The sequence below is a fragment of the Lactuca virosa genome, chromosome 9 (genome assembly GCF_052849685.1).
Source record: "Lactuca virosa cultivar CGN04683 chromosome 9, Lactuca_virosa_CGN04683_v6, whole genome shotgun sequence".
Lineage (NCBI taxonomy): Eukaryota > Viridiplantae > Streptophyta > Magnoliopsida > Asterales > Asteraceae > Lactuca > Lactuca virosa.
In genome coordinates this window covers 18,772,690-18,844,778 of record NC_136434.1, presented here as the reverse complement: position 1 = coordinate 18,844,778, position 72,089 = coordinate 18,772,690, and the positions used below count along the sequence as shown (strand labels likewise).

The window sequence follows — 72,089 nt, the reverse complement described above, 5'->3', positions numbered from 1 at the left end:
CTTGGTGTGTGCAATGCAGTCATCCCGAGCTCTTCTCTCTGCAACTGGAAATACCTGAAACCAAAACTGAAAACCGTAAGCACGAAGTTTAGTGAGTTCCCCATACTACCACATACCATACACATAACCACATATATTGGGCACCCGCCCCTACTGTTGGATTAGTGTCTAAGCCCATAACTATATTTGGTATGTACTTGAGCCGATTGTAGCATGGTCCTTTTGGGTTGCCTTCACCGGAGCAACTTGAATGGATGATTAGTAGAGAAAGAGGATATTATGGTTTATTAATATATTATATGAATAATATATTAAAAGAGAAATCATACTGATTAATTAATATTGGTCAAGAATTAATTGAGAAATTAATTTTGTGATCAAAAGATATTAATTAAACTTAGGGGACTGGAATTGCAATTATAAGATAATTGGATTTTGGGCTGTGGATCATATGGATAGAGGGGTGGACGAAATTAGGGTGGAAGCTCACCTTGAAATCGTCCAAGGCCTTATTCCAGAAGGTTCCATTGGACTGCTTAAGGCCTAAGCTATCCAATTACGGTTTTGACTGAAACCCAAGCAACACAACTATATAAAGAACCCCTAGGGCTTCAGAAATCGGCCACTGGAAACCCTAAGAAGTCTTAGAGCCGATTTTGAGCCTCTTATCCTCTCTCTCCAAGATCATCCAACTTGCTTTGGTGTTTGTGATCCATCAGAGGCATCACATTTGAGGTGCTAGGTTCTCATAAGCTATAGATCTTCAAGCAACAATCAAGGTAATCATCTAAACTTGTTTTATTTGCTATTTTCGGATTTTGTATGCTAGATCTAGGGTTTGTAAGACTTGGATAATTTTCATGTACAATAGAGAAACCTAGATCCAAGGCATTAGGGTTTTGCATGTGCACCATAGGATTGATGATTTGCTCAAAACCCATCAGTGGTACCAGAGCTTTGATTGGTTTCTATTGTATTTGATGCTTTGTATAATTATTCATTGCTTAAAAATCGAAATTTCTGCTTTCTGCCTGACAAACTTGTCGAGTCACCTGATGAACTCGACGAGTCAGATGAACTCAACGAGTCCAAATGGTGACTCGGCGAGTCGGAGAGTCAGACAGAGGGAATTTCAGGATTTTGGCCTATTTTGATTTGGGATAATTACCGAAAATGTTTTTGATTGATAAAATACGAATTTTATTAATATGATGTGATTATCCTTATCAAAATAGAAGATAATTGTCAATTATTAGATAATTATTGCCTTATGTGATAAACTTTAATTATTTGAATTATTTGAAAGAATTATCTTGCCATGAAATTGGATTAGGTCAAAATTAGATAATCACCAATTAATTGTTTAATTAAATTATTTGAATTTTGATCTAGAAAGTTTTGAAAAGTTTCAAAACATGCCCTCAAGTTTTGGAATTTAAATTTTGATTAAAAAGTTTAATTTTGAAATATTTAAATTCTAAACCCTAGAATTTTAGAAGTTTAAAATTCAACCCTTATTCTATTATAATATTATAAGAATAATGATTATATATATGTATAATATTAATGCTAGTCTTACCGTTAGTAGGCCTCATTCACGAATTCAATCTATAAGGGGGTATAAGGTTGCTGCCTATAAAATGACATTTTAATGGGTGTCCACTCTCACCCACCGCTTCCTTGATTGGTGGAGGGTCGTTAGCCGAACGGGTAGGATAGGGCAACTAATTCCTCATTCAAAGTATAATGGTTAATAAAGTAACTAAATGTTTTTTTATAAAATTCCCAATCGTAGTTACTTTAGGAAAAATGTGAAAATGATGCTATTCCATGAAATTACACTTTGCACCCTTGCCAAGACGTTAGTGTAGCGTGTGTGGTTAACCAGCACACTAATTTGGGTCTAGCAAAGGTAGCAAAGGTTGACTTGATGTTTCTCATAGATCAATGTAGCGTGTGTGGCTAACCGGCACATTGATTAGGTGACTGTAACATTGAGGGCACCAAGTATATTTGCATGGTTATTCACACCTTGTTTGTGATCCTCGGTATCCCAGTCACAAACTTGAAGGGCATATCGAGATTTAAACATGTCATTGAAAAGTTCAATGAATCTCAAAAGATCTAGGAGTTTCAATACATTTAAAACTTAATTTTTTGTTTTTCATGGTGGAAATTAGTGAATCGTCATTCACTTACCTTCAAATTATTTGCGATTTAGATTATGACATCCCTCTTCTAAATTGTGAATAATGTTGTTGGGTCCTAGCCCTAATTTCTCATTTGGGTGTTTAATTGGGGATTCTTATCTAATCAAACTTTGTTTCTCTTCTTTTTCAGACGTCTACCTCAAACAACAACAACGCTTCTGGCTCGAACTCTTCAGGCTCATTCTCACTCATGAATTTGTGTGGGATGGTGATTTTTGATGGGACAAATTTCAATGATTGGATCCGCAACATTCGAATGGTTACCCGCTACGAGGACAAGTAGTATGTCCTCGACAAGGAGCTGAAAGAGGTGAATATCAACACTGGTACTCCCGAGGAGATCGCTGCCTTTGAGGCCCACGAGCGCGATGCTACGAAAGTCCATTGCATCATGCTCGCGACTATGACTGTCGAACTCCAAAAGTCCTACAAGGACTTCTACCCCTATGAGATGCATCAGGATTTACTGGACAGGTACCACCAAAGTGCCAGGCAGGAGAGGTACGAGATCATCACTTCGATGATCACTACCAAGATGAGGGACGGAGAGTCTGTGACTGATCACCTCCAGAAAATGCAGAGATATGTCGACCGCCTGCTGAAGTTAAATGTTAACTTCGATGAGGAGCTGGCGATTGATATCATTCTTCACTCCTTACCTCCTTGTTACAAACAGTTCCGAATGACCTACCACATGAACAAGGAGGAGGTTACTTTGAGCAAGCTTCAAGGCCTGCTGAGGACTGCTGAGAGCAACCTCAAGGACAAATCTGTTGCATCAACTCCTACTGTCGCTGCCCCCGTCTTGGCTATTGGGCTAGGAAAGGGTAAGAAGAGGAAGGCTCCTTCCAAGAGCCACCACAAGGGAAAGTCCCAAGATGGCACCTCTTCTAGTGGAACCAAGGCTGGTTCCACTGCGCCCTCCTCCAACCCGAAGGATGCAGAATGCTACTACTGCCATGACAAAGGGAATTGGAAACGAAGCTGCCCGAAGTATCTGTAGGACATCAAGGAAGGAAAGATAAAACCATATTATGCAGGTACTTATACTATTCAATCTAATAACTCATTGCATGCTATTTCTTGGGTTCTCGATACACGATGTGGTTTTCACATTTGTTCTGATTTGCAGGGCCTAAGAAGAAATAGGGATGTGGAGCATGGGAAGATAAACTTGATCATGGGGAACAGAAGAGCGTCGCCTGTCACCAAGATTGGAGTTTACTCTTTAGTGCTTAGTAGTGGGTTAGGACTAGAGTTGAATAATTGTTGCTATTCGCTAGAAATGGCAAGAAACATCATTTCTTTTCATGGTTAATATAAACAAGGTTTTAGATTTTCGTTTGATAATGAAAAGGGTTCTATTAATGCTTTCTTTAATGGTGTTTTCTATTTTAAAGCATTGCCTTGTAATGGAATATATGAAACTATGATGGTTGTAGACAACTTAGGAAATGATGTGTTGTATATCGATTCTTCCAATGATTTGGATAAAGCATGCTTGTGTCATTGTCGTCTTGGACATGTAAACAAGAAACGCATAGCCCAACTCCAAAAGGATGGAGTATTGGAGTCATTCGACCATAGGGACGATGACGTGTGCGAGTCTTGTTTACTTGGAAAGATGACCAAGTCACCTTCACTGGTACTTGTGAAAGGGGTGAGGGTTTATTGGATCTCATACAAACAGATGTGTGTGGGCCCTTTAGATCCACCACAAGGGATGCAAGCCGCTTCTATGTGACTTTCACTGATGATTATAGCAGATATGGTTATATCTACTTAATCAAACACAAGTCAGAAACCTTTGAAAAGTTCAAAGAGTTTAAACAGGAAGTGGAGAATCAGCTAGGCAGGAAGATTAAGATGCTCCGATACGATCGAGGTGGTGAGTACCTTAGTCTTGAATTCCACGACTACCTCAAGGAATTCAGAATCGTTTCGCAATTGACGCCACCTAGGACACCGCAGTTGAATGGTGTGGCCGAGAGGCGTAATCGAACTTTGTTGGACAAGGTTCGTTCCATGATGAGTCGTGCTTCGTTACCTATCTCATTATGGGGGTATGCCTTAGAGACCGCTGCCCATATCCTTAACCTAGTCCCTACAAAGAAGGTTGCCAAAACACCTCACGAGATGTGGACATGGAAAGCTCCCTCGTTGGCACATATCAAGGTTTGGGGTTGCGAGGCTTTCGTAAGACGAGAGACTCACGACAAGCTCAAACCTCGTAGTGAGCGGTGTATTTTCATCGGCTATCCACAAAAGTCCTTTGGATATCTCTTCTATACACCGAGTGACAATGTTGTCTTCGTTGCGAGGATAGGGGTTTTCCGAGAGCGAGAACTCATAAGCCAAGGAGATAGTGGGAGGCAAATCGATCTTGAAGAGCTTCAAGAATCGAACGATGAAGGAACCTCTAACACTGGCGTTCAACCTGAGGAAGAAACTTCTGTTGAACCTGTTGACGAGTCCCTACCTCTTAGACGTTCCGGTAGAGTTAGTGTTCCACCGGAGTTTTATGGTTTTTATATTACTATTGAAGGTGATACGTTTATTAGTGATAGTACACTGGTAAATTTGGATGAACCTAACAGCTACAAGGAAGCCATGTCAGGCCCGGAGTCTGCAAAATGGAAAGAGGCTATGGACAGCGAGATTCAGTCCATGTATGACAACCAAGTTTGGAATTTGGTTGACAATGTGCCAGGTCGTAAGACGGTCGGGTGCAAATGGATCTTCAAGAAGAAGACCGGCATGGATGGGAAGATACACACTTATAAGGCGCGATTGGTTGCGAAGGGCTTTACTCAAACTCCTGGAGTTAACTATGATGAGACCTTCTCACCAGTTGCGAAGATAAAGTCTATTAGGGTAATGCTAGCCATTGCTGCATTTCATGACTATGAAATATGGAAAATGGATGTCAAAACCGCTTTCCTTAATGGGAAGTTGGCTGAGGATGTTTACATGAGTCAGCCAGAGGGTTTTGTCAATGCAGAGCATCCTAATAGAGTGTGTTGATGGGTTTTTAAGCATTCTAACACTTCCTAAGTGTACATGCAACCCTAATAACCTTGAATCTATGTTTTCTCTATATACATGCAAATTTATTTTTCAAGGTTATTTCCTAACTAGCATGGCATGGGGATTACATAAAACATAAAAACTAGTAGAAATACATACCTTGTTGTTGCTTGGATTCCTTCAAGACTTTGTGAGCCTAGCACCCCAAATGTTGTGCCTCAAATGCTTCACACAACACCACAAGACTTGGAATAACTTGAGAGAATGTCACTTAGCCTCAAAATCGGTTATGCCCTCTCTAGTAACACTAGGTCCACTAGCTCCCCATTTTGCTAGCCATAGGGTTCCTTGTATAGTGTTGTCACAATTAGGGTTTACACATGAATGCCCTTAATTGTCATGACTCTTGATTTCCCATGACCCATGGGTTTGTAACTCCCATGGACTATCCATGGAGCTCCATATGGTTATAACCAAACCCATAAACCATGGATCATTAATCCACCATAAAAGAATTGATGATTGTCATAATCAACCCTATATATTTAATTAGTCTCACTTTGATCACCAAATTAATACTAGATTAATACTTGATCAATACTAATTAAATAATACTATTATTAATATATTAGAACTTATAATATATTAATAATCATAAGTGCCTTATTCTCTCATTTAGTCTATCCAAGTATTGCAATGCCATGCAACCCAAATGGACCATGCCGGGTCGGGTCAAGTACATACCAAATAAAGTTATGGACTTAGACACTATATCCAACATGTGTAAGCTTGAGAAATCCATTTATGGATTGAAACAAGCATCTCGCAGATGGAATCTTTGTTTCGATGAGAAAGTCAAAGAGTTTGGCTTCCTGCGAAGCGAAGATGAGTCATGTGTATATGTCAAAGCCAATGGGAGTATAGTTAGCTTCCTCGTATTGTATGTCGATGACATACTGCTCATAAGAAACGACATCCCAACCCTGCAGGAGGTTAAGTCCTGGCTTGGGAAGTGCTTCACTATGAAGGACCTCGGAGAGGCTGCCTATATTCTGGGAATAAGGATAGTGAGAAACAGGAGTAAAAGGCTAATAGGGCTTAGTCAAAATACTTACTTGGATAAAGTACTAAAACGTTTTAGTATGGAGAATTCCAAGAAGGGGGAGTTGTCGATCCAAAGCAATACCAAGTTGAGTAAGACTCAAAGCCCGAGTACTGAAGTCGAGATAGCAGAGATGAGTCGAGTACCTTACGCTTCCGCAGTTGGCTTGATCATGTATGCTATGACTTGTACTCGACCTGATGTGACCTTCGCTTTGAGCATGGTCAGAAGATATCAGGGGAACCCTGGTAGAGCGCATTGGACCGCAGTCAAGAATATTCTTAAGTACCTTCGGAGGACCAAGGAATGGTTTCTTGTCCTCGGTGGGAGTGGTGACTTAAGGGTACGAGGGTATAGTGACGCCAGTTTTCAGACCGACCAAGACAACTTCCGCTCTCAGTCAGGCTGGGTCTTTACCCTGAATGGAGGATCAGTAACTTGGAAAAGTTCCAAGCAAGAGACCGTGGCTGATTCAACGTGCGAATCAGAGTACATAGCAGCGAGTGAAGCGTCGAAGGAGGCAATATGGTTGAAGAACTTCATCAGAGACCTTGGAGTTGTACCAGCCATAAAGGAACCTATGGAAATTTTATATGATAACGAAGGTGTGGCTGCCTTAACCAATGAACCGAGGGATCATGGCAGATCCAGGCATATCGACAGGAAATATCATTTTATTAGACATCGGGTAGAAGAGGGACTCTTCGTAGTAAAGAGGGTATCGTCAGAAGAGAACCCAGCAGATCCCCTTACGAAGGGATTGAGTAGGGTTAAGCACTTGCAGCACGCTAGGAGCATTGGGCTGAAGGACGATATAAGTTTTAGTGATTAGATAGTTTTGAAACGTGTAATAGATAAATTGTGATTAACATTTGATGATTAAATAAAGGAGTATTATTTATAAGTAAAGTTACTATCTTCTATTAATTATTTACCTATTGTTTCACTTTGCATGTTTTGACTTCCTGAATAATAAGATTATTCGAACAGTCCACAGTCGTTCATATGTTGGAAGTAGATATGGAAGAAGACTGTCGTGAATTGGTTGTAGAATGTCTAAAGTGTATTAGACATAACAAAAGTTTGCTGCAACGTTCATGAGTGCTTATGAAATAAGATTTGAGCATTGGATTAAACCCACACTTACTTGTATCACTTCATGGAATTTATCACGAGTGATCGTAAGACGGCAATATCATATAGTCTTTAAACCTAGATATATGGTTTATTGCTTACAGGTTGGTTGTGCATTGATAATGCGTAAATGCATCAGTAACTTGATGTTATAAAACGCATTGCTGTGCATGATTTGATGAATGAATAGTAAATGCATATAAGTCGAAGTTTATCTGTTCCTTTTATCCTAAGAGGGTAAAGCGATATCTGGGGCCCTCGATGATTTGGTTTGACTTATGTGTCGGGCCCGGTCACGACTGAGTTGATGTGTTCAAATAAGTTCTATGTTAGACAAATCAGAGATCGAGAAACAAACTGTTGGACAATAAGTATGACTATGTTCCATGTATCTGTTCGCACGATATCTTGAGAACGGAGGAATATACGATCCCTTATCTAAAGGACGAGTCAGAGTTCGACAACGACTTTTGAGAGCTATGATTGCTAATCGGATTTTGAAGTCGTACATGCATCTATAATTATTAGACTTATCCAAGTGGGAGACTGTTGGATTAGTGTCTAAGCCCATAACTATATTTGGTATGTACTTGACCCGGTTGTAGCATGGTCCTTTTGGGTTGCCTTCACCGGAGCAACTTAAATGGATGATTAGTAGAGAAAGAGGATATTATGGTTTATTAATATATTATATGAATAATATATTAAAAGAGAAATAATATTGATTAATTAATATTGGTCAAGAATTAATCGAGAAATTAATTTTGTGATCAAAAGATATTAATTTAACTTTGGGGACTGGAATTGCAATTATAAGATAATTGGATTTTGGGCTGTGGATTACATGGATAGAGGGGTGGACGAAATTAGGGTGAAAGCCCACCTTGAAATCATCCAAGGCCTTATTCCAGAAGGTTCCATTGGACTGCTTAAGGCCTAAGCTATCCAATTAGGGTTTTGACCGAAACCCTAGCAGCACCACTATATAAGGAACCCCTAGGGCTTCAGAAATCGGCCACTGGAAACCCTAAGAAGTCTTAGAGCCGATTTTGAGCTGCTCGTCCTCTTTCTCCAAGATCATCCAACTTGCTTTGGTGTTTGTGATCCATCAGAGGCATCACATTTGAAGTGCTAGGTTCTCATAAGCTAAAGATCTTCAAGCAACAATAAAGGTAATCATCTAAACTTGTTTATTTGTTATTTTTGGATTTTGTATGCTAGATCTAGGGTTTGTAAGCCGTGGATAATTTGCATGTACAATAGAGAAACCTGGATCCAAGGTTTTAGGGTTTTGCATGTGCACCATAGGATTGATGATTTGTTCAAAACCCATCACCTACATCGGGCCCCGCCCGGCATCGGACAGTGTCCGACATCAGGCCCCGCTCGGTATACAAATATGTTTCTCTTAGGCCCCGCCTGTCTCTGGGCCCCGCCTGATATACGTATACAACAATATCACATAATCATACTAGCACATAAAGAAACATACTCTAGATGTATTCCTGTCCTAAGGCCTCACCTGTCTTGGGCCCCGACCCTGTCATGCTACTGATGAGACATGGAACCCCGTCCACACTCCTGCTGATAGTGAGATATGCCCCCCGCCCACACTCATTTCTCTCCTATCACGGGCCCCGCCTCTACTCTGCTATGAATGAGATATGGAACCCCGTCCATACTCAGCTAGTGATGAGATACGGGACCTCGCCCACACTCACCTCCCTACCAGGCACATACAAATATCACACAGAAAACAAGTATAATATATCATGCAAACATTCCTAGGGGCCCCGCCCAGCATCTGACCTTGGTCCGGAATAACATACTATCATACAATGCCTAGGGCTAACCCCCAAGTCTTCCTACCATACATAAACTAAATGGGTCGGCATTGTAGCCGTAGACCCATGCAAACAGTGAGGAGACTCACCTCACAAGCCGACTGCCGAATCACGCGAATAAACCTCTCGCTGTTAGCTGGCGGATCCCCAAACTGCTGATCTCTCGACTCCCCGAGCTACCGATCATCATACAACTTAGATAAGTCTGGGATTCTTATAACCCAACCATAAGTCCTCACTGGGGTAGAAGACCATTCTATCCCTCACACACTCTTGTCCAAATGCCTTCGAAAGTCAAACTAGGTCAACCTTGGTCAAATTTAAAGTCAAAGGTCAAAGTCAACGCTCCGAGTTGACTCAACTCGTCGAGTCACCCCCTGACTCGTCGAGTTCCCTTGCTACTCATAGTCGCGAAAACACGAACCAACTCGTCGAGTCCCTTCACAGACTCGTCGAGTTCCTCCTGTACAGAATCGGGACAACACCAACTCAACTCGTCGAGTCCCTCCATGGACTCGCCGAGTTCCTTAGTCTGTTTGGGCCTTCTTAATGGATTAAGCCCCTACTCTTCAAATCTAAGATCCATACTTCACTTGTACTCTGAAAACGTCCTTTTAAGGGTAAAGTTTCCAACTTCACCCGTTAATACCCCCACATAATGGTTGTGGCTCAAACCCTAACTCCTTAGGACCTAGATCTTGGTCCACAAGCTACCAATACCTCAAACTAAGGCACATTCACTGAGTTCTATACTCTAAACACTGCCATAACACGTAAAGCTTCTGCCTTTTTCCTCCATGCATGGCCTTTTGGGATTAAAAGACCAAGATGACATCTTAGAGCTTGCATGGGGGCTCCTATGGCATAAAGTTTGCACCTTTGTGCCATAATAGCCCTTCAAAGTCCCAGATCTGGAAGAATACCCACTTGGGTCGTCCATTCTTCACATGCTAACATACTTGGACCAAAAACCCTCATAAAAATGAAAAGGAGAGATCTAAGAAACCATTGAGCAAGGTTGGGACTTGCTTACCCAAAAATGTAGCAAATGATGTGTAGTTTCTAGATCCACTCTCTCCCTCTTGAGCCCTCTAGCTTCCTCTTCTTCCACAAGCTTCAAAAGTACACAAGGATCACTCAAAATGGCTCACAACCTCACACAAAGCACTAGGGTTTCGTGGATTAGGGATTGGGGACTTGGAGGCTGTAAATGAGGCTGAGGGGTGGGGATTAAGATGCTTAAATAGGGTGCAAAACCCCGAATCTAGGGTTTCCTAAACCCAGACCAACTCGTCGAGTTGGTCCTCCCCAACTCGTCGAGTAGGTCTCTCTACCCGCGTCCAAAACTAATTTCCTACTCATCGAGTTATACCCTATGGACTCGACGAGTAGACCTTCAATTTGCTTATCAATTTTCCTTAATTAGCCTTCTAGTTTTTCGGGTGTTACATTTATATATCAAATTATATAAACATGCCCTTTTGGCTTTCAAAGTTCCTTTACACCAAGGTTACGTTTGCGAATTCACTTGTACATGGTTAAAGTTTAGACCTCGTTTGTTCCAAAATTTTCCAGTTGTCACAAGCCACGCCGTGGCACCGGCCACACCGTGACGAGTCATTTAATCCCACGGTCTAAAACATCCTACCACGCCGTGGTGATGCTCCACCATGTCGTGGCTACCCAAATAAAAAGGTTAATATGAAATTTTGATTCATACCTGAAACTAGCACTGTGGAAAATACCCGATACCCGGATTACCCGCCTGATTTTTTCTGGTATCGGGTTAATTTTTTCGGGTAATCAGGTAACCCGGTTTTTTCTCAGGTCGGGTATAGGGTACGTTTGTTGGATTTCGGGTATACCCGAATTACCCGAATTATTTTAAAAATTCATTTTTTTTCGTAGAGCCTGTACTAATTTGTATTGCAACTAACAAACTAATTATCTTGACGAAACTTTAGAACATGGCAAAACTTATGGTAACAATTATCTTAAACATTTTAAACTTTTAAACTAAGATCTTTAAGTATTTATTTTTTAACATCTTATTATATTAGATTAAGTTGTTAAAAGATTACTTGATATCTCAAGTATTATTGACTAAAAAATTTCAATGTTCAAAGTTTGAGTAACTTCATTTATGTCTCGTTTGTTTATATAAACAAGACTAATAAAGCACGACATATTTATTTCATTAAATTTATTTTCAGGTGCCATTCAAAAAAATATATATTTCGGATAATACCCGAATTACCCAAACCCGATCCACTACCCGAATTACCCAAACCCGAATTACCTGAATTTAATTTGGGTCGGGTAACGGGTATTTTTTTTAACATGAAAAACCCGAATTACCCGAAACCCGAAAAAATTACCCGATCAACACCCCTACCTGGAACGGGTGCTACAATGATGAAAAAACATATTGTATTATTGATTATTAATATTTCATCTTTTAAAAAAAACATCTCATAGTTGTCTTTCATTTTCCTTGCATTTCATCAAAGTCATGTTAGTCTCTAGAAAAACCTTATTTGCACGCTTTTATGGGCTTTTCAGGTAAACCGGAGGTTGAAACGCGTTTTGGGAGGTATCGGGAAGCACGGGTGAAGATTCTGGGATGATTGGATGCAAAGCGGAAAAGTTGGAAAAATCAAGATTGGACTTGGAAGCAGGAGCGTACACGGGGCGTGTTCGATTTGCACTGAAAAACGGACACGGGGCGTGTTTGATCAAAAAGGAGCTGTTGACCATGCTGAACACGACCCGTTTCAGTTTAGCCTATTTCGACACGGGCCGTGTTTGACCCAAAAACTGTCTTTTGACAGTTTTTCCTATCTTTCATATTACAGGATTAGGGTCATTTTTAGAGACACACATGATATCAGAGCACTATTGGTGAGAGGATTTCGAAGGCTTCTGCAAGGATTTGATCATTTATCATTTGGAAACATTATTTCTCTTATTTGTAAGTTGTAATTGCATACTATTTCCATCTTTTCGACTTGTGATATTGTTCTAGCCATGTGTGGCTAGAACTCTAGTTTCTCCAACTTCATGTTTTGACTTCTTAGTTGTGATTTCAATTATATGACTTGATGTTTGATTTTAATTTCTATCTAGTGAATTTGATTTTGCTTTAATCAAATGTTTGATTCTAATTGTGATTCTTATTGGTCATTTGAATTAGGGTTAGGTCATTCAAGTAATCTAATCACAAAATCCGTAATTATTTTGTGAATTAGACTAAGTAACAAGCACTAAACTGGTTTCCATTGAATGAATTTAGTGTATATCTTATTCACACACTCTTACACTCCCGAGCTTGTGAGGAGTATTGGGTGTTGTTGGGAACATTCACATAAAGTTTAATGCAATCTTTTGATCTAATTCTAAGAGCTTGTTTATATTATGTTAGTAAGGTTAAGGTTAATCAAAGAGCTTGTTTTGATTAATTAATGTAGTGAACGGGAAGTGTTAAAGCTTGTTAACACTTTCAAGTACTAACTTAGATAAAATTGAGCAAGTATCTAGTCATCTTTGAACCACATTGCTAAGCTGTCATACATAGAGTTGGAGTCCTTAGAATTTCTGAAATTAATCCACTCATTTAGTTGATTACTTGTGGCTTTAATTATTTGTTCTAATCATTGCATTCAAAACCCCCCATCTCTTTACTGTTGGTGACCAAAGTACCTTGCGCAAAGAGGTATAGACTGATTGTCACGTGTCTCTATGGATCGACCCTACTTGTCTTGTACTAATATATATATATATATATATATATATATATATATATATATATATATATATATATATATATATATATATATATATATTACACGCACATATATTTTTTGATAAAATATATATCACGATCAATATGACTTACAAATGACGGTTTTACTAATTCTTTTATATTAAAAAACACCGATATTTTCAAGAATTTTAATCGCAACCATTAGTTATTTTCTTATTCTTCTTATTTCAATTTTTAGAGCATATTTTTATTAAAAAATCAATATATCAAAATCTATAATCTCTTGTAATTTATATAAATACATCTATATCGATATATGTCGATACCAAACTGTAAAATTCATTTTTTTGTGTTGAAAAACCATTCTATTTTTGATATCTATGATTTAGTTTTAGTTTTTTTTGGGTTGAAAAATAATTCTATGTTGGGATTTTTTGGGGTTGAAAACCATTCGATTTTGATTTTTTGGAGTTGAAAAACCAGACTGCAAATTTTGGTTACTAAAATTTAGTCCGGAGTGCAACTTTACACAAACACGTGGATAATTTTTATAATTTACCCTACAAAATATTAAATTATTATAGGGATTAGTTCCGTTTGTTCGGACAATTTTTTTCCATAAAAACGATCCCACCGTAAAAATCAATTTTCATATACCTTCTTTTAAATTGTAGGAAATAATCAAATGACATTTTTGGTCCAAATAGTTTTTATTTTATACATTTACATTTTGGTCATTATAGTTTTTATTATAGTTTTTAGGGGCAGGGGGAATTTACGGTGGAACAGTGAAATGTGTAGAGATTAGAAAGAACACCAACTTCGAAAGAACTATGCTGGGTCGAAACTGACACTGAGAGACGAAAGGTAGGGGAGCGAATGAGATTAGATAACCTAGTAGTCCATACTTATAGAAATAAAATACGAGTGTTCTTACTTCAAGTGAAATAAACTGACACTGAGAGACGAAAGCTAGGGGAACGACTAAGTTTTTTTTTTTTTTTTTTTTTTTTTTGGCTTAACCTGAAGTACCTGATTATAAAGAATGAATGTGTAAAAAAAACAAAGTTAATCGGTCAAATGCAGATAAACAAAAAAAATTCAATGACTGCATACATCAAACCAAAAAAATATGTTACCGGTTATTTTTCTTTAAAAAAAAACTAAAACAGAAAAACGGTTCAATAAGCCTGGAATAGAAGCAAGTTTTTCGAAATGAAAGCCCACAACCCGAAAAATAATCGGTAGGATGAAAACCGACCCGAATTTTACACAATCGTCATTCGTGAGTGGATGTACATATACCATTAGACGGTGATTTCCCATTCTCTCTGCTTTCTTGCAAAGAAAGACGTTGAAGAACTTCAGAAACCCAATTTCCGATCCGTATTTCCCTATCGGTGACGAGCAAACCACCATGGGTCAAGGAACTCCAGGCGGTTTAAACCGACAAGGCTTGCCAGGTGATCGCAAGAACGACGGCGACAAAAAGGAGAAGAAATTCGAACCGGCAGCGCCGCCTGCTCGAGTTGGCCGGAAACAACGTAAGCAGAAGGGACCTGAGGCAGCGGCTCGGTTACCGACGGTTACGCCACATTCAAAGTGTAGGCTACGGCTCTTAAAGCTCGAGCGAATCAAAGATTACCTGTTAATGGAAGAGGAGTTCGTGGCCAATCAGGAAAGGTTGAAGCCTCAGGAAGAGAAGACTGAAGAAGACAGGTCTAAGGTTGATGATCTTCGTGGAACACCGATGAGCGTTGGTAATCTAGAAGAGCTTATTGATGAGAATCACGCCATCGTGTCATCGTCGGTCGGACCGGAGTATTACGTTGGTATTTTATCGTTTGTTGACAAGGATCAATTGGAGCCTGGATGTGCGATTTTGATGCACAATAAGGTAACATTCTTCCTTTCAATTGCATTGAGATTATTTTAGCCTTCACATTAGCTTTTTAATTGATTCCAGTTATATACAGCCTTCATTTTAATTGAATTAGGTTTGAGTTGATTGGAATTGAAAGCGATTAATGTGATCGCAACAGGAATAGTGTTCTGATCAGAAGTAATAGATCACATATTGGTAATTGAAGAGTGTATAAAGTAGTTTTTACTATAGCATTTGATAATGAAACGATTACATTCCATGATTGATTGTGGTCCCATATATGGAAATTACTTCTGAAGTTCTGATTACCCCAAAGCAAATTATGGTAATGGGGTCTTTTTATACAATGTCAGGTTCTTTCTGTTGTTGGGCTCCTACAAGATGATGTTGACCCAATGGTGTCAGTGATGAAGGTTGAGAAGGCTCCTTTGGAATCATATGCTGATATTGGTGGATTAGATGCCCAGATACAAGAAATAAAGGAGGCAGTAGAGCTCCCATTGACTCACCCAGAACTATATGAAGACATTGGAATCAAACCTCCTAAAGGGGTTATATTGTATGGTGAGCCTGGAACAGGCAAGACTTTGCTTGCAAAGGTTTGCTCTTCAACTTATCTTATTGTGTCAATCTAAGATACTGTTTCTTTTTTACTTACATCTTAATCCAGTAAGCACTAATGGGCTTTTTTTTTTTTCAGGCAGTGGCAAACTCCACGTCAGCAACTTTCTTGCGTGTTGTTGGGAGCGAGTTGATTCAAAAGTACCTTGGAGAAGGTCCTAAATTGGTGAGAGAACTCTTCCGAGTTGCGGATGATCTCTCCCCATCTATTGTATTCATCGATGAAATTGATGCCGTTGGTACAAAAAGGTATTTAACAAACTTTCTAGGGTTGTTTTCAATGACCAGGAGGGCATTCACGTCTTTTACACAGACAAGAGATTAGGAGTCTCCTTTTTAGGTTGAACAAAAGGCCGCAACTTTTGTCCTATTGACATCAGTCTCACAGTGCAACAATTGTAACCATGGTTGGTTTGTTATGCAGGTATGATGCACACTCTGGAGGGGAACGTGAAATCCAAAGGACAATGTTGGAATTATTGAACCAATTGGATGGTTTTGATTCAAGAGGTGATGTTAAGGTGATTTTGGCGACTAATAAAATCGAAAGCCTTGACCCGGCTTTGCTTAGGCCGGGTCGGATTGATCGAAAGATTGAGTTTCCCCTTCCCGACACTAAAACCAGGAGACGAATTTTTCAGGTAAATTTGAACGAAAATTGTGAGTTTTAATTTATATTTTTTTTAGTTTATGTGTATTGATGATTTTGTTACTTTAGATACACACATCAAGAATGACTTTGGCGGATGATGTTAATTTGGAAGAATTTGTTATGACGAAAGATGAGTTCTCAGGGGCAGATATCAAGGCTATATGTACTGAGGCTGGATTGCTTGCTTTAAGAGAACGTAGAATGAAGGTTAGTGTGAATGGGTTTACAATGGTATATGTTTCTATATGGACTAAATTTGTGGTGGTGTTTTGGTTAAATTAGGTGACACATGGGGATTTTAAGAAGGCAAAGGATAAGGTTATGTTCAAGAAGAAAGAGGGTGTACCTGAAGGATTATATATGTGAAAATGCTCGACACCATATTCTTTTTTGATTGTTTATGTTTATTTGATGATAACTCATATTACTTTCGTTACAGCCTATTTCGCTTAATAATTGTTTTTGTATTTCATTGCATTATGTATATTATTTGATCTTTATAAAAACCTAGGTGCTAAACAAAACCGATAAAAACGAAACCGAACCCAAACCATTGGTTTTGGGTGGTTTTGGTTCGGTTTGCACATTAAGAACCGAGCCAATTGTTTAAAACCGACCTAAATCCATGGGTTTAAACCCAAAATCCGTTTAACTTTAATCTTTTTTAATTTTTTTAAACTAGTTGACATTTAATCTCTCATGTTTTTTTTGAAGCAGTTGACTTTTAAGTTTTGTTAGTTTCTTTAAATTAGTTGGTTGATTTTAAAGCATCTCCAATAGTAACAATATACTATCACATTATATTTTTGTCAAATTACTATTCTAATAATTTTGATCTCAAAATTAAATGATTTCTTTAATAGTTAAACTTTTTCAATAGTTTTTTTTATGAATTTAACTTATTGATTATAATTTATTTAAAATGTTGCATAAATTCTTTATGAATTTAACTTATTGATTATAATTTATTTAAAATGTTGCATAAAACTTTTTCATTTAGTTAGTTGTTTTTTAAACATATTATATTTTAATATAAATATTTTAAATTAAGGTTATCATTAGAAATTAGTATATAAATATATCATAAATGAAAAACTATGTTAGAAATAATTAAGTAGTTATAGAAATGGAAAATATTTAAAACTAAAATATAATAAAGGGATAAAAATATAATATAATAAAAAAATATAAAGAGTTAGATGTTCAAAGCTTTATAGTATACTGTTCATTCAATATTATTTGAATGGTCAATAAAAACACAAATGAAAATAAGTTGAATATGTTTTAAAAAACTCTAAAATAAGTCTCTGTCGGATGTGCTCTTAGTGTTTTTGTTTATAAATAAAATTGGTTGAATATGTTTTAACTTTATTTAGAATTGTTGGGTAATAAGGTAAAACCCAAAACTATCCAAAACCCTCAACTAATAATAATGGATTGAACCTGAAAAACCGACCAACAAACCCATCCAAAAACCAAACCCAATAAGGCTCCAAAAACATGGTAGATATTGTACCGAGTTCCGAGTTCTTAATTCTTATAACCCCATAATTTAGTTGTTATATCTTTTTTTGGAAACGACAAATGATTAAACGGAAGGCTACTCGTATATTTTAATGAGCACTCTGGGTTCGAGCTCCTTTACAGGGCAAACCCAGCCCCCATAAGGGTTTCCAGGGAAAATTTCCCCACATGTGACACAAATTTAAGAGGCACCCAAATTGGGTTTTGCAGGAATTGAACTCCCGACCTCTGACCCCACGTGGATATTAAACCCGGTATCTCTTCCCAGCTAGGCTGGAAGTCATTGGTTGTTATATCACATACGTTTTTAACATGTTCTTTTACTCAATTTGATCAAATTCGTCTCAAATAAAATAAACATTCGGCTCGTTTGCCTATTTTTATTGCAGAAAATTTTAAATTACAATGTTTCGTTATCTTTTTATATTATTCGTAATTATATACTAACATTAACTTTTCATATTATTCGTAATTATTATTTATCCTAAAAACGCTAAAACCACAGACAAACCTTCTGTTCTTCATATACATGTTCCCGGCTCAATCGGCGGCGCCTACTACTATATCTCATTCTCCCCCTGGTTTGCCTTGCCACCAACTGCCGCTGCCACTGCCACTGCCACTGCCACTGCCGGAGTCCGGACTATCGATATAGTATAGATATAGCGTCATCTGCTTAGGTCTGATCGGAATGGGGAAGCCAAAGAAAGGACCTTCACCTAAAGAGTCGGGTACACCACCTAAAAGAAGCTGTAAAGTATGTGAGAAAGCAGTATCCAAATACAAGTGTCCTTCCTGTCTCATTCCCTAGTAAGTTCATCGTTACCTTCAACTTCAACTTTGTGTTCCTACGATTTAGGGTTTTTATGCGTATTCGATCATATTCTCTCACTGATACTGATTTCTTTTACAGTTGTTCTCTCGTCTGTTTTAAGAAACACAAAGGTACTCGGTCTCTTCTACCTGCCGATTGTGATTCCCTTCATTTCTGGATTGTTCTAGTGTTTAGTCTCAAACTTGTTTTCTCGCCAAATCAGTTATTGTTTAGGTTCTGAAGAAATTTATTTTTTTGCAGAAACTCCATGTGTTAAACAAGTTCCTGCTCCTGAGACCGATACAAGTATGGTTACATTGCTACTTGTATTTTCTTTACTCGATTTAGTAACACACAGAGTGATCTCAACTCTATAAACATATTTGTGTGCATGTAAATGCAAGTTTAAAAACGAATCTTGCAACTCATACTTCAGATATATAGAATTTAAAAAGGGCAAAGTGCAGGAAATAGCAATATACTGCACTCTTCTTTTACTCATACTAGCAATGTTACTTACGCAGTTACATTTATTTAGCCACCATAGCAATATACTTCAATTTTCTTTACCCATTGTAACAATGTACTTACATATCTTTACACATAATAGCAATGTAGTTACAATTCTCCACCCTGTATTTATAAATACAGGCACAAGTACTTCACCAATGGATGTGGATAGACCATGTTATGTTGATGTTGATGATGATGTTTTACCACAATCCCAACTAGAGTGCATAGGTATGCATGCTTTCTTCTGTGTATATTTATTTTGACTGGAAAGTTGACCATGTTACTCGGTGTCAGTTTACATCTCTTTAAATTCGATTTGCATATTAACCTTATTAATTCCACTAAAAGACACATTGCTTATAAAGATAAGATTTTTCACTTCAGCTTCTTGTACTGAAATCCGTGATGCTCTGAAAGATGAAGATCTGCAGAAACTCATACGCAACATAGATTGTTCTGCAGACGCTCGAACTGTAAGTGATATATATATTATTTGCTCTCCTTATTTTTATAGTTTTAAATTGATAAAGTAACTACACAACAAATCAAAGCAACACTGATTGTTGTTTTTCAAATCTTTTAGGAACTTGATAAAGCAATGGAACAAGAAATGTTTCGCCTGTTCACTGAAAAGGTATCATCTTTTATCGTCGTTTAGTTTAAGGAAAAACTAATACACAAAAAGGTCCTTGTATTTTAAATTTTCATTATTCTATCGATTTAGCCACCGAACTATTATCTTTTCTATGATTCTTATCATAATAATTATGTGGTAGCTAAATCGACAACTAAATAATAGTTCAGTAGCTAAATCGATAAAATGATGCGAATATGTTTTTGTTTTAGAATTAATATGTTTCTCGTTGTTCTCTATTGCTAGATTTTGTCAATGGTAAATCAATCTGGGGATCAACGGTTATAGGTTTATGAATTTACCTTGATAAGGAACTTTGACTCGTTAGCTTAAACATGTTGGTTTATGTAATCTTTTTTTGGTCTTGTAGTTTTAACCAATCATATAATATTTTTGGTAGCAATTATAAGTTATTTTGTTTAATTTATAACTTTAAACTGTTAGTCGTACCTCTGCATTTAAAACCCCACAAACATAAGTCTTGACATGGACCCGTATTTTTTCATTTAGGACTTTGAATTTGGCGTTTTTTATTTATTTATTTCTGTTTCATGAGTAAATCGCTTAAAATCATCTTTCATTGACTCGGTTATTTTGGTTTGATAAATAAATGAAACAATTACTAAAACCAAAACAAGATTGGTTAAAACAATTAGAATATTTCAAGACATTTCTTCCATCATAATATACACAAAGGTATAATGTCATAATATACACAAAGGTATAATGACATAATAGATATATACCAATGTACTAAAAAATACCATTCTCTAACCTTTTGTAAACTATTTTGACCCCTACTGATATTAGCCTCTAAAAAAAGAAACGCAGCCTCTTCAAAGGCCATACAAGTGTGGACGATTTTTCAGATTTTTAGCAGGCAAGAAAACAACTTCAGCGAAGAATGTCATCAATTTCCTATTCTTTCCGATCCCATTGTGGAGGTTCAAGCCCAGTACAACTCTTATATTCGTTATGATTCTTGTTTAAAAAAAAACATTATGAACTATATTGTAGGTTTTTAAGTTGTCCAAATTCTCTTTCTCAAGGAAGAAGAAAAAAATAAAAAGATTTTCTAGTGGATCGAAAATTCTCATTTTCAAACATTTAAGACGTTAAAGAAAAATAATTAAATAAATAAACCCGTAGAAAACAATATTGTAGTAACCATAAAACTCTATGAAAATCAAACTTAATGGTTTTGTTATTAAATCATGCATATGACTAATAACGATAATGATACTTTGCAAGAAAGTAAATTACTTAAATCACAAAAACTTTTAAGAAATATATATTTCAGATAACACTTTAGACTAATTTCATACCAACTTTATGTCAATGATAACACTTTTCTATAAGTAAATATATATTTCAGATTCAAGTTCGGATTGCGGATATTGGATTTCGGACATAAAAAAGTTAATCAAAAATTTCAAGAACATGTCTGAAATATAGTGACCAACATTCGAAATGTCGAGAAAATGTTTTTTTTTTTTTTACTAAAATTCGATAAAAAGTTAAACAACATAAGAAAAGTAAAATAAGTTATGAATACCAGAATATAAAATATGTCATTTAGTTGAAGAAATGGTGATATTGAACATTTCGGATTTGAGGTGGTATTTTTTGTTTTTTTTAATAAGTGTGGTAAAAATTATAAAAAAAAATACTATGTTATCTAAATCTGAAATACTAGTTTTGGAAATAGTGATCATTTCGGTAAATCTCCAAAAATTAGGTTATTTCTCTGTAGTTCTCAATTTCTTGTAATCCTATTTTCATGATTATTTTTAAAGTTATTTTGTTTGATTTTAAACGTTAAAATATTAGAGCATCCATTATGGTGAGTTCAATGGGAGAGTTGAATGAGGTGACAAGTCTAATTGTCATTCAATGGATGAAACTCTACCATAGTGAGATGCCACATTGGCATTCAATGGATTTGGAGTTTGAACTCTTCAATGGTCATTGAACTCTTCAATGGGAAAAATGAAAGTTTTCTAATCTTAAATACATACTATAAATTAGCTTTTGTAACTTTCTATTGAACTTTGTAGAGTTGAATGCATTGTAGGAAAAAAATTGATTGAGTTGTATGAAATTTAGAAAAATGATGTGGCAATCCATTGAACTCTATGGAGTTCAATGCATTGTGGATGCCCTTAGTTGCCCCTATAAAAGAGTAAAAGCACACTTCTATAAAGATATACTTAACCGTAAAGATTGTCGAAGAACAATAGTAAACCCTTTATTTAAAACTTAATAATGTTATTTTTTTAGAACGACAATTTAGTATATGTTTTTATTATTTGTCACACTTGTGTGTATATTTACAATCTAAAACATGTTTATTGTTTAAAGTTTGCTATCACATTTAGATCTTCTTAACCCAAAATGGGTAGTCCTAGGTCCAAATCAAGTTGTCAACTTGCTAGTACACCTTTGCTATCGAATGATATAAAAGGGATATATTTCGGGATTTAAAGTGAACACAGATTCTTAAATTACATGCATGTAATACCACCCACAAGAAAAAAGGCTACATTCTTAAGAACAAAGAAGTCGTCTTTCACAGGAATAGACAACAAAATTGAATGTAAAAGAGCAATCCAACCTCATTAGAATCTAACTTTTAATCTATTAATAGCATCCACAATATAAGCTTTTTCAACAACTTATTTACACAAATAAACTATATAAAGTCAAAATAAGTTCTTATGTAAGCTTTTTCACATTGTTTGTAAATTTACAAGCTTAACAGATAAAGTTTTTTTTTTTTTTCATTTTTTCCATACGATTTTATTCATTTACTCTATAATTTGATATTAGTATAACCATAAATAAGCATTGAACTTTTTATTTTTATTTAGTTGTATTAGAGGTTTGTTAAGCTTTTTGGTTTATTGATGAACCAAAAGGTTAAGGCAAACCCTAAAGAAGGAGTTCATACCCAAATTCCTTCAATTAGGCCTTGGAAATCAGCTTTTTCATTTATATGAGAAATTTGATTTAAGTTATTTCTGTTCCAAGAAAAATCGTGTAAAATCATCTATCAGTACGTTGTTCTTGGCTTACGGGTTCCTGTTAAAAAATTACTAAAGTCAAAAGAGAGTAGTTAAATAATTAGAGCATTTCAAAACGTTTCTTCCATCATGAATAATATAAACTAGGTGTGAGACCAATGAGAATTTTTTTGCATTATTAAAATTAATGAGACTTTAATGTATAGAATACATTACATATATAAACTCTTTCTAATAAATACCTTACATATTAAATGTGGAATTTTAATTTAATAAAATGAAAAATACAATAAAATGACAAGTGGAAAATAGAAAATTTAAAAATTTTAGAAAATGCCATATGTCCAAATGAAGGAGAAGAGGTCATGTGGCAAAAAACCTTCATTTAGTAGAGTAGATATACACAATGTTCTTCTTAGAGAAATTGGTCTTAATTGCAACTATCTCAATGACTCAATTGTTGGAAGTGGGGAATCACTCCGATTGGTTCCTTGATGCATATACTAGATAGAACAGAAAAAACATGTCTATCATCGTATAATTTACACGTCAACTATATATGTTACATATATATCACATATCATATATCATATATATGCATTAATATGCATGCATCATCTGGCCTTTTTTAATTAACTACAAAATTTAGTCGGCTAATTACAGCCTGTGATTTCCCAAACTGACCTCTCCACTAATTAGGCAAAATAGCCCACGTACATACGTCTTTCATCTTCAAACGGCAATCTTACACCACAAAAGGCTCATCGGCTTATTAATTACCGCTTCACTGACGGCTCGGCTCCCTAACATCTTTGTTGCTGTTTGGCGTGCATGTAAGATTCTGCACAAACACCGTTTGCTCAATTAATATTTTATTGATCTAGCTACCTATGTGACTATTTTTTACAGTGATTAAACCATTTACGGTTTGAAAGAGGTTAAGATACAGGAAAACAATTGTTAGGGTTTTGAATGACAAACATACAATGGAGAAAAAAGCAGAATAATGTATATGATTCATATGATTGGAGTAATCGTGCTTAGTAGACTTATTAATTCTTTAATGAAGTATACAAATTACATCAAAATCTGTGTATAGCGCGGGACCCATTCCTAAATTTTAGTAGCAGTCTGTAGTTGACATATCAGACTCCATAACTCAAACGTATGATTAATCCACTTAACTAAATTTTGGCTGAACCGATAAGAAAAACAATAGATGAATCAGTAGCAAAATCAATATTTTGGCCTAATTTCAAAGTTGGGTAACAAGGAAAAACAGGTCAAAAAAAGTAAAATGTCTTTTTTTTTTTTTTTCCAACAACAAATTTACTCCAGGACTTGGACCTTCGACCTCAAAAAATGAGAGCATCGCCTGATACTATTGGGTTAGAAGCTCTTTGGTTAAGTGGGTGAAAGTGGTAATGTTATTTGTGTACATAATTTGGTGAAAATTAAGTGGATGAATTACAGTTACACGTTTTGTTTTGATTGAATTGTAATTGTAATTGTACCTGAGGAGGTTGTGGTAATTGTGTTTGGGGGAGACCAATGTACTGTTGATATGGATCTACAGGGAATGGAAAGCATGGTTGGTTTGGAGGAAATGAGTTCATGATGGGGTTAACGTTAGCCATTTGACTTGATCTTGCAGCTGCGGGACCCATGACAGGGACAGGGACCTGCTGTGGCATTTGAAACCCTCGTGGTGGAACCGGAAAACGTGGACCACCCACATGAACCCCTGCTGCTGCTGCTGCACCTTGATGATTTGGTGGCATTGTTGGACATGGAATCATGGGGCGGTTCATTCCGACTTGGGCTTGATCCATTCCCATTCCGATTCCCATTCCCATTCCCATGGGGGCCATTGTTGGCATGTATCGCTGCACACCTGGGAACATCATTGGCACCATGTTGTATCCCATCGACATCATCTGCATTATATATAATTATATGTCATCTATCTTATATGAAAATTATTTGTAAAAACAGATATAATTTATAAAAAAATTGGAACTTTCAGAGACTTAGATTGTACAAGTATAGTATGAAAGGAAAAATGGAGCCAATAATATATATGATGGAAGAAAAAAAAAAAGACCAAATGGAATCTTTTATATATATACCTGCACTTGCATTTGAAGTGATTTCAGATACTCGATGGCCTCATCCAACATTGAAGCTTTATCAGACTAGCATTCAGAAATGATAAACAAGTATTATATAGGTCGTCAGTTGATGTGTCATGTGTACATGAATAAATGATGTTTAAACAATATTTTAGATTAAGTCGATTAAGGCTGTGTTTGGCGCATAAGCCACCTTAATTAATTTTTGTAGCCTTTTGCAATTTAGTGTTTGTTGAGACACCAAAAATAGCTTTTTGATAGGCTATTTGAGATGGCTTATAAGCTAAAAGCTTACTTTTCAGCTAGAGCGTCAAAGTAAAAAACTAACAAAATTAACCAGTATTTAATTGATAGACAATAAACTTAAAGAAAACATGTGTAAGCTTAGGGTGGGTACCTTGTTGCAGCGGGGTATTAGTTCTTGCAAGGCCTTCATCTTTTCATTAATTCTATCTCGACGTCTCTATATTTTTAAAGAATTTGCTCACGTAAAATACCATGAATTAACAAACGAGAGAGACTCTAAAATGCAACTAACAGAAACACAATTAATTACAAACCCTTTCTGAGAGATTGTGTACTTCCGCAGCACGTGACCTCTTGGTAGACATATTTGATCCACGTGACTGCTTCTTTGTATCATGATACTCAAACTCGGCATCCTGCAAATAAAAATACCACCAAAACACACATTAATTACTCACGTGCTGTAATTAAATTAAATGCACGCAGCATTTGTACTATACATGCAGCAACAAGATGGACAAATCAAGTGTGTGTGAATCGTGCATCTTAATCTGAAAAAGGTGACTTGACATTCAAGATCCCAAATTCAAGCATATAAAATTGAACATGCATGATAGCACTGAGGACAAAAAGGATCGAACTATAAAGCATGTATGTACTCAAGTACATGGTACTCGTAAGACTAGAATGTTAAAACATGTAGCACTTGTACCATACATTTCCATAATTAGAAACGTACAACCTGCACAAGCTAGACCATTGAATTGAATGGTGTTCTTAATCCGTGCGTGACGTGAAAAATGATTATGCGTATATAGTAAGTAATAAAGAAAGACTATTGTATTGTTCGTTTTAAACATTAATGATATAATTTAACCATAAAAAGTTATGTATAAAAAAAGATATCTCATGATGTAAGATGATAATGATCATGCTTGTATGTTGTAGCAATTATTGTAAAGAAACAAACAGCCACTTCTGAATGTTTTTTTATGTTGTAGCACATATAATTGTTCATGCCTAAAATAGATAAGGCAAATAAGTGAAACAGAATAATGCGTGATGGACTTTTTTAATAGTCTGTAAAACGCATCTTTTATTTCTTTTATTTTTTTCTAAAGAAAAAAAAACAGTTAAATGGGGAAAAATTCTTACACATATTGCAGAAAATTTTGATGGATGAAAATAAAAGATCGTGAGTTATCTCTAAAAAATGTATGAAAGTGATTTAAAGTTTGTGGTGGCCCACATGGCACACGTGTCAATATTAAAACCCACGTGTGAAGACGGCGTTATTTTGCAGCAAGCCCGAAGGTGCATCGAAACTTGCATTCCATGGATTCGTCTGAGTGCTGTTGCTAAACGACGCAATAACAAGAAATTCAAATTACACGAACCGGAATTTTATTGGCCTAACCAAATATGGTAAATTACATTAATTCATAACACTCGAGTGACAAGCATACATCGGAAATGATGCAATTCTTTATGCTTTCTGCAACATAATTTATAGAGATGTGAGATGTTGATTATTGAGCAAAACTTATGTAAAGCGTCATTTAGCAAAGTATAGTGATAGCTTATTATAATTTTTCTTTCTTTCCAAAGAAAAAAAATTGCTATTACTATTTAATATAGTTTAATTTTAGTATCTGATTGTTAATTTTGTTTGGAATTAAAGAAACCCATATTCTCACTTGATAAATCATTAACAAGTTCGAATTATTGGATCTTCTCCAAAAAAGTTAGCAAAACGGTTTTCCATTTTAAGTAAGATTTTAATGCATAATTAGATCTTCAATCATTGATACATATTAGAAGATACTGATAGACGATAGTTGACTTAAAATATCATATTTTATATTCATAAATATTCTAAGCACTTTTTACTAATCAAATTTATTGGTTAATAACTGATTTTATCTATACAACTAATTTTATTTGTTTGATTGTTAATTTATAGCAACAGATAGATATTAGTTACTGTTAGAGATTGCATCATTAATGCTAATAATGTACAAGTCTATGATTGCACAAGGGTAATTGTCGTTTACCTCGCTGTAGCATTCTGTGTCGTCAGTGTCTCTGCCCTTGCGTTTCCGATTATCCGTCGCCGGCGGTGGCTTCCGAGACGACGGCTCCACGCTCGCACTTGCTCCTGAGCCGCCTGTAACCGGAGATGAGGACTCGCTGAGATCACACGTCTCTGGTTCCTTTCCGGCGATCGATGTACCTGCTGCACCACCAAAACTGCGGCACTCTACGTTCGCGCCGGAGACAAACGCGGCACTCTCCGTTACGTGTGAAGCCCTAGATTGGAGAGCTTCAGCCGCCGACCGATTGTTTGACTCCACAACCGTCGCCTGCGATATCTTGTTCGAATTCGATGGAGCTGATCCGGTTAAATTTCCTTTACTAGGCCTCGAGAAATGCAAGAAATTTGCAAACTTAGGTTGGCTTGGTTCCTCTTCCACGCGCTTCAACGGAGGAATCGGAGGCCGAGATGATGGAATAGTAACTACCGGTGGCGGCGGTGGTAAGGAGGTAGACGCGGTGGTGACCGGAGCCGACGAAGGGAGAACAGGATACATGATCTCGTTATTATGAAGGTAGAGGTCTAAAGAGTTGTCATCGTTTGGGTAATGAAGCCAAGAGACCATCTCGTCTTCTTGCATGAACAGATTGCACGGCGTCGGTTCTTCCTCGATAACACCGGATCTGATCTCTCGAGTGGCCGCAGACGGAATCGTTTCCGACTTTTTGTTGCCGACGACGGATCTCTGGTTTTGGCTCTGCATTACGACCTGACCGTTTTGCCATAGTAACTCCATTATATCTTCATCGCCCCTACGATTCAAAATTTAAATCAACCTTTAATTAATACAGAATCCTAATTTCAATTCAAATCACCATGAACAGAGAAAATATCAATTCGAAATTCGAATCGAACAAATGAAATTACATTGCTGATTTCTTGTGCCTTTTTAAACTTGAAGAAGCCGGAAGCAAGTAATCTTCGTCCACTTCAAAATCAGGAACACAATGATTCATCCTCTGAAACGCCGGCGCTAATCAAAAATCGAAATAAAAAAATACAAACTCAATTGAGCTTGTACTATAAATCTATAATCAACACAAAATAACTCAGTCTAACGATACTTCGCGAACATCAAAAACGAAACAAGTCTTCTGATCTTGTTCCTGTAACAGTATTGGATTTAAAGCCTAGGGCTATGAACAACCTTCACTGAAATCTCAACAACTATCCGACTTTGACTTGCACCTGTAAAAGCTTCAGAAGTTTATGAAGTACAGAAAGGACATGAAGCTATTTTCTTGGGTGGGAGTTGTTTGCAGCTCAACACGAAGGAAGAAGATAAGGTGCTCTCTCTCTCTCTCTCTCTCTCTCTCATTCGTTCATTTTATCATCGGAGAGGAGGCCACCATTGACTTTCTGTTTTCACTTATATCGATTTTACATGTCAATTTTAGCTATAGGCACGGTTATCCTCTTTAATCATATTAGAGTATCAATCATAAATAAGGTTTTTTTTTATTTCGAACAATTTAGCTATAAATGTGATTATTTGTAGGGATAATAACCAATCATTTTTCATAAACAAATACAATAAGTTCCCATTAAAAGTTAAATCTGTTCAAGTTACAAACTTAGACCATCCCAACCCACTGTGATTTTTTCCTTCAAAATAAAAAAATGAGGTAAATAGTGTTTCATTTCTAACTCTACTTTATTTTTTACCTAAAAAGTATATTCCATATATATTCTATTCTTCCAACTTACATACATTTTTTACTAATTTGGTTTTAACAAAAATATAATCTATATTTTTTTCATTACAATAATATTAAATAAATAAGATTATATTTATAACACATTTATAAGCTTTTATAAAATTCGTTATCGCTTTTTAAAATTTTAATATGTATTTAACTTTCTATAAGAATTTGATGAACAAAACAGAAACTTTATATTTATAATTAGTTAATATAATTTAATAGATAACAAAATATTATAAGTATTAAATATAACACTTAAATAATAATTAGTATGTAAAAATAAATTAGAAATGTATAAATATATAAACAGAAGGACTAAAACCGACAACACAAAGTTTGTCCCTATTTTGGGAGAAATGAATAGTATAACACCATATTTGGAGTAATACTATTCATATCCTCCAAAATGGGGGAATAAATAGGGGTGAGTTGGAGAAGAATGAGAGAAAAAATGGGAGAAATAATAGAAATAGAAGTGGGTTGGAGATGCTCTTAGCCTTGCCCACATGCTTTTTGTTAGGAAAAACAACTGCACAACTTGTTTGTGATAACAACTTCAATTTCAAACTCTATTATAAGTATTAAAGATGTTTTTCCCTCAAAAACAAATGTTTTTAGAATTTCGAATTAGATAGATAATTTTTTAATCCAAATGTTTCGCTAGGGTCTATTTGTTGTTGTTTCTATTGTATCATTTGCAAAATCTCATAAATTGTCCGTATATTGTGTGGAAGGTAATATATCCATGTGGGATGCCATATATATTTCATATTACGAAGTACAAAATGTGGAATGATTAAAATCAAATTGTTCATGTCTCGGTTCTTATCAAACCAAGAGTTTCCATCCGACAAAGAGGATGGTTATATATGTGTTGTAGGCCAATGACATGAAACGTATGACCCTAAACCGCTTAACGATTTAGTGACATGTAGTTGGAAGATAGTAAAAAGATGAAGTTACAACTCGTTAAGTTGATATAATACTAAGAAGTAGTGCCCCTTAACTTTCCCAGTGGTGTGTAACGTTTCAATTTTCAAACCAAAATTTTCTTTTAAAAACATATGTAAAACATCCAAAATATTTTCATAAAAAATTAAGTAGAAAATTGTTTCGAACATCATCAAAATGTATAAAATCACCATCAAACCTTGGAAGTATATGACTTAAATCAAAAGCAATGCGCGTAAGGTATAGTTAAACTAGAGCATTCTCATGATTAGAGAAACTACCTGAAAAACATTTAATCAACAACTGTAAGAACAAAGCTTAGTGAGTTTTCAAAATACCACATACTGCAATACACATACAATGCATATAGACAAAGGCTCTCGCTCCAGTGCCAATCCACCTGAACAACGGCGACTAACGACTCTTGTGCCGTCTAGCCATCAACGACAACTAATGGCTACCATGCCATCTAGTCATCAATATCGGGTAATTTAGTCTCTCGGCTCCACTATCAATCCACCATTTGTTGGATTAAGGTGTCTATACCAATAACTAAATTGGTATATTCTCGAATTAAAAGCAAGATCCTTTTAGGTAGCTCTAAAAACTAGTAACCGAAAGAAATGACATTTTGGAGAGAGAGTATAATTTATTAGTTTATTATATGATTAATAAACTGTAATAAATAATTTGCTAATATATTATATGTTAATATATTATATGTTAATATATTAATTGGAAATAGATAACCAAGTTGTTAATTTATTATATGATTATTAAATTAATGTGAAATCAATTGGAACTATTTAATTATTAATCTGAATTAATTTGGATTTAATTCGTGATTAATCGGAATTAATTAAAGGTGCAAGAGGTGAATTGTAATTGTTCAATAATTGAACAAAAGAGGCAATTCTAGAATAGTCCAAGGCATGGACGGTTTTGGAGCCTTTCTTAGGGTTTCCAGAAGCCTCTTAATTGCTAATAAGGAAAGGATTTAAATTGGGATTAAATCCTTTATTTAATTATTCAAATATTGCTTTGTACCTAAGTTACCCAAACTATAAATAGGACCCCTTGGGCATTAAATTTCGTGGTCATTCATTCCAAGGAGTATATGAACAAATTTTCTTTCTTCTTTCTCTCCTCTTATGTTCTTGGTGCTAGGGTTTGGGTATGAGCCATTAAAAGCAGTCATACTTTTGGTGCTAAGCTTTCCAAGACCAACACTACAATGGAATTGAAGTGATTTGTTTACTACAACAAATCAAAGGTATGTAACCTCAACTTGATGAATTCGATATCACTAGGGATTAAGTTAATTTTTGTTGTTCATTGTATGTTGTTATCAAAGCATATGACATAGATCTTTTATAGAATGTTTGTACTCTATTAAATATTAATTGTTTTCCGCATTGTACAATGTTTTGTATTCTATAAAACCCATCACCATTAACCCCTTAACATAACATATCAACATATCATATAGTTAAATAATTAGCATGCAAAAGCCTTTGCTAGCCTACTTGCATAATCAACATACTATAGTACATATACATCCTATCATGTATGTAACATCCGATCATTAGGTATTATCATTTCTAGCTCTTAACTTTATCAAAGTTCCATAATTGGTCCCTTGTGGAAAAAACTTCGCATTTTGGCTGTACGATGGGCGTACCCGAGGGTACGCGCAACATACTCGTGTAAAGCGGGACCGTAGATGTCCTGTTAGTACGTTGGGCGTACGTGTGGTACGTCGGGTGTACTAGCCCAGCCACTAAACCCCAATTTTAAGAGTTGCTCCCTATTTAAACAACCTTATACCTCCCTTGGACTAACCTTATCAGTCATAATTCCCTCCTCAAACCCTAATCTCGAGTCTAAGCTTGTTAGTGAGCTTATTAAGTGATTTTGGTGCATGTTGTGGAAGAAGAAGGCTAGAGAAGAAGAAGTTGTTGTTTGCAAGCTTGAAGATCCAAAAACCACTCATCATTGTGCATCTTTTTCAGGTATAAAGTTTATACCTTGACGGGTTTCCTATTTAATCTCCATGGATGAGTTTTATGAGCTTTTTGTCCCCAAGTTTGGACCTTTATAAGTTTGGAGCACTCTAGAGAATATTAGTTGTCCTTTCATGCATTTTAGCACTTGTAGATTCATAAAATCGGTTGCTTGATCATTTCCTATGGCCCATGCATGAGTAAAGTGACTTAGAGTGTGATGGAAGTTAGAGTTTGTTGCACTGGGTCCTTTCTAGCCATTCAAAGGCTTAAAGTCGACGACTTTATGGATTAAGACACCCTAGGATGGTTAGATCTGAAGTTGGGTTAGATGTCTTAGCAGATTAAGACACAAAAATTGGTGAAAGCTAAATCAGCGGAGTACGCCGGGCGTACTCCTGGCTACGCCCCGCGTAGCCGGTTCCGTCGTCAATTGGTCGTTGTTCGAGTAGTACGCCCCACATAAGAAAGAGTACGCCCAATGTACGCGCTGGGCAGTTTACTTTCGTTGACTTTTGACTTTTGGTCAAGATTTAGGGTTTTGGACCATGAGAAGGGCAAAATGGTCTTTTTGCCCTGAGCAGACTGGAGCCTGCTCCGGACCTGCTGGATCATCTCGGTAGTCTTGAGTACCACCTCGGTACTCCCCATGACTCTCTGACCGACCTCACCCCAACAGATTGGAGTCCTACATTTCCTCCCGTAGAGCATCTCGAAGGGAGGTCGGTCTATGCTAGCATGATAACTGTTGTTATATGAAAATTCCGCTAACGGAAGATACGTATCCTAACTCCCACCGAAATCTAATACACATGCGCGTAGCATATCCTCCAGTGTCTGAATCGTCCTCTCACTCTGCCCATCCGTCTGAGGGTGAAAAGTTATACTGAAATGGAGACGAGTACCCAACTCGTCATTAAATTTCTTCCAGAATCTGGAAGTGAACCGCACATACCTGTCAGAAATCACAGAAACTGGCACCCCATGCTGAGCTACTACCTTCCTGATGTAGATGTATGCCAGCTTCTCGGCCGAAATACTCTCCTGAATCGGTATGAAATGGGCGCTCTTGGTCAATCGATCCACGATAACCCATATCGCGTCAACTCCTCGCTTCGTCCGAGGTAACTTCGTAATGAAGTCCATGGTAATATCCTCCCATTTTCACACATGGATATCCAACGGTTGCATCTTGCTGTGAGGTCTCTGGTGTTCGCCTTGACCTTCCTGTAGGTCAAGCACCTCTCGACGTACCAGGCTACATCCCGTTTCATGCAGGGCCACCAGTAATCAAGACGGAGATCTCTATACATCTTCGTCGCCCCGGTATGGATGGAAAATCTAGATTTGTGCGCCTCCTCCAACAGGATTTGACGCACACTGCCCGAGTACGGAACCCACACTCTATGATGGAGTGTCAATAGCCTGCGGCTATCATAGTCGAAGGACGAAATCATACCCACGATGCGCTCACTCTTTAGGTGCTCCTCCTTCATAGCCTCCTGCTCAGCCTCCCAAATCCGCTCCAAAAGCGGAGTCATTACTGTCATCCTCAGGCAGATGTCTCTGATTGGGGCCGCGACTGCCTTGCGGCTAAGTGTATCTGCCACAACATTGGCCTTCCCCGGGTGGTAGAGGATATCGCAATCGTAATCCTTCACCACATCCAACCACCGTCGCTGTCTCATGTTCAGATTTGGTTGGTCCATCAAGTACCTCAAACTCTTGTGATCTATGTATATGGTACAACGGACCCCATAGAGGTAGTGTCGCCAAATCTTGAGGGAAAAAACAATCGCCCCCAACTCTAAGTTGTGCATCGGGTAATTCGCCTCGTGACGCTTCAACTGCCTCGAGGCGTAAGCGATGACATGCCCTCTCTGCATCAACACTGGGATACTGTTCATAGGGAACGATCCTAAAACAGAATACATGGAACATGAATATCAAAACTCAAATATAATAAAAAATAGGGAGAAGAAACATACCAGTCACCACATCTGGTGCGACACGCGCCTCCTCGACGGTCAGCTGGAAGGCTCGGATCCTAACCACAGGAGCATCTAGCTTGCCCCGTCGGCCATCTGTGATCCGTAGGGACGATGGAGCTGACCCCGCCACTGGCGCTCCAGATACCAATCTCGGGCAGTTGGCCTTTTTATGGCCTCGCTGGTTGCAGTGAAAACAAAGCATGTCTGATGTCTGAATAGTGGGGGTAGGGGCAGTACAATCCTTGCTGAAGTGCCCAATCGTGTCGCACCTATAGCAGCCCGATCCCCCTGCCCTGCAACCTCCCTCATGCGACTTGTCGCATTTCCCACAGCGGCCCCGGCCATGCTGGCCCTTCGACCTCGAGTCGAATCCCTTGGGTTTCTTTCTTGAAACCCAGTCATCTGCCCAGCCTCTGCCTTCCTCTTCCTAATATGCTCTATATCAATCTCCCTCTCTCGTGTCCTGGCTATCATATCATCGAAAGTCGGGCACGCCGAATAACTGACATATTTCCGAATGTCAGCTCTCAATATATCATGATATCGGGTTTTCTTCATCTCCTCATCACCTGCGTACTGAGGCACCAACAAGGCCCTCTCCCTGAACTTGGCGGTAATCTCTGTCACTGTCTCTTTAGTCTGCCTCATATCCAAAAACACCCTGGCCAGCTACTGAACCTCCACAGCTAGCGCAAACTCGGCTCGGAACCTGGCTACAAAATCCGACCAGGTCATGGCCTCAATGGATGTACTCCCAAAGTATCACCGACTGCCTCCCACCAGTCTCTAGCCCACTCCCTCAAACACCCAGCAACAAACTTGACCTTCGACCCCTCAGGGCAGAAGCTTGTCATCTGTGCAAACTCCATGTTCGCAATCCATCGCCTGGATACAATAGGGTCCTTCTCCCCGTAGAAGTCTGGTGCCCCGCATCCCCTGAAATCCTTGAAGGGAAGCATACGAGTCCCATACTAGCCAGGTGTCATGTCACTCCTGAATGCCTTAAGGCGGTCCTCCATCAGCTCAATGATACCTTCCTTGATCGACCCGAAATTCACCGGGGTCACCTCAAGGATGCCTCTCGTAATCTCGGATGCAATGAAATCGCGCAATCCATCATCAATCGGCTCGGAACCCGTACCCGAACCAGACCCAGATCCCGAGCCCCCTGCTCTGTGACGTGTCATCACCATTCTGAAACAAACCACACAATCGTCAGATTCATACATAATATCGAGAGACCTCACGCATACTACAAGTTCCCTAGTTTAATCTCAGTTCCCCTTGACTCGATTACGGATCCTCTGCCTTCAGTAGTACGGGCCCATACTACCTTCCACATCTATCCGTACTTTCCTCAAGGATTGCCTGGACTTCACCAAGTCCCTTTCACTATTACTGCTCTCCACACTAATCTCAAACTAGGTTTGCCCTAGGGTAATCTCCGACCCACTCTCCGCCATCAACTGCATAAGAAGTCCCTGCTATCTCTCCCTAACTAGCTCGCGAATACTATTACATATTAATAAAACCAAATAATTTTTCGAATGAGAGGTCCCACCCTACAACGGTTGGACTCAGACAAGAGCTGCGAAATAGGGCTAGACCTAACCTTATGAAATTATTTAGTCCTTGTAATATGTAACTTAACGTATTCGTTTACTAGTTAATTAAAGATAACTAGAACTCCTATAAGCACAAAGCAAGCAACATTCGAGCATTGAGTAACCAAAAACCAAGCATATCCTAAACAGACCATCATATCACTGACTAATCGGTACTAGCATGCAGTTCAATAAGCAAATACAGTAGGCATACAAGGCATCCTTCCTAGATCCTTAGCCCTAAGCTAGCATGCAGTTCAATAAGCACATACAGTAGGCATACAAGGCATCCTTCCTAAATCCTTAGCCTTAATCTAGCATGAAGTTCACATACTCACACTTCATATCATAATATAACATGTATGGGTATCTTGGGGTAAACTTACTTAGGCTCGGCCGATTGCACGCATCACACTCCTTGTTCTTTATCTAAAACCCTTATTTTAAATTTTAGAAAAATTATTTTTCTTGTAAAAATCTCTCAAACCCTCAATTTGAGCCCAGACACCCCCGAAGGCGTGTCCAAATCCCTCAAACCAAGGCTCTGATACCAATTTGTAACATCCCACAATTCATGACTAAAAATTTCATTTTTAATTACGTAATTATAAAAGCCAGTGGTCTAAAAACATCAATAGTTTCATCACATGTAATAATCAAAATCAATATTCAAAACATGTCATAAGAAAACAACATCAGAGTACAAATTCCAAAGATCTCATGTGCGGAAAATCATAGTGTGATGCGTTGCGATCATGCCGTCTCCTTTCCTTTCGAAGAAGAGGTACCTGAAACCAAAACTGAAAACCGTAAGCACGAAGCATAGTGATTTCCCCCATCATACCACATACCATATAAAAAATACATTGCCAAGCATATCTGGGTGTGGGCCTCCCCTTCGGTCTATTTCAACCGGATACTGCCGAGCATATCTGGGTGATGGCCTCCCCTTCGGTCTATTTCAACCGGATACTGGGTCTATTTCACCCGTACCACTACCACATAATATTGTAGCAAATAAGCACATAAAACATAACAGATAGTAGCATACCAGACAATTATCACAAAGACAATCATCTATACTACAAACAACTACTAGTAGGCCGGCGTTGGTGCCTTCGACCCACTCATACAGGAAGGTAACTCACCTGAATGCTGAATCTCACAGTAGAAAATTTCTAACGACTGCTCCGACGACTCCCCGAGCTATCAGTACAAAATAACACTTAGTCAAAAACCAATAATCCTTCTTAGGGTAAAATGACCATTTTACCCATGATTTAATTTAGTCCTTGCCTAAAGCCCAAAACCATAACATTAAAGGCCCAATGCTAGGCAGACTTCCCAACCCCACTGATGGCCCACCATTGGCCCAATTTTCTAAATTGGGTCCAACCCTCTAATGGGCATTACCCTAGACCTAAAATAAGACATAGTCCAACAAAGCCCAAAATGATGATCCACTAAGGCCCATAGTAGTAAAGTCCAAGAAAATGGCCCAAGGAAGCCCATTGTCGGATCGAACGCAGGTCGTTCCCTTATGGAACGCTGGACGTTCCTCATTAGTACAGATCGCGGGTTCTGGTCGGAACGCGGGGCGTTCCTGGACCTTACGAAGTGCGTTCGCGGCCAAAGTTCAAAAACGTCATTAAACACTTAATGCTTAAGTCATACCACCCAAAACGTAGATCCAATCCATTTAGGACCTCTAGAACTATAAAGTCACAGACTTGGTGACTTTGCATGCCCCCAAAAGTTCCAATCTTAAGAAATAGCAATAGAGTTTCATGAAAATGACCTTAACTGATGCATGGGTGGATTTCAACCCTAAAAATGGTAACTTTCTGGGACTCCACTATTGGGACCAAAAAGGTCCATAAACCCATACTTCAATAGATCTAAGCAAATAAACACCAAGTTCAAAGCTTTATACCTTATATGAAGTGATGCTTCAACAATGGCCACCTTTCTTCAAAACACGAAAATGCACTCCAAAAGGGTCTTCTAAGCTCCAACACACAAATAAGGGTTTAGGGTTTTGTGGGATCTGCTTATGGGTGAGAGGGTGGCTGGACTTTAGGGCATAATGTTCTTTATATAGGGGTTAACCCCAAAATTTAGGGTTTTAAGGACTGCATGCGTATGCTGCGCGTTCCCTTTGGAACACAGCGCGCACATGCATGGCATCTGCGTCCATCAGTCGTGAGTATGCAACGCGTACTTAGAATGGTACGCCCCGCGTACGCACTCTTAAGCCCAAACATAAGGCCCAATGGTCCAAACCCAAGCCAAAGCAATTCATTAGCCCAATATATATATATATATATATATATATATATATATATATATATATATATATATATATATATAATACCTTGGGGAATTTCCGATCGTTACACATTACGCACATCGTAATGCTTTGGTACGCCCAACGTACAACCCATTTCCAGCCTATAAATAGAAGTCGAAAATCACTCCATTCTTCACACAATTCCATCCTACTCTCCCCGCCCCCTCCCCAAGGCCTCAATGCGTTTCTCTAGCACTTCCTAGGTGTTGGTAGTGAATATCCAAAGCGTTAGAAAGCCCCGAGAAGTAGAGCTTTTGGCTTAGAAGCTTTGCACGTGCAAAGTCCGGTTTCTCGCTAAACCACCTATAAGTTGAGTTATGTTTACCATACTTTAAGTATAACTTATGTTTAAGTTCATTATCGTTATTATGAACCTATAAACAAGATTTATCAGTGATTCCAAGTCGTTATAATGATTGATCTACTTATGGGGATGATGTCTAGGTTGGATTTAGTGAGTTGTTTAAAATGGGATTTCCAAACAGTATACTTTGTATACCAAACGGACCCTACCTCAGATATGATCCTACATAGTAGTCACTTATCAGCTATAGATCAGTAGACTTTGGATTAATGATGAATCTAGACTATTAGTTAGTCACAATAAATATTAGACTAAGACTTAGTGATAATGAAACTAGGTTACGTCAAAGGAAAAGACAGTTGCTAGAAGCGAAGCGCTGTCCGAATTTTGAGTCGCCACTTTAACAAATGAGTGCATAGTTACTTTCATCTTACACATAGATATGAAGTATTTAATATGAATACATAGTATATGTGCTTATTATATGCGTTCCTGATATCTATGCTAGATGAAAAATTTATACATGTTTTACCTTATATTAAACTGTATATGTACTTTTATACCTATAAATATATTAGGTAAATATGGGTAGATGAAAGATGATGTAGAGGATGAGAGATGAAAGATGAAATAGATGATGAGAGGCCTTGACTTAAAAGATGACGTCATCTAGCAGAGTATAGATGACAACCACGAATTATTCTAGACAGTCCAGTGGAACGCTAGCAAGCTCGCAACCTGTAGGTATTTTTGAACTAAGTGTTCACCAGATGTACTCTAAAAACCCATTGAAATGTATTGTGGGTGGAATCCCTAAAATAATATTGTCAATAAAGGAGATAAACCATGGAAACTATGGACTTAGTACCTTATAGACGAACGCTGGCATCTATGGATTTAGTGCCTATTCCTTAGGACAAATCATTAGGAATAAATATTGAAGAATACCACTGACAAGTATCATGGAGGAATCCTTGAACTAGAACTATCAGCATAGATGATCCTTAGGGTAGATCCTTAAAAATAAAGAAGATAATGGGGATGAGAGATTGGGTTAACTGTTTTATGATTAAACATAATAATTATATTATTGTGGGTTGAAAACCCTATGTACTCACCAGGTCTCCCAACCTGACCCACTCAGTTTATTGTATCACAGGTAGCGATATCAAAGATACATACTGCTGAGAGATTCAAGGAGTATTAGACCACTAGTTTAATTACTGTAAGGCTTGTTATATTTCATTATGCTTATGTTTATGTATTGACAATGATATCCCAATGTTTTAATATAAATGAAATACATTCCTGTGGAAATGATTTGATAATATCATTATCATGTTTTTGGGAACAAATTCCGCAATATTATTTTTCAAAAAGGATACTCTGATTTTTAAATAAGCATAAAAAATCGGTCTTTTCTGGCCATGAAAATGGGAATGTCACATCGTGTCACACCGACAAGGGTCGTGTTTATCCTTTCTCATTGAAACATCCCAAAATACAGACCAAAAATTTTGTTTTTAATTATTAATAAAACCATAGTTATCCAAAACACATGTCATAATATCTCAAACATCATATCGATGTACAGCAAAATATCAGAGTATAAACATCCGAGGCTGAACAAATGGTGTGTGCGCTGCAATCATCCTGAGCCCTTCCCCTTGCTACCGGAAGTACCTGAAACCAAAACTGAAAATTGTAAGCACGAAGCTTAGTGAGTCTCCCCAAGCTACCACATACCATACACATAACATGCAATTAAGAGATACGGGCCCCGCCCACTCTCATGGAGGTTCGGGCCCCGCCTACACTCCGCTGTCTAGGAGATTCGGGCCCCGCCCACACTCTGTTGTTTAGAAGATTCGGGCCCTGCCCAAACTCGGCTGTCTAGGAGATTCGGGCCCCTCCCACACTCCGCTGTCTAAGAGATTCGGGCCCCGCCCACACTCCGCTGTCTAACATGCATACAAGTATCACACAGACAACAAGTATATCTACTCCTATCAAACAGTCACATAACTATACTCAAATAATACTACGAGATTCGGGCCTCGCCCACACTCGGCTGCTATGAGATTCAGGCCCCGCCCACACTACTCTACTATCATATCTCATATATTGGCCGGCCTTGGTGCCGTAGACCCGTTCCTACTGAAGGAAACTCACCTCGCAAGGCTGACTGCTGAAAACTCGAGTGAGGAATCTCTGAATGCTGCTCCGGCGACTCCCCGACTATCAATTTCATAATAACACTTAATCAGAATATGATAATCCTTCTTAGGGTAAAATGACAATTTTACCCCTAGTCAAGGTCAACGCGTGGGTCAAAGTCAACCTTCTGGTTGACCCAACTCGTCGAGTTGCTCCATCAACTCGTCGAGTCCTAGATCCTGAAATCGCAATCTAACTCGTCGAGTCTCCCCAGACTCGTTGAGTTTCCAAGCTACTCACAGTCGCGATTTACCGATTTAACTCGCGGAGTCCCTTTACCGACTCGTCGAATCCTACCTGAAGCTAAAACGGGACAAACCAATTTAAATCATCGAGTCCCTCTATGGACTCGCCGAGTTCCCCTGTCTGATTGAGCCATCTCAATGGATTAAGCTCCTACCCTTCAGATCCAAACTCCAAACTTCATCTACATACTGGGAATACACTTTTAAGGGTAAAGTTTCCAACTTTACCCGACCTTAGTCCTTGTTAATGGGTTTAGCTCAAACTCTAACTCTCTAGGACATAGATCTTGGTCCACAAGCCATAATACCCTAAACCAAGGCACACTATACTAGATCTAGGCTCTAAATATCATTTGGACACGTAAAGTTCCTAGCTTTCCTTCCATGCATGGCCTCTTAGGGCTAAAAGGCCATATTAATGCTTAAAAGCTTGCATGGGACTTCCATGGTCATAAAGTTTGCTCCTTTATGCCATGTAACTCCTCCTAGATCCCAGATCTGAAATATAAGTCACTTGGGACGTCCAAATCCCAAAGACCAAGGTTCTTGAACCAAAACCCTCATAAAATGGAAGTAAATAGATCTAAGAAAAGGATGATCAAGTTAGAGACTTGATTACCAGAAAATGTAGCCAAAGAAGTGTAGTTTCTGGATCTACTCTCTTCCTCTTAAGTCTTCCAACTCCTTCTTCTTCTTCAAGCTTCAAGAACACAATAGATTGCTTACAAATGGCTCACACACTCACAAGATGCTCTAGGGTTTCGTGGATTAGGGTTTGGGATAATGAGGCTGTAAATGAGGCCAAGGGGTGGGGATTAAGATGCTTAAATAGGGTGCAAAACCCCGAAATTAGGGTTTTACTCTGTCAGGCCTACTCGCCGAGTCCAGAGCTCTTGAATCGTCGAGCAGGTGGCTGAATCCCGCGTCCAAGGCTAACTTCTACTCGACGAGTCTGGGGCTTCCAACTCGTCGGGTCGCCTTTCTAAACAAGAATGATTGTAAATAAATGCGTACCAGAGTCTGAGCGTTACAATTCTCCCCCACTTGTCTTAGACTTCGTCCTCGAAGTCTGCTGCGTCTGAAAACAACTCCGGGTAGTGCTCCTTCATCTAATCCTCGGGCTCCCATGTCCACTCTGAACCCTTACGGTGCTGCCACTGTACCTTCACTAACTGAACAACCTTGTTCCTCAAGGTTTTTGTCTTGCGATCCAGAATCGTCATCGGTCTCTCGATGTAGTTCAGGCTGTCGTCAACGTGAATATCCTCCAAGGGCACAATCGCTGAATCATCCACTGATCACTTCCGCAACTGGGAAACATGGAAAGTGATGTGGATCTGACTGAGCTCTGGCAGAAGATCCAATCGATACGCCACCTTGCCCACCCGGGCTATAACCCTCAAAGGACCTATGTATCTGGGTCCCAGCTTTCCCCGCTTCCGGAACTGGATGACACATTTCCAAGGTGACACCTTCAGGAGGACCATGTCGCCCACCTGAAACTCTAAATCTGAACGCCGCTTGTCGGCGTAGCTCTTCTGCCGACTCTAAGCAGTCCGGAGCCTGCTCCCGACCTGCTGGATCCGCTCTGTAGTCTTAAGTACTACCTTAGTACTCCCCATGACTCTCTGACCAACCTCACCCCAACATATTGGGGTCCTACACTTCCTCCCATAGAGCATCTAGAAGGGAGGTCGGTCGATACTGGCGTAGTAACTGTTGTTATACGAAAATTTCGTTAACGGAAGATACGTATCCCAACTGCCACCGAAATCCAAAACACATGCACGTAGCATGTCCTCGAGAGTCTGTATCGTCCTCTCACTCTGTCCGTCTGTCTGAGGGTGGAAAACGGTGCTGAAGTGGAGGCGAGTACCCATCTCCTCGTGAAACCGCTTCCAAAATCTGGAAGTGAAATGGACATCTCGGTCTGACACCACCGAGACAGACACTCCATGTCGTGCCACTATCTCATGCACATATATCTCGGCCAGCTTCTCGGCTGATATGATCTCCTGGATTGGAATAAAATAAGCACTCTTGGTCAACCGATCCATGATGACCCATATCGAATCTACTCCACGTGCGGTCCTGGCAAGCTTGGTAATGAAATCCATGGTGATATCCTCCCATTTTCACATGGGAATGTCTAGCGGATGCATCTTCCCGTGTGGTCTCTGGTGCTCAGCCTTGACCTTCCTGCAGGTCAAGCACCGCTCCACGTACCAAGCAACGTCCCGCTTTATGCAGGGCCACCAGTAGTCAGGGCGAAGATCTCGATACATCTTCGTAGCCCCGAGATGGATGGAGAACCTCGACTTGTGGGCCTCATCCATCAGAACCTGTCGTACTCTGCCCCTGTACGGAAGCCAGACCCTCCCATGCAGGGTCAACAACCCTCGACTATCATAATTAAACGAGACCACCCGGCCTATGATCTGCTCACACTTCTGGCGCTCTTCCTTCAGGCCCTCAACTTGCGCCTCTCTAATCTGCTCCAGCAGTGGAGTAACCACTGTCATCCTCAAGCATATGTATCTAATCGGAACCGCCACCACCTTGCGGCTCAGGGCATCGGCCACCACATTGGCCTTTCCCGGGTGGTAAAGGATCTCACAGTCATAATCCTTCACCACATCTAACCACCGACGCTGCCTCATGTTCAGATTCGGCTGATCCATGAGGTACCTCAAACTCTTGTGGTCTGTGTAAATGGTACAACGGACTCCGTATAGGTAATGCCGCCAAATCTTGAGGGTGAACACCACATCCCCCAACTCTAAATCAAGCGTCGGATAGTTAGCCTCGTGAGGCTTCAGCTGCCTCAAAGCGTAAGCTATCACATGACCCCTCTGCATCAAAACTGCACCCATGCCCGTAATCAAAGCGTCACAATAAACCACGAAGTCATCAACTCCCTCGGGCAGAGTCAAAATCGGTGCCTCGCATAACCGCTGTCTAAGAGTCTCGAAGGCTGCCTGCTGCTCAGGCCCCCAGCGGAATGTTTCCGACTTCTTGGTCAGTCGGGTCAAAGGAACAACAATCTTGGAGAAATCCTGGATGAATCTCCTGTAGTAACCCGCTAGACCAAGAAAACTCCGATCTCAGTTGGAGACCTCGGAACCTCCCACTGCATCACGGCCTCTATCTTGGCCGGATCGACTAGAATACCCTTCTGGTTGACGAGATGCCCAAGGAACTGCACCTCGCGCAACCAGAACTCACACTTGGAGAACTTTGCTATAAAGCCTGGTTCCTGGTACACAATTTAACCTTATTATTTATTTATTTTGGAAGGGCTACTCAACGAGTTGGTGGCCCTAACTCGTCGAGTAGAAGGCAGAATAGGCGCGGGTTTTAAGTGAGCTACTCGACGAGTCGAAGTCCTGACTCGACGAGTAGGACAGGCTTGATGAAACCCTAATCTTTAGGGTTTGTACCCTATTTAAGCATCATATATGGCCTCCATCCCAGCCTCCATCACCTCCAAATCCTAATCTCGAAACCCTAATCAACCTTGAGTGATCTTGAGCTATTTCTTGCCATTTTTGTGAATTAAAGCTAGAAGAAGGAAGCAAAGGCTTGGAGTTGCAGAAGGAAGGTTGGAGATCCAAAGGTAAGGACTCATTTCTGTTTTAATAGAGGTATAAATCTTATACCTTGGCTGCTATTCACTTAGATCTCCATTTTAGCTTGTATGTTGTCATTTTTGGGCCATTTCCAAGGTCATTCTGAGATTTGAACTCTTGGGGTTGAAATGACTTCAGATCCGGGCACTCTTGAGCTTTAGAAACTCAAAAGTTGCCACCTTTATTCAACCATGGCCCTATTCTATGACTTAGACATTCATTTTGGGTTGTAATGGCTGTTTTAGCTTCATAACACCATGCATGCACGTAAAGTTAGCAACTTTACGTGTAATGCTAGTCTAAGGAGTCCAGATCTAAAAGTTGGAAGCATTGGAATGGATTAGAATCGATTGAATGGATTAGTCATATGGAGGACTCGACGAGTTGTTCTTGGACTCGGCGAGTAGGGTCGTGAATGTTGGGTTATGAGCATTCTAACACTCCTATGGTGTACATGCAACCCTAAATACCTTGGATCTATGTTTTCTTTATTATACATGCAAATATCATTTTTCCAAGGTATTGTTCTAACTAGCATAATATAAAGTACATGATAGCTTCATTTTATTTACTTCTTTTTATAGTTTATTTTAGCATATTTCATTCGCATTTTAGTTAATTTCCATGCATATTTTCCTTTTTGTTATTTTTATGACCATTTCGGGTACTTTCTAGTTTCTTGAGCATTATTGCAGATTTTTTGGAGGCTAGCAGAGCAGGATTTTTGGGAGGCGATTGGACTTGAAGAGAAATGGGGATTTCATGCTTGAAGGCGTGGAAGTGTTGAACTTTAAATTTGAAAGACACGGGAGAATTCTTGAGTGTGCAAGATCGATGTTTGGGGAGTTTGCGGAAGTTTTGAGTGATGTGGAGAGACAAATTGGGCTCAAATTGAAGAAATAGTGAAGAAAAATGGGCTAGGAGCTGATTGGAGTCGAACTGGGCCAATTGATTAGCTGTGGGGGCCCAAGACTTGAAGAAGCCCAAAAATTTCCGTCGAAGTCACGCGGCCCGCGTAAGATTCCCCGCGGCCCGCTTGGATTCCTGACAAGGGCAATTTCGGGTTTTTACTTAGAGCTCTATATTGGGAAGGTTGGTGTGCCTCTTCAGCCTTATCTTGGAGGTCCGATTTTGATACTTTCTCTCTGGAGTTTGGAGCATTTTTGAAGGCCAAGAACCCTCAAGAACTTCACCATTTCATCTCTTAATTCTTGCTAAATGTTTGGTACAATCTTAACTAACTTTGTTTCCTTGAGTTTAGTCATGCTTGGCTAAACTAATCTTGGTTGACTTTTGTTGAATCCTTTGAACTTTTGTTGAATATTGAAGAATCCATGAATTTGTGTTTGAATCTTTATGAAAATGTTTTGTGTTTTAACATCTTATCATTACTTGCATGTTTTTATTCATGAGTTTAAATGTGTTTGTGGTGATTAGTTGGCTAATTTCTTGATTAAGTAAAGGATCTTCAAATTAGCAAGCAACAAGTGATTCTTGTGTTAGTTTTACTTCACACAATCATAAAAACATTTTCTCCAACATGGTGGTGAAAGCATTTGACCCCTCTTGGATTTGGTGACTTTTTTGGTTCTTAATGCTAGTTGACTTTCACTAATTACATGCTTAATGGAATTAGTGACTTTAACTAAGGAAATTGTTATGAGCTTCTCTAACCATTTCAACAATTAAGAAAAATCTAGGTAATCTCAAGCTCCTTGGATTACTATAGCCAAATTAAGGGTTTAAAACAAGTATTGCACCATTTGATTCTAATGATATGTTCATCAAAAGTCAAAGTGAGGAACCTTAAGTCAACCATCATTCTCTTATTGATTTTACATCAAACTCTTATTTTTGTTGAAATTGTCTATTTAAATCTTAGTTAATTCTAGTTTGTTTCAAGTATTTCAAAACACCAAAACCCCAGTTTTAATTTATTGTCATTTTCCAAGTATTTTTACAAAGAGATTTTTCATAGAGTTATTAAATTGAACCAATCCCCGTGGATTCGATCCCTTTACCACTATACACTATTTTAGTGTGTAATAATTAGGGTTATTAATTTTGTTGGCCTCGACAACCACCAAATTTTGGCGCCGTTGCCGGGGATTGGTTTATATTTAATCAGTTTGTTTCTCTATGCCTAGATCTCATTGTGCAGATACTCTAGTTTAAAAAAAAAATTGAAAAAAATTATGCTTCAGAAATGAACACTCCTTGCATTGAAGATAAACTTTCTGAGCTAGCTCAGTTAGTTATGATGATTGAAAGTGACCAAAGTGTGCAACCCTCGCCTCTTCTTTGCGATAATTGCGCCCAAAATGGACATCATTCCGATATATGTCCATATTTACAAGGAGAATGGGAAGAAGTGCAAGAGAAGGGAAACTACTACTGGTCAAACCAATGGATTTATGATCAACCTCAACATGATCAATGGTGGGACAACAACCAAGCTTGGGAATACAACCAATACCAAATCCCATACCAAGCTTGGAGAAATGACCAATACCAACCAAATCCACAATTCCAACATCCATATCCTCCACCTCCTCAACAACTTGAAACGTCAAGCATGTCCTTAGAGGAGATTGTGAAAAGCATTGCCACATCTACCCAAAATTTCCAAGAAACAACCCAAGCTAGCCTCAAAAGCTTAGAGAAACAAATAACACAACTTGCTCAATCAATAAGTATAATGGAAGCTCAAGAGAAACTACCATCTAAAGAGAGCCCATGGCATAGCACATGTGCCATTTCTTTGAAAGGTGAGAAAATTTTTGATGGCCCAAGAGTGTTATATGGAGAAGAGGAAGAAGGAGTAGAAATGGAAGAGGCTGTCAAGGGGGAAGAAGAAATTGAGAAAGATGTCAATGAAAATATAGAGGACGTGTTGGGGATTAACGAAAGAGAGTTTGAGCCACCCACTACCATTGAGAAACTAACTCCAGTGGTAAACGAACCACAAGAGCTGAAAACGATAAATCTGTCGGACCATTTAATTAATACATATCCGGAGAAGGAAGACACCAAATCGGTCACCAACTCGACCACTATGTTGAATATGGAAGAGTTGGTCACCTTACTAAACAAGTACAAGAAAGAATATGGTTGGATTCTTTCTATTATCAAAGGTTTAAGTCCGGTATGGTTTTTCCGTAAAAAGAAAGTCAAATACAAGAAAAGAGTCCCAATGGAGATGTGGAAATTAAAAAATGTTGACACGGGGCAAGTTTTCAAGGTTAATGGACATTGGTTGAAGCCATTATATGAAGGTTTTGATTCAAATGTCCAAGATGTCGTCCATTTGGACACCCCAAAGTGTTAAAGTGAAGTTTGGAGGCGTCTCGCCGAAGACATTAAAGAAGGGAATTTTTGGGAAGCATTGTGCTTTCGTCTTTTATAAAGCGAATAAAATGATTTTGAAAATGTTCATTTTTGAAAAATTTCAAGCTTTATTTTCACCTTTCGTCCAAACTTTTGTTGTGTTTTTGAAACCTGGGATTTTGCGGGAATCATTTTGGCCAAAAATCAAGTTTTTAGAAAAATTTCAAATTTTGAAGTGCAGGAAGTCACGCGGCCCGCGTGAAATTCCACGCGGCCCACGTGAAATTCCATGCGGCCGGCGTGAAATTCCACGCGGCCCGCGTAAGGTCTTGTGCGGCTTATGTGCGGCCCATTCCTTGCCCGCGTAGAAGAATCACCTCCAACCCTGTTCAGCACACGCGGCCAGCGTGCGGGTTCCACGCGGCCCGCGTAAGACTTTGTGCGGCCATCGTGCGGGTTCCACGCGGCCCGCGCAGATTTCCGATTCTTTGCCATTTTCAAGCTTCAGGTCCCGCGGCCTCCGTGCGACCAGCACGCGGCCCGCGTGAAAGGTCAGAAGAATCAGTGAGATTTCGAGAAAACTAGACGCGGCCAACACGCGGCCCGCGCCTTACCCGCGCTCCGTACAAAAACTCAATTTCCCAGAGATCTACCGGTCAGAATCCCGCGAGACCACCGCCATTCTTCACCATTTTTCCTCCTCTACAAACCCCTATGCTCTACCCGACCCTCCGATTTAGGTCATTTCCGCCCTTTCCTTAAGCATTGAGGACAATGCTTGTTCTTAAGCTTGGGGTGGGGCATTTCCCTTTTCTTTTACTTTTTCATGCATTTTTTTTGTTAGGTTGCATTTCATTTTAGTTTTAAGCTAATTTGCATTCAATATTTTTTTATTTTATATAAAATTCCAAAAAGATTTCATTTTCTTCTTTTCTACTTTCAATTTTTGCATAACATTTAGCTTAGGGCATTAGCATTCATGCATTTTTGTTGTCTGTTTATTCTCACCCCCCCCCCCTTGGATGCCATGGAACAGGTTCATAGTTATTGTATCATTATTGGTCCAGGATCTTGTTGCTATCTCACCCATCGAACCGGGACCACTAGCTGCAGTTTGGGATTTCATACTTGGGATCAGATGCTGGAAGCTTAAAGGGGTAAGTGATCATGGCCAGGTAGTTTTCATGAAGAATTATGCATGCAATACTAACAACTGTAGGATATACTATAGCAATGGATGTTCTTAGCCTTGCGGTCACTACCGCTGAGAGGATCACACTTGATCATGTTTGAACCGTTAAGATGAAGCACTGGTGCTTGTCCCCGAGTAGAATCCATATCCGGTCTCTTTACATCACCATATCTTTTTGCGATTTTCTTAGGATCTTAGAGAGTCTTTTAGTCCGCATATGGACATTTTCATTATTTTTGAAAAATTGCAAGTTTGAAAAGGAGCTTACATTACATCTTTATGCTCCACACATGGTCATTTTCACACTTAGACCATTCGGATTATATTATTACCCTCTCGGTTCCACTTACATACTCTTGGGAACCAAATTCTGAGTCAAAATGTTTTGTGTTTTTAAAAAAAAAAAAAAAATAAAAATAAAAATTAAAAAAAAAAATTAAAAAAAATAAAAAAAAATAAAAAAATAAAAAAAATTCAAGCTGCAATAATCGTAGATAGGTGACCGGTTCAATTATTGAACAAATTTTCCTACATTTTGGTCACCCGGCGTTTGATATTCATTTATTTAGGATTGTCTTATTGTATATAGATCGAGTTGTTGTTTTTTTCGCAAATTGATGATGTTAGAGAGACTGTTGAGTCGAATACTACGGGAGGTTTGGGCAAACACTAATTGAACTGATTCCTACAACGGTGCCCGAGCGATGAAACCCAATCACACTTGATAGAGGCCGGCAAACGTGAGATCAGAGTGTACACTTAAAAGAAGAGCTCCACATGAGCCCATCCAACTGCTTTCTCCCTACTACAGATGTTCTTCATTGTATGTATGTTCCATTGGGCTGCGACTGCTCATCCCTCCTTACTCACCTAAAGGAGTTGTCCTGGCTGTGGTTTATGGTCCCATTGTCATCGGATGAAAAATTCGTGAGGTAATAGCAAGATCAATTCTGACCATGTTGACTAACGGTGATCAGGTTCCGCGGTTCTATCCATTCTTTTTATTTTCCCTAGGATAGTTCATCCCGAGTTCATTTTAGTCTTGTCTTACTTGAGGACAAGTAAGGTTTAAGCTTGGGGTGATTTGATAGCTTCATTTTATTTACTTCTTTTGATAGTTAATTTCCATGCATATTTTCCTTTTTGTTATTTTTATGACCATTTCGGGTACTTTCTAGTTTCTTGAGCATTATTGCAGATTTTTTGGAGGCTAGCAGAGCAGGATTTTTGGGAGGCGATTGGACTTGAAGAGAAATGGGGATTTCATGCTTGAAGGCGTGGAAGTGTTGAACTTTAAATTTGAAAGACACGGGAGAATTCTTGAGTGTGCAAGATCGATGTTTGGGGAGTTTGCGGAAGTTTTGAGTGATGTGGAGAGACAAATTGGGCTCAAATTGAAGAAATAGTGAAGAAAAATGGGCTAGGAGCTGATTGGACTCGAACTGGGCCAATTGATTAGCTGTGGGGGCCCAAGAATTGAAGAAGCCCAAAAATTTCCGTCGAAGTCACGCGGCCCGCGTAAGATTCTCCGCGGCCCGCTTGGATTCCTGACAAGGGCAATTTCGGGATTTTACTTAGAGCTCTATATTGGGAAGGTTGGTGTGCCTCTTCAGCCTTATCTTGGAGGTCCGATTTTGATACTTTCTCTCTGGAGTTTGGAGCATTTTTGAAGGCCAAGAACCCTCAAGAACTTCACCATTTCATCTCTTAATTCTTGCTAAATGTTTGGTACAATCTTAACTAACTTTGTTTCCTTGAGTTTAGTCATGCTTGGCTAAACTAATCTTGGTTGACTTTTGTTGAATCCTTTGAACTTTTGTTGAATATTGAAGAATCCATGAATTTGTGTTTGAATCTTTATGAAAATGTTTTGTGTTTTAACATCTTATCATTACTTGCATGTTTTTATTCATGAGTTTAAATGTGTTTGTGGTGATTAGTTGGCTAATTTCTTGATTAAGTAAAGGATCTTCAAATTAGCAAGCAACAAGTGATTCTTGTGTTAGTTTTACTTCACACAATCATAAAAACATTTTCTCCAACATGGTGGTGAAAGCATTTGACCCCTCTTGGATTTGGTGACTTTTTTGGTTCTTAATGCTAGTTGACTTTCACTAATTACATGCTTAATGGAATTAGTGACTTTAACTAAGGAAATTGTTATGAGCTTCTCTAACCATTTCAACAATTAAGAAAAATCTAGGTAATCTCAAGCTCCTTGGATTACTATAGCCAAATTAAGGGTTTAAAACAAGTATTGCACCATTTGATTCTAATGATATGTTCATCAAAAGTCAAAGTGAGGAACCTTAAGTCAACCATCCTTCTCTTATTGATTTTACATCAAACTCTTATTTTTGTTGAAATTGTCTATTTAAATCTTAGTTAATTCTAGTTTGTTTCAAGTATTTCAAAACACCAAAACCCCAGTTTTAATTTATTGTCATTTTCCAAGTATTTTTACAAAGAGATTTTTCATAGAGTTATTAAATTGAACCAATCCCCGTGGATTCGATCCCTTTACCACTATACACTATTTTAGTGTGTAATAATTAGGGTTATTAATTTTGTTGGCCTCGACAACCACCAAATTTTGGCGCCGTTGCCGGGGATTGGTTTATATTTAATCAGTTTGTTTCTCTATGCCTAGATCTCATTGTGCAGGTACTCTAGTTTAAAAAAAAAATTGAAAAAAATTATGCTTCAGAAATGAACACTCCTTGCATTGAAGATAAACTTTCTGAGCTAGCTCAGTTAGTTATGATGATTGAAAGTGACCAAAGTGTGCAACCCTCGCCTCTTCTTTGCGATAATTGCGCCCAAAATGGACATCATTCCGATATATGTCCATATTTACAAGGAGAATGGGAAGAAGTGCAAGAGAAGGGAAACTACTACTGGTCAAACCAATGGATTTATGATCAACCTCAACATGATCAATGGTGGGACAACAACCAAGCTTGGGGATACAACCAATACCAAATCCCATACCAAGCTTGGAGAAATGACCAATACCAACCAAATCCACAATTCCAACATCCATATCCTCCACCTCCTCAACAACTTGAAACGTCAAGCATGTCCTTAGAGGAGATTGTGAAAAGCATTGCCACATCTACCCAAAATTTCCAAGAAACAACCCAAGCTAGCCTCAAAAGCTTAGAGAAACAAATAACACAACTTGCTCAATCAATAAGTATAATGGAAGCTCAAGAGAAACTACCATCTAAAGAGAGCCCATGGCATAGCACATGTGCCATTTCTTTGAAAGGTGAGAAAATTTTTGATGGCCCAAGAGTGTTATATGGAGAAGAGGAAGGAGTAGAAATGGAAGAGGCTGCCAAGGGGGAAGAAGAAATTGAGAAAGATGTCAATGAAAATATAGAGGACGTGTTGGGGATTAACGAAAGAGAGTTTGAGCCACCCACTACCATTGAGAAACTAACTCCAGTGGTAAACGAACCACAAGAGCTGAAAACGATAAATCTGTCGGACCTTTTAATTGATACATATCCGGAGAAGGAAGAAACCCAATCGGTCACCAACTCGACCACTATGTTGAATATGGAAGAGTTGGTCACCTTACTAAACAAGTACAAGAAAGAATATGGTTGGATTCTTTCTATTATCAAAGGTCTAAGTCCGGTATGGTTTTTCCGTAAAAAGAAAGTCAAATACAAGAAAAGAGTCCCAATGGAGATGTGGAAATTAAAAAATGTTGACATGGGGCAAGTTTTCAAGGTTAATGGACATTGGTTGAAGCCATTATATGAAGGTTTTGATTCAAATGTCCAAGATGTCGTCCATTTGGACACCCCAAAGTGTTAAAGTGAAGTTTGGAGGCGTCTCGCCGAAGACATTAAAGAAGGGCATTTTTGGGAAGCATTGTGCTTTCGTCTTTTATAAAGCGAATAAAATGATTTTGAAAATGTTCATTTTTGAAAAATTTCAAGTTTTATTTTCACCTTTCGTCCAAACTTTTGTTGTGTTTTTGAAACCAGGGATTTTGCGGGAATCATTTTGGCCAAAAATCAAGTTTTTAGAAAAATTTCAAATTTTGAAGTGCAGGAAGTCACGCGGCCCGCGTAAGGTCTTGTGCGGCTTATGTGCGGCCCATTCCTTGCCCGCGTAGAAGAATCACCTCCAACCCTGTTCAGCACACGCGGCCAGCGTGCGGGTTCCACGCGGCCCGCGTAAGACTTTGTGCGGCCATCGTGCGGGTTCCACGCGGCCCGCGCAGATTTCCGATTCTTTGCCATTTTCAAGCTTCAGGTCCCGCGGCCTCCGTGCGACCAGCACGCGGCCCGCGTGAAAGGTCAGAAGAATCAGTGAGATTTCGAGAAAACTAGACGCGGCCAACACGCGGCCCGCGCCTTACCCGCGCTCCGTACAAAAACTCAATTTCCCAGAGATCTACCGGTCAGAATCCCGCGAGACCACCGCCATTCTTCACCATTTTTCCTCCTCTACAAACCCCTATGCTCTACCCGACCCTCCGATTTAGGTCATTTCCGCCCTTTCCTTAAGCATTGAGGACAATGCTTGTTCTTAAGCTTGGGGTGGGGCATTTCCCTTTTCTTTTACTTTTTCATGCATTTTTTTTGTTAGGTTGCATTTCATTTTAGTTTTAAGCTAATTTGCATTCAATATTTTTTTATTTTATATAAAATTCCAAAAAGATTTCATTTTCTTCTTTTCTACTTTCAATTTTTGCATAACATTTAGCTTAGGGCATTAGCATTCATGCATTTTTGTTGTCTGTTTATTCTCACCCCCCCCCCCCCCTTGGATGCCATGGAACAGGTTCATAGTTATTGTATCATTATTGGTCCAGGATCTTGTTGCTATCTCACCCATCGAACCGGGACCACTAGCTGCAGTTTGGGATTTCATACTTGGGATCAGATGCTGGAAGCTTAAAGGGGTAAGTGATCATGGCCAGGTAGTTTTCATGAAGAATTATGCATGCAATACTAACAACTGTAGGATATACTATAGCAATGGATGTTCTTAGCCTTGCGGTCACTACCGCTGAGAGGATCACACTTGATCATGTTTGAACCGTTAAGATGAAGCACTGGTGCTTGTCCCCGAGTAGAATCCATATCCGGTCTCTTTACATCACCATATCTTTTTGCGATTTTCTTAGGATCTTAGAGAGTCTTTTAGTCCGCATATGGACATTTTCATTATTTTTGAAAAATTGCAAGTTTGAAAAGGAGCTTACATTACATCTTTATGCTCCACACATGGTCATTTTCACACTTAGACCATTCGGATTATATTATTACCCTCTCGGTTCCACTTACATACTCTTGGGAACCAAATTCTGAGTCAAAATGTTTTGTGTTTTAAAAAAAAAATAAATAAATAAAAAAAAAATAAAAAAAAAATAAAAAAAAATAAAAAAATAAAAAAAATTCAAGCTGCAATAATCGTAGATAGGTGACCGGTTCAATTATTGAACAAATTTTCCTACATTTTGGTCACCCGGCGTTTGATATTCATTTATTTAGGATTGTCTTATTGTATATAGATCGAGTTGTTGTTTTTTTCGCAAATTGATGATGTTAGAGAGACTGTTGAGTCGAATACTACGGGAGGTTTGGGCCAACACTAATTGAACTGATTCCTACAACGGTGCCCGAGCGATGAAACCCAATCACACTTGATAGAGGCCGGCAAACGTGAGATCAGAGTGTACACTTAAAAGAAGAGCTCCACATGAGCCCATCCAACTGCTTTCTCCCTACTACAGATGTTCTTCATTGTATGTATGTTCCATTGGGCTGCGACTGCTCATCCCTCCTTACTCACCTAAAGGAGTTGTCCTGGCTGTGGTTTATGGTCCCATTGTCATCGGATGAAAAATTCGTGAGGTAATAGCAAGATCAATTCTGACCATGTTGACTAACGGTGATCAGGTTCCGCGGTTCTATCCATTCTTTTTATTTTCCCTAGGATAGTTCATCCCGAGTTCATTTTAGTCTTGTCTTACTTGAGGACAAGTAAGGTTTAAGCTTGGGGTGATTTGATAGCTTCATTTTATTTACTTCTTTTTATAGTTAATTTCCATGCATATTTTCCTTTTTGTTATTTTTATGACCATTTCGGGTACTTTCTAGTTTCTTGAGCATTATTGCAGATTTTTTGGAGGCTAGCAGAGCAGGATTTTTGGGAGGCGATTGGACTTGAAGAGAAATGGGGATTTCATGCTTGAAGGCGTGGAAGTGTTGAACTTTAAATTTGAAAGACACGGGAGAATTCTTGAGTGTGCAAGATCGATGTTTGGGGAGTTTGCGGAAGTTTTGAGTGATGTGGAGAGACAAATTGGGCTCAAATTGAAGAAATAGTGAAGAAAAATGGGCTAGGAGCTGATTGGACTCGAACTGGGCCAATTGATTAGCTGTGGGGGCCCAAGACTTGAAGAAGCCCAAAAATTTTCGTCGAAGTCACGCGGCCCGCGTAAGATTCCCCGCGGCCCGCGTGGATTCCTGACAAGGGCAATTTCGGGATTTTACTTAGAGCTCTATATTGGGAAGGTTGGTGTGCCTCTTCAGCCTTATCTTGGAGGTCCGATTTTGATACTTTCTCTCTGGAGTTTGGAGCATTTTTGAAGGCCAAGAACCCTCAAGAACTTCACCATTTCATCTCTTAATTCTTGCTAAATGTTTGGTACAATCTTAACTAACTTTGTTTCCTTGAGTTTAGTCATGCTTGGCTAAACTAATCTTGGTTGACTTTTGTTGAATCCTTTGAACTTTTGTTGAATATTGAAGAATCCATGAATTTGTGTTTGAATCTTTATGAAAATGTTTTGTGTTTTAACATCTTATCATTACTTGCATGTTTTTATTCATGAGTTTAAATGTGTTTGTGGTGATTAGTTGGCTAATTTCTTGATTAAGTAAAGGATCTTCAAATTAGCAAGCAACAAGTGATTCTTGTGTTAGTTTTACTTCACACAATCATAAAAACATTTTCTCCAACATGGTGGTGAAAGCATTTGACCCCTCTTGGATTTGGTGACTTTTTTGGTTCTTAATGCTAGTTGACTTTCACTAATTACATGCTTAATGGAATTAGTGACTTTAACTAAGGAAATTGTTATGAGCTTCTCTAACCATTTCAACAATTAAGAAAAGTCTAGGTAATCTCAAGCTCCTTGGATTACTATAGCCAAATTAAGGGTTTAAAACAAGTATTGCACCATTTGATTCTAATGATATGTTCATCAAAAGTCAAAGTGAGGAACCTTAAGTCAACCATCCTTCTCTTATTGATTTTACATCAAACTCTTATTTTTGTTGAAATTGTCTATTTAAATCTTAGTTAATTCTAGTTTGTTTCAAGTATTTCAAAACACCAAAACCCCCAGTTTTAATTTATTGTCATTTTCCAAGTATTTTTACAAAGAGATTTTTCATAGAGTTATTAAATTGAACCAATCCCCGTGGATTCGATCCCTTTACCACTATACACTATTAATTTTGTTGGACTCGGCGAGTAGGGTCGTGAATGTTGGGTTATGAGCATTCTAACACTCCTATGGTGTACATGCAACCCTAAATACCTTGGATCTATGTTTTCTTTATTATACATGCAAATATCATTTTTCAAGGTATTGTTCTAACTAGCATAATATAAAGTACATGTAATATAAAATCTAGTAGAATTACATACCTCTTTGTTGTAGCTTGATTCCATGGAGCTCAAGAGCCTAGTGCCCCAAGTGTGACACCTCAAATGGTTCACACAACATCAAAACAACTTGGATTAACCATGAGAAGAGATACTTCACTCTAGAAATCGGCTTGCCCTCTTGTGTATGCACTAGTGCCGATTTGACCAACCAATGGGGTCTTTATATAGTGTGCACATTAGGGTTACACCATGTAACCCATGACTTTACCCATTCCTTATGCTCCATGGGTTTTAACCTCCATGGAGTATCCATGGGCACCACATTGGTTAAACCCAACATAAGGAATCATGGATCATAAGCCCACATATATAAGAATGAATGATTTACACAATAAATCCCCATATATTTAATTAGTCTCTTTTGATCACTAAATTAATTCCAAATTAATTCTTGATCAATACTAATTAAATAATATGATTTCATATTAATATATTAGAACTTATAATATATTAATATCACAAATATCCTCTTCTCACAAAAGGTCTATCCAAATGTCCCGATGCCATGCAACCCAAATGGACCATGCCGAGTCGGGTCAAGTATATACCAATTATAGTTATGAGCTTAGACACTAATCCAACAGTCTCTCACTTGGATAAGTCTAATAACTATTATTGCAAGTATGACTCCAACTTGACCAACAATTGTAGCTCTTAAAAGCTGCTTTCGAACTTTGAAAAAATCACTGACGCGTCCATTAGATAAGTGATCATATATTCCTCCATTCTAGATATCATATGGACTGAGACATGGATTATAATCATTCTCTCTGTCCATTTATTGTTTCCCGATTTCTGATTTATGACGACCGACTAATTGAACAAATCAAATCAGTCCAGGCTTGGCCAAGCACTTAGGGTGTCATCACTAAATCATCGAGGGGCCCACAGATATCACTTTTATCCCTTTAAGGGTAAAAGGAATGGATAAACTTTGACTCATATGCTTGTACTAGCTACTTGTTGAATCATACACAAAGGCACGTTTTATAACATCGAGTTACCAATGCGTTTTCGTGCAATCAATGTATAACCAACTCATAGTTAACAACTCATATATCTAGGTTTGAAGAATATAAGATATTATCGTCTCATGATTCACTCGTGATAAAATCCATGAAGTGATTCAAGTGAGCGTGGGTTTAATCCAATACTCAGAAATTATGAGCACTCATGAATGTTGTAGCAACTTATGCTATGTCCAACACCTTAGTCATCTACAAACCAACTTCATGACATTCTTTCCTTAATACCTACTTCCAATGTATTATCGACTGTGGATGGTTTGAATAACTTAGTTATTCGGTGTCACACCCCAAAACCGGAACGGCGGAATCGTTCGGGGGTGGAGGACGTCATATTCAGTATCACAACAATGCAAAGTAGTAAACAAGCAACAACATCATCCATTGCATTAATAATATAATTTCATACAAGTGTGTTCTGTCAAGTTATATAGACACCAAAAATATACATCAAAATAAAAGATGAGTCTTGAATGAGCTCCATCTTCTCAAAACCTGGCACTGGTACCTGTCTACTGGTGACCTGAGAATACAAGTTATTTTGAAAGAGTTTATCAGCTTTAAAGCTGGTGAGATCATAAGTATATTAATGTCTGTATTTGCATGAAAGTGTTTGTAAGGCTGTAATTGTATAAGTTTGTAAAAGTTTGTAATTGTTTGAACTCCCCTAGAAAACCTTATGTTTCCTACTAAAAGTAGCCTTCTACCAAGGCATCTAGTATCTGTGTGTGTGTGTCTCTTGTAAGAGTGTGTATTTTCACAAATCCGACTATCATTAACCAAAAATATAGTTTTTACATTATTGTTTATTGTGTGAAGATCACAAAGTAAATGTAATGGGAAAATGAAATAGTACTGTAGTGTTGTATTAAGTAACTACTGCTGTACTAACTACCTTAAACCAATTGTTATTTAAAGTACCATGTGATTGGCCTGTATCCTGCTACCGACTCATAGAAAAACGACGATGTAAGACGTCGTAAGAAATGACGTTTGGCACCCGTAGACTTGCAAGTCCCACTGTAGCGAGCAGCAAGGTGTAGGATAGTCAATCCAGTATAGATCTATACACAAACTCATACGCTCCCCACTTAAGGAGATTCTGGATACAAAACGGTCATGACAGGTAGTGCCATGCCCCGTTACGTGGCTCACATAAATGTAATAATGTTCTAGTATATGTATGTGCTAGCTGTATTGTGTGTTCTCTCCCTGTCTAGCATGTATTGTTTGTTTCTCATCATAGTATTCTATTGTTTGTTTCTCATCATAGTATCTATTGTTTGTTTCTCATCATAGTATCTATTGTTTGTTTCTCATCATAGTATCTATTGTTTGTTTGTTATTGATTCATGTATGAACTGACTCATTGTATGTTTCCCTGTTCTAGTAATAGTATAAGTATCTCCCTAAACTATACCTATTATAGTTTACTAGTAATGTTGTTTGAATGTATGAACATGTTTGTGTACCTTTGCTACCCAAAGGTATTGAACTGAATGAAGTAACCTTTTATATCTATATACATATACATGATATATAACTAGGATTCAAACAACCTTCGGACAAATAACCTGAATACCCTAAGTCCACAACCAAACAAGGAACAGGAAGTAAGGTGAGCTATCAGTCCTAAGTCCTTTCAATCCTACTTATATAACTATATCTACATAGATACATAGAATATAAGTTAAAAGAGTTTAATAAAAGTATTTGATATGAAAAAGAGTTTATAACACAGTTTGAAGTAAAACAGTTTGGTAACACAGTTTGAAAGTAAGAAGTCCACTTGTTTGGTAGTTATTAATCACATGTGATTGATATAATAACTATAATTGTTCAACTTGTATCCCCCCATAAAAGCATTTAAAAACATTTAAAAGGTTAATTAAGGGGTATGAACTCACCTGTAATGAGTGGTTTGGATGAACGGATTGATAGAGGATTCTAAGTGTCAAGTGAAGACTTGAACACACACAAGGATCCTAGTTAACATATAATAACACATATATGTATCCAATTAGTCATTAAACAACTAATTAACCAAGTTAAGACATCCTAAGACATGTAAAACACCTTATTTAAGTGTTATAAGTACTAAGGATTGCATCTAAGGGTTGTAGGACATTGCTATTGAGTTTGGGGTCCAAGGGTAAACTCTTTTGGAGTTTACGGTTTTGGGACCAAATCACATTGAGTTTACGGTCGTAAACCCATGAGTTTACGGCCGTAAACTCATGGTACTTTGACCATTTTGTGTTTTGAAGCTTAAAAGATCATAAGAAGCATTCATACTTCATGTTTAAGCCTTAGGAAGAGATTAGGGCACCATTTCACTCCTTTGTGGAGTTTACGGTCCTTGGACCACTTCTCATTGGGTTTACGGCCGTAAACCCTAAGGGTTTATGGTCTTTTCGATGTTTAAGGTCCTAAGCACTTTAAGGATGGTATCTAGACTAGTTTCCAAGGCTTGGTAAAGGACTAGAGCACACTTTGGCCCCTTTATTAGGGTTTACGGTCCAAGAACATCTTGGACCGTAAACACCTTTGATCTTGTGTTTCCTTATGTTTTATAGATGTTTAGGAAGTGTAACAAGTCTTATAACACACTAGAGTAAGAGTACTTACTATGTAGAAGCTTGAAAAGGTGCTAAAAGTCCAAGAACACTAGTGTGTGTTCTTGGTGTTCTTGGTGAAACTTGAAGATCTACACATTTGGAATGATTTCACAGATGGAATCATGTAAGATCACTAGATTAAGTAAGATATCAACTTATTAGGGCTAGAAACACTTACAAAGTTGAAGATCAAGAAGGAAGATCGGATGATACTTGAGAGGATTTGAGTTTTGGATCTTGAAAAGTGAAAAAGTGATTAAAATGGCTAAGTGCCATATTTATACCCTTGGGGTTTACGGCCGTAAACACCTTGTTTAGGCCGTAAACTCCAAACTCTTGGAGTTTTGGGACATTATTGCTACACAATAAACCCTAGGGCATCCTCTCTCCTGTTATCTCCTGAAGTACTAGGCTTTAGGACACTCAAACTGACTTTACACAGCTCAAATGTTAGCAGAAACTGTTATGTCTTCTATTGAAGTGAATGGTTGTACAGAATAGAAATTTCGGGTTGTCACATTCGGGAAGTAAAAACATGCAAAGTGAAACACAAGAATAATACTAATCCTATATGGCCCCAACACTTTGAGTGTAAATAAAACACCTTTTATGTAAGCACCATATTGATTACTCATTATTCATTGTATAATGTTTCGATTTATCAACTTAATACTTGAATAAAAACAATAGTCATGCCATGCTCCAAGCATGCACACTATGTTTTTCTAAACAATAGCTATGCCATACTCCAAGTATGCACACTATGTTTGTCTTATGATCCTTACTTTTTGAAACAGATCAATTGACAATATTTCAATGATGCTCATTTCACAATCGCAATCCTTATTGTAAATGTAAGAATACCAAAATCTTGCCATTTACTATAATCTATTAGATTCTAAACTTCTATGCAATGATCCCCTTGCAATGAATATGCACACAAGTCACAAAGACTTGGCAACAGACATTACAAAGTATTCCAATGGAGAGAAATTCCATGGAAACGAAGTCTCACATTCAAAGTACATTCCTTTGAACACCCTTCTTGCATTAAGTTCTCTAATCTTACACAGATTCAAAGAATAACTTCCACCTATGGATACAATTCCATATTCCCATTTTGACTATCACTTCTGAACAAGAGTTGCCTCCTTTCAGAATATGTCAATATGTTCCTATCTCTATACTTCCAATTGTCCATGAGCAACCAATATTTGGCAAACCTCAGATTGTCCTCGAATATTGCTTAATCATTTTAGTCAAATCCAGATCTATTCCTTTTTCCCTCTTAACGCCCTAGGCATTTGGAAAATTTAGAATGGATAAATATTATAACACATGTAATCGATCCTATACCCGAAGCATATGGGACCCGATTCATGCTATAAATTTTTTTATTTTTTCATGTTCTCAAAATTTGAACTATGAAGAGGGATGTCGTAATCATAATCGAATTTTGAGAATGCAACATATATAGAATTTCCTTATGTTGAACCATTCCAACATAATATTCATATATATCCTTGACTAAAGTTGATTAAAATCTCAATATAAGCTTTTAGAATTGGAATGAAGTATAAATCCTCTCCCTTAATTATAGCAAAACAACTTTTCAAAGCGAATTGAACCTTTTGTTTTCTATAATTAACATTCCTAACTTGCAACACTAACCATAATAATCATGCTCCCACTAGCACAATGATTATTATCTTACTAGCACAACACTTATGCTCCCACTAGCTTTGACATGTACTCAGAAATCAACTGGACTTCTAGAAATCAATACTTTATTGACTTTCTTGCCAAAGTTCAGATTTCTGATACAAGATTGCTTTGATAAGACTTTATCAAAATCATACACCTTTCCTTAGATAGCTCACATGTTTGTCTAGACCTTTTGCCATTCTCACTAGTTAGTGTGCCAGTTAACCACACACGCTCCACTAACGACATGAGAATGCAAATATCACAATTGCTATCTACTTAAAATCTACTTAGTGAAAGCGTTTCCTCACCATCATTTTCATGAACCGGAGAGAAACCTTATGACACTTAGATTTTTATGGTGTATGTATTCCTATACATGTGAGTTTGGCAAAAACATAATCACAAGACAGGGTTAGTGACAAACCCAAACTCATATGGACTGAACTTGTTCAATCTTAATTTCTTGCCACTTGGCAGCTCAAGGGCCTACCATTTCTTCCACATTGTTATGCAAACAATTGAGAACTCATAGAACTCACAAGTATAGTCAACTTTAACTGGAATAGGCACATAAATAAGAATATGTCAACACGATAGGTTACAAACCTCAAGTCGTGGGCTAGTGATTAACAATACTATTGATTAGTTCTTGAAACCATCTCAAGATTTTTAAAGACTCCCACTGACCTCTTGACATATAAGATTCTCTTTTGTCAAGAATCATTCCTTGACAAAACAAATATTCAAGAGTTAGTGTGGATTCTTATCAAGTTAAACACTTCTCACAATTAGTCTTAGTTGGTCTTTGTCTTATCCAAAACATCACAACTTACCAATCTCAAATATACAAGAGTAGCAAACATTTTACTCTACATTTGACAAGTGTTTTACACACTCAACGCTCAATCTTGGAGTATGACTCTAAGATTTAATTTTGGAACTAAGTATGATTTATCTTTTGATTTAACCAGTTCAATAATTCACGATTCCTCTCCTTTGCCAAACAAATGCACTAAGGTGTCCTTAGAGGATCAATTGTGATATGGTTTCATAATCACCAAGATAACCATAAACCAAGATACTTAAGCACTCTCCCACCTTTTCAGATTGGAGAAACTTTTATCTTTCTGCCTAATTTGATTCTTCTCATTCGTCCTGCCATACATTGAAACTTTTCCAATGTTTCAGAATTACACTTAAACTTGTAAGTATAACCATATTTACTAAACTTTAGTAAATCATGACGAATAATCTTATCATTCCTTGTGGTCAACTTGACCAGAGCACAACCAAGTGTACCCAATCCTTTAGTCCTTCACTTCACTCACATATACATGTGAGCAAGGACTTAGTCTTAATTTCCCAAAGATGAAAATTCTCATTCATCACACAATACAACTTGCATGATTCCAAGTTTCTATCCAACTAAAACTTAGGTGATGAGAATCTTTCCTTATTTGGTAAATTATGACACTACCACAAATGAAAGACTCAAATCCGTTTTCCAATATGGCTTATCAATGGAAACATATAAACAGCAATTTTTCACAAATGTCATTGTAAGGATACTTAAAATAAATCAAAACCTTTTCTTTTATTAAAACTTGCGGAAAAATCTTATCCTTACAATGTAAATACATATGAAAAACATGTTGTTATCTATTCCCAAGCAATATATCATAACTCTTAAGCAGCAACTCAAAATTTTGATCATCGAACCATGCGATCGAGATCCATCTTCATGATCAGATCAACATACTCTTTCTTTAGGTTTCCTTTGGTTCTTCAAAAACATCAAAATGTAATTTACATTACATCATGTATTAATAACCTCCAAAAGAGACATCATAGAGTTAGATAATGGACTTTACCTGAAGCAAAGTCAAACTTTTTGACTTTCATCCTTATGAACTTTTCAGGTAAATTCGGCAGCTTCGCAACCAATGTCCCTTCCTTTGGCAAAAGAAACATATGGACCTTTTGGAAATGGTACACTTGATTTTCTCAGACTTAGCCTTTATCTTTACCATTGGTCAAATGACTTGACCATGGCCAATCCCTTTCTATTGGGAAGAGAAAGCTTTTCTGGACTTCCAATGTCACCATTGTCAATGTCCAAATAGGTTTGGGAAGTAGATCTTCCAATCTAATTTGCTTTACCAATGCTCCAAATCATTGCTGATTTAGCAGCATCAAGAAAATAGGTAAGATCACTAAGGGTCATGTCATGATTTGTCATCAGGGAGTGACTGAAGAACCAAGTCAACATCCAGCTACCTCGAGACTTCGACACCCGACTCTCCCGGCTTGCCAATATGTGACTTAACCTACAAGATGTAAGCACATATAGTCTTTGCTTGCCAATAGGGATTGAGTGACTTAGAACTTTTCAAGTCTTGAAACTTGTGGGATAGGGAAAATTATTAGAGGAGGTGGAGGAAGTGAAGCATGATTTCCAGTCCCATTAATGCACAACAAAGGGATTAATATTTCACCTTGATTGCCATGTGGGATATCATCTTCATTAGGAAGGCTTGTTCCTAAAGATTTGGGAAGACCATAGTTGTATGAATAGACATTTATGAGCGAGAAATTCAAGTTTAGTTGATTTAAGTCCTTAATATAACACCCAATATGAAATAGTAAGGCTAGGACCCAACAAACTATTTATAACTGGAAGAGGGATGCCGTAATCCAAGTTATAAAATATTTAAAGGTAGGTAAATGACGATTTACCAATTTCCACCATGAAAAACAAAATAAATTATTAAGTTTTAAGTGGATTGAAACTCCTAGATCTTTTGAGATTCATTGAACTTTCAATGGCATGTGTAAATCTCGATTGTGCCCTCTCAAGTTTGTGACTGGGATGCCGAGGATCACAAACAAGGTGTGAATAACCATGTATATTTACTTGGTACCCTTAACTTTATCACCTAATTGATGTACCAGTTAACCACACGCGCTCCACCAATCTATGATAAACATTAATTTACCCTTTGCCACACATTGTCAGTCCCATGTTAGTGTGTCGGTTAACCACACACGCTCTACTAACGACTTAACAAAGGTGCAAAGTGCAATTTCATGGGTTAGCACCTTTTCACATTTTCCTAAGTAACTAAGATTGGGAATTTATAAGTGTTTAGTTACTTTGTATTTATCATTATACTTTTAATGAAGGGATAATTATAGTCCTTATCCTACCCATTCGGCTAACGACCGTCCACCAGTCAAGGAAGTGGTGGGTGAGAGTGGACACCCATTAAACTGTCATTTTATAGGCAGTAACCTTATACCCCCCTTAGAGACCGACTTCGTGAATGAGGCCTACTAACGGTAAGATTGACTTTATCTTATACATATATATAACCATTAATTTTTTAATATTATAATAGTATAAGGTTGAATTTTAAACTTTTAAAATTCTAAGGTTTAATTTGGAATTAAAGTATACATGGAGAGGTAACTTTGCAAATTCCAAAACTTGAGGGAAAGTCTTGAAACTTTTCAAACTCTTAGATTTTCATAACTTATGAGTTTAATGAAGGTTTTAACAATCTTTAATGAAGAGACTCTTGAACATCCATAACTTGAAGACAAGTTATGGAGTTCATAAAACTATTTATGACAAAAAGACTCTTCATTTTGTAACCTATGGCAGTTTTATGACTTTTAAGAGTCATAAATGTGACTTTTCATATAATCTTGGGGACAAGTTACAAAAACACATTTTATGAACTACTTTTTAGATCAATTTAGATTGAAAACAACTAACACATAATTTTTTTAATTAATCTAAGTTAACTCATAAAACAAGGTAACACAAAACTTTTGGTAATCCATAACTTGAGGACAAGTTATTAAGTCCATACAATTTCATTAAGATCAAGAATTACACTAACAAACAATTTGCATATAATTCCTATGATCTTCCAAAACTCATAAGCATGAACAATCCACATCAACAATTTTTAAGAATCATATAAACATATATAAAACTTGAAACTTTGATAATGACTTTGAAATTGGTTTACCATAATCATTACCACATCAAAAACAGGTTTTGTAAGTCCAAAACACTTTAAGGTAATAATTCTAGACCAATTCCAACCTGAAAAGTCGAAAATATGTTGTCAGGGGCTTCTACTCGTCGAGTGTACGAAACCTACTCGACGAGTAGGATGAATTCCTTCATGGACTCGACGAGTCCATCAGTGGACTCGGCGAGTCCAATGCCCAGGAAGCCATAATTTTTTATTTTTAAGCTATTTCAGCATGTATAACTTGAAAACAAGCCTAGGCTCTGATACCACTGTTGGGTTATGAGCATTCAAACACTCCTATGGTGTACATGCAAGCCTAAATACATTGGATCTATGTTTTCTCTATTATACATGCAAATATCATTTTTCCAAGGTATTGTTCTAACTAGCATAATATAAAGTACATGTAATATAAAATCTAGTAGAATTACATACCTCTTTGTTGTAGCTTGATTCCATGGAGCTCAAGAGCCTAGTGCCCCAAGTGTGACACCTCAAATGGTTCACACAACATCAAAACAACTTGGAATAACCATGAGAAGAGATACTTCACTCTAGAAATCGGTTTGCCCTCTTGTGTATGCACTAGTGCCGATTTGACCAACCAATGGGGTCTTTATATAGTGTGCACATTAGGGTTACACCATGTAACCCATGACTTTACCCATTCCTTATGCTCCATGGGTTTTAACCTCCATGGAGTATCCATGGGTCACCACATTGGTTAAACCCAGCATAAGGAATCATGGATCATAAGCCCACATATATAAGAATGAATGATTTACACAATAAATCCCCATATATTTAATTAGTCTCTTTTGATCACTAAATTAATTCCAAATTAATTCTTGATCAATACTAATTAAATAATATGATTTCATATTAATATATTAGAACTTATAATATATTAATATGTCACAAATATCCTCTTCTCACAAAAGGTCTATCCAAATGTCCTGATGCCATGCAACCCAAATGGACCATGCCGATTCGGGTCAAGTATATACCAATTATAGTTATGGGCTTAGACACTAATCCAACAGTGAACCCTAACCCCTTTTCTGGTTGTGAGTGAAACCATTGAGTTTAGGAGATGACTCGGTGAGTTGGACAAGATTAGGACTCGGAAGCTGAAGAACTCGACGAGTCCAAGGAGGGACTCGACGAGTTAGAGTCGATATGTCCCGATGTTATGACAGAAAGAACTCGACGAGTCTGGGGAGGGACTCGACGAGTTGACTTCGTTGACCACGAGTCTGAGTTGTTCATGAACTTGCTGAGTTGGGAGATGACTCGACGAGTTGGGGTTGACTGGGAATTGACCTCGATTTTGACTTTGACCAGGATGTGGACTTTGAACAAGGATAAAATGGTCATTTTACCCTGAGAAGGATTATCAGATTTTGACTAAGTATTTTTGTGATATTGATAGTCGGGGAGTCATTGGAGCAGCTATCAGATATTCCTCACCGCGAGTTTTTGCAGACAGCTTTGCCAGGTGAGTTTTCTCCAATAGGAACGGGTCTAAGGCACCAAGGCCGACCCGTTTAGATAGTAATAGTTCCGGACCACGGTCCGATGCCGGGCGGGGCTAGGTTTATATGTTTTCCGGATTCCGATCCGATGAGGAATGCTTGTATGCTTGTATGCTTGATGTCTTTGTGATTCTTGCATGTGTTTGTTATGTGTTATGTGTTCCGGGCTTAAGTCCGATTTCGGGGCAAGCCCGAGGAATGTCTAGTTAATAGGTTATGATAGTATGTTCCGGACTCCATTCCGATGCGGGGGCGGTTCCCGAGGAATGTTAGTATGTTTCCGGATCTCGGTCCGATGCCGGGCGGGACCCGAGGAATGTTTTCATGCTAGGGTTATGTGCTTATGTTATATGTTTGTTGATATGTATATGTATGCCGAGATCTGCTCGATGTCGGGTGGGGATCGATGTCGGGCGTGTCCCGATGCCGAATAGGGTTCGATGTCGGGAGGGGCCCGATGCCGAGCTTGACTCGATGTAGCAGGGGCGGGGCCCAAGATATGTTATGTGATATGTGTATGGTATGTGGTAGTTGAGGAGACTCACTAAGCTTCGTGCTTACAGTTTTCAGTTTTAGTTTCAGGTACTTCCACTAGCAAGGGGAAGGGCTCGGGATGATCGCATGACATACACCACAGTTTCAGCCTGGGATGTTTAGACTTTGATATTTTTCTCATATGATTTTGATACAGTATTTGACACGATGTTATGAGATACATGATTTATGGTTTTCTTTATGATGATGGATGACTTTTGGTTTTATTATAAATGATTTTAAAAAGAAATTTTTGGTCTGTATTTTTGGGATGTTACATTTGCAAAAAGTCTCTCCCTCCTTAGTATCTCTAGCACCTCCCTCAGGTGATCCTCATGCTCCTCCTGGGTCTTAGAATAGACCAAGATATCATCGATGAAAACTATCATAGACCGATCCAGCATCGGTCTGCGCACTCGGTTCATGAGATCCATGAACGCGGCTGGAGCATTGGTGAGCCCAAATGTCATCACCACAAACTGATAATGACCATAGCGAGTCCTAAAAGTCGTCTTCTGTATATCCTCCTCTCCGACTCACATCTGGCGATAACCTGATTGCAGATCAATCTTGGAGAACCAAGATGCACCCTGTAGCTGGTCAAACAAGTCATTAATCCTTGGGAGGGGGTAGCGGTTCTTCACCGTTACCTTATTCAGTTCCCGGTAGTCTATGCACATCCGATGCGAACCGTCATTCTTCTTCACAAAAAGGATCGGTGCTCCCCATGGCGAACTACTCGGCCTGATAAATCCCTTGTCTAGCAGCTCTTGTAGCTGCGTAGACAACTCCTGCATCTCGGGAGGAGCCAACCGATATGGTGCCTTGGCTATCAGAGCCGCATCAGGGACCAGATCAATCCTGAACTCAACCTGTCTCTCCGGAGGTATCCCAGGTAAATCCTCCGGGAATACGTCCGGGTACTCTCGCACTACCAGTACATCATCCACTATCACCTTACCCTTATCCCGGGTATCCATAACATAAGCGACATAACCCGCGCAACCCTGCTGAAGGTAGCACCTCGCTCTCGCTACTGAGCATAGAGTCAATCCACCCTGCGGCCTCTCGCACCGTATCACTAACCCTCCCCCACTAGGAGCCCGCATCCTCAATAGCTGCTGCTCGCAGTCAATCACTGCCCCATTGGGACTTAACCAATCTATACCCACTATAACCTTATTCCCTTGCTAAGGAATAGGAACCAGATCCACTGAAAACTGCTCGTCGAATAACTGTAGTGTACAACCTCTGTGAACCCCTGCAACCCTAACGGTCCTGTCATCTGCTATCTCCACATCAAGTGGGCAATCCAACTCTCCTGGAGCTCCTACGAATCGCTTGGTGAGCGCGAGCGACACAAAAGATCGGGTAGCACCCGAATCAAACAGTACCAAGGTTGATATACCGTTCACTAAGAACGATCCTATAGAAAACACATAAATATAGCAATAATCAATACAAATAAAGAGATAAGGAGAAGATACACACCCGTAACGACATCAGGAGCTGCACGTGCCTCATCTGCTGTCAACTAGCAGGCTCTGCTCTTCGTCACTGGCGTCTCTGTCCGGCCCTGATGGCCGTCTGTAATCCTCAATGTAGCAGTGGCAGGTGCTGCCACCTTCCCTGCTGCTTCCAAACTCGGACACTGGGACGTCTTGTGGCCCCTCTGATTGCACTGAAAGCAAATCAGATCAGATGATGTGATAGTGGTGGTAGCAGTACAATCCTTGCTGACATGCCTAGTTCGGCAGCACTTGAAGCAGCCCGAACTACCATCCCTACACGGCCCATCATGCCCCATGCCACACTTGTCGCAGCGGCCTCGGCCCTGCTGGCCCTTCCCTCGGGAATCTACCTTGGGCTTTTTTCCTGAGCCCTCCACGCTAGACACAAACTCTGGCTTCCTCTTCCTCTCCATCTCCAAATCAACCTCTCTCTCACGAGCCCTAGCAATCATGTCCTCCAGGGTCTTGCAGCTGGAGCGGCTCACAAACTGGCGGATATCATGTGACATCCCCTAATTTCTCGGCCAGAAAAGACCGATTTAATTTATGCTTTTGAAAATAAAATCAGAGAAATCTTTTCAAAAGATGTTGCTGAATTGGTCCCCAAACAACATATGATAAAAGTTTATCAAAACCCTTCATTAAGAAGGTATATATTTTCCATATATATCAAAACCTCGGGATATCATGTTCCGATACAGATCAAAAGCATAAACAAGACATTATAAGCCTTACTACAGTTATTTACAACTACTGGCCTATAATCCAAAAATCTCACGTCATCCTCCGACTATGCTCGGGGTCCACTACCTGTAATCATAAAAAACTGAGTGGGTCAGGCTTGGGAGCCTGGTGAGCATATAGGGTTTTCAACCCACAGTAATAATAAACTTATTAAATTCATCAATCAATAATAACCCTGATTACCTGTTCCCGTTATCCTCACTTTACGTCCCTAAACACTTTTCACAAGGGACCTAGCATTAAGAATATCATCGGGATGGACACTACTGCTAAGGGGTTTCCTTAGCCATACATGTCCTAAAAGCAACCATGAGGGGGATTGGAGTACAGCGAATAAACACCCAAGTTCATTAACACCTACAGGTTGCGGGCCTGCTAGTGCTTCCCACTGGACTGTCTAGAAAGTCCGTGGTTGTCATCCAAACTCCGCTAGATGACTGAATCACAAATCACAACGAGGCCTCTCATCACTTTATTTCATCACACACCAACTATCTACCCATGTTCTACCCAACATATTTGTAGATAAAAATACTTATACAGTTTAAAACTTGTATAAAACATCAACTCGACAGTCACCTCAAATAAACAATTAATATATTTACACATAGCACGTATTATAAGGTAAATACTTCATATCTATGTGTAAAATGAAAGTGACTATACACTCACTTGATTTGATGAAAATCGGGCAGCAATTCGTTTCCTAAAACGTTCGTTTCTAATAAAACCGAGAGTTTTATTCAGAAACCGGGCTCTGCGAGGGTCGGGCTTCAAAACCGAAAAGATAAATTTTTCGGGCTTCACGAGCACTTCGTGGCGTATTCCGGGGCTTATAATCGATACCGGGGCTTTGGGGGATGTTAAGATGAAGAAAATATGAAGAAAGGGGCTAAATATGGCAAAATCTCAAAAGTAACCGGGAGGGTTCGCATGACCCTTGTATTTATAGGGGTCCGAAGTCCTGATCCGACGGCTGAGAAGGAGCCACGCGTCGCAGATCCGAAGCTCGCAGGGGGATGGCTCGCACGAGGTCTGCGCGTGCGAAGGCTTGCTGTCCTCTCCTGATTGGACCGAGGTCTACTGGTCCGAAGTAGGGTTCCGTGGCTTCTTGCGAGGGCTTTAGACATGTGAATGAGGACACGCGTCGGACATGCATTGAACCGCTCAGCAGCTCGGATGACTCAGCCTCGTTTCGGACATGTGGCACATGCGAGGCGAGGACACGTGGCTCGCATGACTCACCAATTTCGGACACGTGGCACGATCTAAGCGAGGGTGACGTGGCAAAAACGTGACTATGCGAATTTTCTCGATTTTTGTGCAAAAACTTCTATAATCCATAACTTTCGCATACGAGCTCCGTTTTTTACGTTCTTTATATGCACGCGTAGGTAAAATTACGCTCTACAACTTTCGTTTAGACTTCGTCGGCTAATTTTGACTTTAATTTTTATATTATTATTTTTAACAGACCGGGACATGAAATCTGTTAAAAATTCATAACTTCTTCATCCGACGTCCGTTTTCGTCAGACTTTTTACCGTTGTGCTACTAATGACGAGACCTTCGATTCTCGTTTAGGTCGTGTCGGCTAAAAATCACTCGATCTAAAATTCGAGTTTTTAGCTGTCTACTACTAAGCTGAAACTTCGAAAAATCATAACTTCTTCATACGAAGTCAGATTTGGGCGTTCTTTTTATGCCTACTCTCGGTTTAACGAACACTACGAGTTTCGTTTAGATCACTAAGGCCAAAAAGTAGTTTATCGAAAACTCACTTTTTACGACATTCGGCCCCATGCCGGTTTGTCGCGAAACTTCGACAGGTCATAACTTCTTCGTTATAACTCGGATTTCGGCATTCTTTATACATCCGTAATCCTTGTCACGCCACTACAAGTTTCTTAATAGATATCGGCTTTATCTA

The 72,089-nt window shown here is 38.5% G+C and overlaps 3 protein-coding genes across 3 annotated transcripts; 2 read left to right on the top strand and 1 right to left on the bottom strand.

The window, feature by feature from the left end:
- Positions 1-14,400: 14,400 nt before the first annotated feature.
- On the top strand, positions 14,401-16,710 carry LOC145137279 (26S proteasome regulatory subunit 4 homolog A-like). The gene is made up of 6 exons (XM_079071420.1): positions 14,401-14,977; positions 15,319-15,564; positions 15,666-15,835; positions 16,011-16,227; positions 16,305-16,445; positions 16,521-16,710. Exons 1-6 carry the CDS (start codon positions 14,498-14,500, stop codon positions 16,602-16,604), a joined length of 1,338 nt encoding a protein of 445 aa, XP_078927546.1. The 5' UTR covers positions 14,401-14,497; the 3' UTR covers positions 16,605-16,710.
- A 1,592-nt stretch (positions 16,711-18,302) lies between these two features.
- On the top strand, positions 18,303-20,146 carry LOC145137981 (HIT-type Zinc finger family protein). Its single transcript, XM_079072123.1, has 7 exons — positions 18,303-18,572; positions 18,676-18,707; positions 18,838-18,882; positions 19,228-19,317; positions 19,474-19,562; positions 19,673-19,723; positions 19,970-20,146. Exons 1-7 carry the CDS (start codon positions 18,454-18,456, stop codon positions 20,009-20,011), a joined length of 468 nt encoding a protein of 155 aa, XP_078928249.1. The 5' UTR covers positions 18,303-18,453; the 3' UTR covers positions 20,012-20,146.
- Positions 20,147-23,155: 3,009 nt separating this feature from the next.
- Positions 23,156-28,575, bottom strand: LOC145136577 (transcription factor PIF1-like). The gene is made up of 7 exons (XM_079070698.1): positions 28,087-28,575; positions 27,179-27,971; positions 25,439-25,540; positions 25,276-25,341; positions 24,876-24,941; positions 24,261-24,683; positions 23,156-23,587 (listed from the first exon to the last, which is right to left on the bottom strand). The coding sequence occupies exons 1-7, from the start codon at positions 28,173-28,175 to the stop codon at positions 23,531-23,533; spliced, it is 1,596 nt and encodes a 531-aa protein (XP_078926824.1). The 5' UTR covers positions 28,176-28,575; the 3' UTR covers positions 23,156-23,530.
- Positions 28,576-72,089: the final 43,514 nt, after the last annotated feature.

What these genes read in the sequence shown, in the direction of transcription:
- LOC145137981 (XM_079072123.1), top strand. Translation starts at nt 18,454, where the DNA reads ATGGGGAAGCCAAAGAAAGGACCTTCACCTAAAGAGTCGGGTACACCA. An exon ending in GTTCTGCAGACGCTCGAACT is followed by an intron (nt 19,563 to 19,672) that starts GTAAGTGATATA and finishes CAAATCTTTTAG; the next exon opens with GAACTTGATAAAGCAATGGA. An exon ending in TTCGCCTGTTCACTGAAAAG is followed by an intron (nt 19,724 to 19,969) that starts GTATCATCTTTT and finishes CTCTATTGCTAG; the next exon opens with ATTTTGTCAATGGTAAATCA.
- LOC145136577 (XM_079070698.1), bottom strand. Translation starts at nt 28,175, where the DNA reads ATGAATCATTGTGTTCCTGATTTTGAAGTGGACGAAGATTACTTGCTT. An exon ending in AGGCACAAGAAATCAGCAAT is followed by an intron (nt 27,972 to 28,086) that starts GTAATTTCATTT and finishes TTTGAATCGTAG; the next exon opens with GGGCGATGAAGATATAATGG. An exon ending in CACTTCAAATGCAAGTGCAG is followed by an intron (nt 24,684 to 24,875) that starts GTATATATATAA and finishes TATATAATGCAG; the next exon opens with ATGATGTCGATGGGATACAA.
- LOC145137279 (XM_079071420.1), top strand. Translation starts at nt 14,498, where the DNA reads ATGGGTCAAGGAACTCCAGGCGGTTTAAACCGACAAGGCTTGCCAGGT. An exon ending in GATGCCGTTGGTACAAAAAG is followed by an intron (nt 15,836 to 16,010) that starts GTATTTAACAAA and finishes TTTGTTATGCAG; the next exon opens with GTATGATGCACACTCTGGAG. An exon ending in TAAGAGAACGTAGAATGAAG is followed by an intron (nt 16,446 to 16,520) that starts GTTAGTGTGAAT and finishes TGGTTAAATTAG; the next exon opens with GTGACACATGGGGATTTTAA.